This window comes from Colias croceus, chromosome W (genome assembly GCF_905220415.1).
Source record: "Colias croceus chromosome W, ilColCroc2.1".
NCBI lineage: Eukaryota > Metazoa > Arthropoda > Insecta > Lepidoptera > Pieridae > Colias > Colias croceus.
The window spans coordinates 363,168-435,256 of record NC_059567.1 but is presented as its reverse complement, the minus strand read 5'-3'; the positions used below and the strand labels follow the sequence as shown (position 1 = coordinate 435,256).

General features: G+C 34.5%; 3 protein-coding genes and 1 long non-coding RNA gene across 4 annotated transcripts; 2 read left to right on the top strand and 2 right to left on the bottom strand.

Moving 5' to 3' along the window:
* Positions 1–19,180: 19,180 nt before the first annotated feature.
* LOC123704895 lies at positions 19,181–22,680 on the top strand. The gene is made up of 3 exons (XR_006753207.1): positions 19,181–19,217; positions 22,226–22,351; positions 22,644–22,680. It is a non-coding gene; the product is annotated as an uncharacterized LOC123704895 (long non-coding RNA).
* Positions 22,681–23,917: 1,237 nt separating this feature from the next.
* LOC123704859 lies at positions 23,918–35,086 on the bottom strand. Its single transcript, XM_045653349.1, has 3 exons — positions 34,550–35,086; positions 32,456–34,079; positions 23,918–23,982 (listed from the first exon to the last, which is right to left on the bottom strand). Exons 1-3 carry the CDS (start codon positions 34,676–34,678, stop codon positions 23,918–23,920), a joined length of 1,818 nt encoding a protein of 605 aa, XP_045509305.1. The 5' UTR covers positions 34,679–35,086.
* Positions 35,087–60,610: 25,524 nt separating this feature from the next.
* LOC123704894 (glutathione S-transferase theta-1-like) lies at positions 60,611–63,233 on the bottom strand. Its single transcript, XM_045653389.1, has 5 exons — positions 62,849–63,233; positions 62,664–62,751; positions 62,429–62,579; positions 61,884–62,064; positions 60,611–61,351 (listed from the first exon to the last, which is right to left on the bottom strand). The coding sequence occupies exons 1-5, from the start codon at positions 62,958–62,960 to the stop codon at positions 61,206–61,208; spliced, it is 678 nt and encodes a 225-aa protein (XP_045509345.1). The 5' UTR covers positions 62,961–63,233; the 3' UTR covers positions 60,611–61,205.
* Positions 63,234–63,828: 595 nt separating this feature from the next.
* On the top strand, positions 63,829–68,616 carry LOC123704858. The gene is made up of 3 exons (XM_045653348.1): positions 63,829–63,933; positions 66,540–66,690; positions 67,235–68,616. Exons 1-3 carry the CDS (start codon positions 63,829–63,831, stop codon positions 68,614–68,616), a joined length of 1,638 nt encoding a protein of 545 aa, XP_045509304.1.
* Positions 68,617–72,089: the final 3,473 nt, after the last annotated feature.

The window sequence follows — 72,089 nt, the reverse complement described above, 5'->3', positions numbered from 1 at the left end:
TTAAGGGTATCGGGCCCAATATTTTACGGAGTATTTTGCGTTCCGTTACGAGAAGCTTCTTTTCTTCTTTTTGGGTGAGCGTCCAGGTTTCACAGCCGTACATAAGAATCGGCCTTATCACGGTTTTATAGATTCGAAATTTTGTACGTCTGCTCAATAATTTGGACCCAAGTATCTTATGAAGGCCTGCGTTACACCGAAGAGTGTTTCGCGCTGGCCCTTACAGCGTATGGGGAGCGTCCCCCGGGTGGCGGATGGGGGAGCGGTCGGTAGTACAGCCTAGCTACGCTACTGGCTAAGGCCGATAGCCTCGCTGACCAAAGAAGGGTGTGGTCCTCCAGCATTTCGGGGGTTGTGCGAGGGGCTGACAACCCCTCCACATAAAAAATCTAATGTTACGAAACTGACAATAAATAAAAAGTGTGCTGTGCGTCTAGTTTCATTTATCTTTTAGCTGTTTTCTGAGCCTTGTCTGTTTTAGCTTTTGGTATTGTTTTTTTCTTTGCTTTGTCTAGAACCACCACCTCTATAGTAAAACTGTTTTCTTCGATCATTTATTAATTAAAACGATTTATAAGCATTGGTCACACGTGTTAGCTTCAACAAAATTGAGAGAAATGGCAGCCATTTTAGTGCCATACTGCGCTGTGATTGGTCGAAATGGACTTACCTGAGTTTGATAAACCACTGTCGACGGACATACCAGAGTTTGAAAAAAACATTTACTTTAAACCTTATTTTAATAGAGATACGATTGACTTACCTAACTTTGAAAAGTACAGACTGGTTTAGTTTTACAATTCAAAATTGGCGCCATTGTTATCTCAATTTTGGCGGGGAGTGGACTTACCGGAGTTTGATATGTATCGACTCAATTTCTTATCGCTTGAATTATATGCTGCATGGTTTTGTCTTTCTATACAAAACAAAATTATTAAAAATCTGTTCAGACACATGTTCAGAAGCTAGTATAAAATGTCAGAGACAGACTGTTGTTAACAGTTATAATATAAGCATGTAGTGGTGAAACATATTTAACATTTACGCGCGTAGATATATTTTTCAGTCAATTGCAGATAGTTTCAGATAGCCTACGCCAATGTGAAGATAGAATATTGTTCCTCATGATATATGATGCTACGCTAGGCTACTGGTAAACTTATATATCTATGAAAAATATTTGTTGTATGTTTTAATTTTATCTGTGCTACGTGTATGACTTGTAAGATTTGTTCTTTGAAAAATTGCGTAATTCGTCTTTGTCGTATGTCGTAGTAAACGTAGCGTTTGTCTACGCGTGTTTGCTACGCCAGCAGTAGACACGTACGTAGCGTACGTAGCTTAGCGTAGCGAACGTAGCAGTTGTAAAATAATCGAAGTAGAGTGATCTTACGACTAAACCGCATTACTCTGGAGTCTGGATTTTAAGCACTAGTGAAACCTTTTAAGTGCACGTTGAACATGATAATATTTATACTTTGTAAATTTCGTAGACAGCTTTATTACAATTACAATTATTATATAGCGTACATTATTGCAAATTCCCTGCCTTGAAGAGATACTAAATGCAAAACAGAGCAGTTTTGAAGACGCTAATACCCTTAGTGGTATAATTAAGAGGCAATCCTAAAACGCGCAAATGATTTCACGAGAATGCAGCGAAGCGTAAGCACCGTAGGATTGAGCATTCAATATTTACAAGTATTATAATACATTTCAAGTGATTTGTACAATACCAGATACCTCTTTATTATTGTGGTCTCAATTAGTACTATTTTTGTTTCTTTTATTTTAAGAGGATAATCCAAAGCCGTTAACGATTTAGATGTAGACGTGTATTGTAATATACATATTTATTAGATTCTTCTTTATAAGTGTTTAAACTTCAAACCAATCACGTATATTATTATAATATATAAAGCTACACTACCACTCACTCACTGACATCGGTTTTCTCGGAAACTACGTGGAAAGTGGGGGGGATTTCGATGTGATCGTGTAGAGGTGCGCCGAGTGACCAGAGGAAAAATATTGACAACTCCAACGACCTGGACAAGAGAGTGGACCCCTGGAGGTGCGCAAAAACGGTGATACCTGGAGGGGGGGTGTCTGAACAAAAAATGCTCAGAACTGGTGGCGATTACCAGGGGAGGTGGAAAAATGGGGATTTTCGCGAAAACAAGATGGCCGCCGTACTTTGCCAAAATCGCCGTTTATGAATCCTTACGTCTCAAATTTGGCACACGTGCTCTGTTCGAGCCGGCGAATCGATCGGTGCCCCGTTCGAGTGGCTCCGGGCCCCCGTTTCCAACTTCCATACAACATAAACTCCAACGGCCCGCGGAAACGGTGCGAGTTGGGTGGGGGGTCCCGGAACTAAAAATGATCAACACCCTGGGACGCTACCAGGGAGCCATAGTGGGACGCTCGATTTTGGAATTTTTCCATTTTTGGCGAAAACATAAAAAGGTCCATATAGCCGAGGTGGTGCAATGGAGAAATACACCAATGACGCATTCATACTCGCCCAGCTCCCAGGATATCCAGAAAAATATGAAACCCTGAACTTTCTCACAGCCCGCGAAGACGGTCAACGGCCCGCGCAAACGGTAGCAGCTACATCTGGGGTGCTCAAACTAAAGTTGGAGTAGACCTCGAGCAATTACCACAGATAGTGAAAAAAATTCAAAATGGCGGAAAAAATGGCCGCCGCCATACAAATTCTAAAACGGCCATCGCTGGTGTGATCGCGCTGAAACTTGGCACAGGGGCTTTAATCGAGCCGCACATTGAGGTGGCATACTCATAATCGAGTTTCCATCGCTGGTTTCCGAGTTTCATACAACGCGAAATTCGACGGCTCTCCGAAACGGCGCGAGATAGGTGGGGGGTGTAGAAATAAAAAATGATCAGGAAGATGGGACGCTACCAGGGCAATTGAGAAATTCCAAATTGGACGCAATTTTTTTTTTCAAAAATGGCCAATTTTTCAAAGCAAGATGGTGGCGACGGTTACTTTACGATCGGTCTGAAAATTGAGTTCTGTGCTCTAATCGGCCATATTTACAAAACTGCACACTCAGAATTTCTCTCCGACCCTCGGTTTCCATTTTCCATACATCACGAAATTCAACGGCTCTCTGAACCGGTGGCAGGTAGGGCGGGGTCGCCGAAGTAAAAAATGTTTCAAAACCTGGTCCGCTTCCAGGCATGTAAAAATATTTGGTAAAAAGCGAAATTTTTTTTTTCGAAAATATTGTATGGAAATTTCCATAGTAGGAAGGGTAATTGAATAGCAACGGCAAAAGACGGCGCCGCGGGCTGCTTGCTGCTCGCGCACCATGCAACCTCGAAGGTGGACTGCCTCTCAGAGTAGAAAATAATTGAATGGGTAATTTATAAACATTTCCGACTGACTGTTGAATCGCTGTTAGCAGATAAAAACAAATTGACAGAGAATTTTAATGCATTTTCAAATGACTGAAGATTTCTTCCCATCACAAAGGTGGACAGCCTCTCGGAGTAGAAAAAATATTAGAATAAGGAATTTATAGGCAGTTCAAACTGATTGTGGAATCTCTGTTGGCAGATCATAACAAATGGACAGGGAATTCTAATGACTGTAGATTTCTACCCTGGGATGGGCCGTGGGCTGCTTGCAGCTCGCGCACCACGCACCCTCGAACGTCGACCGTCTCACGGAGTAAAAAAACCAGCACGCTCACCAAGTGCCGGATTACCTCACGATCTTCTCTGGCTGAGAGGCTGAATAGTGTGCAGAAAAGATTGATTTTGTTGCATTGGTAGTTAGGCAGTTGCTATTCTATCTGAAATTTATCTTAAATTTGTTTAATGTATTCTCGTAGGGACCGTACTTCATAAGCTTTTAATATATGAATTTTAAAATAATATTGGAGAAAAAGACGCCAATAAGTAGAATGCTATTCAAATTCAATACGATACAGACACAATTCAAATTTTGAACCAATTCGACCTTGCGAAGTTATGTAAAGTATATACCTACCCTTAGATCATTAAGTTATGGATGGAGTACGCTGGCAAATGTTCTAACTAAACTTTCTGCTGATTTTGGTGCGGGGAGGGTAACTCACACTATTGAAACACAATCACACATTCACAAAAATAATTTGTTTCACGAAAGTCGTAAAAATTTACGACCTTTTAAGCGACGAGTTTTTAAATTCAACTCTATCCCTAAGTTCATAAAGATTAAATTTGTATTTTATTCCAAGTTGTCTCGTTCAATCGCGGTTCAATATCGCGTTCTAAATTCAACTTTAGAACTTAGATCATAAAGATTAAATTTGTATTTCTTTAAAAGATAGTCTCGTAAGGAATGCGGTTCATTATCGCGTTTTAAATTCAACTTTATCTCTTAGCTCATAAAGATTAAATTTGTATATTTTCTTTCCATGATAGTCTCGTGGGGCCGCATCAATGATCGAGTAAACATGACTCGATTATTTGTCTTGATCATATCGCTAAACGATACATCGACGATTATTAGAAATTGCATTTAATTAGAAATGTACGTTAAAAAAATAAAAAAATATACACAAATGAAAGGTTATTCCATCTTTTTTAATATTCGACATGTTTGAATTGCTTCTGCAAGACTTGACAGTGCAAAACGGCATTTTTAGCGGAGCACTCGCAGACGTCCTTTCGATGTTTTACGAATACGCAGAGTGTTTGTAATCGATTACGCAAGTAGTTTTTATGAAAGCACAAGATTTTTCGATTCGAATAATCTTATACCTCGGCAAAAGGGGAAACGCCTGCGAGTGTTATCCATTACTTAATGATCTAAGTACCTACCTAAACAGACTTCCTACAAAATTTTAGCCAATTAGGCAAATTATTAGTTAATTTTTAGGCGTTACGTTAACTACAAAATATTACATATTACATAATATATCAATATAGACCTGTCTACCTTAATTGTTACTTACATCAAAAGTTTACCTACATGAAACTTGAAAACACTTGAATGAGATTTGTAAATAGGTCATAGAGATAATATGTACTACGTACGTACGTAGTACATATTATCTCTATGGAATAGGTATATATTTTTTTACTAGCTTTCCGAGCGCCAACGGCTTCGCCAGCGTAGTTGAAGAACCCGCATAGTTGTGAATAATATAATATATATGTAATAAACCGAGAAGAGTAATTGCTATTAATGTTATTAAAACAAATAGTAAAACATCAAGGTAAAACAACCATATTTTTTATACAGATTTTCTACCGACGCATCTCAACTTGCAGTGTTGCAACCTTGCAGTGTTGAGATTTCTTCTCGACATAACGTAATTGACACAGTTAAACAGGACGAATAAATATATGTTACCTACCTACTGAGTTACTGACCATTGCTATGGGGTCTTTAAAACCGGCGTATATTTGCAAAACAATAATTGTTCTTTGTAATAAATATTTAATGTGTAGAAATGGACAGCTTATTTTTTATGCGTAGAAATGGACAGTTGATTTACTATGAAAGTTGGCATATAATGGTTTTTTATTTCATTAAACTTTCGCCATTGTTGTTATAAAAATTAAGTGTGAATAAAATGTAGGTACCTACCTACCCTCTTCAAATAAGTAGGTAACTATGATTTCAAATTAGAATAATAATAAAATAAACGTGAAATAATAATAATTATCAACAGGCATTCAATGAGAATTTAATAAATGAATACCTACTTACTTTAACATGTGCAATACTTATGCAAAGTTATCTAACATTAAAATATAATAAAAAAATTATAATATGAAAGAGATTTAAATTATTTGTATAGCAATATAAATCATTTGTTTCTACTTTATGAATATTATCACTAACAGACACTAGATAAGAAAATGAAACACATGAATAACTTTTTTCATTATACATATATTTATTTACACTGAAAACCTAATATTCAAACCATATTTATTTTATTTTATTATTGACATAACTTGGTGTAGGGATAGGTACCATGTTTAAATCAATATTTTAATGACAGTAACTTTTATTTCATATTTTTGTCAAGACTTCTGTAGGGATCCCGAGTAACTTTGTTCTTGAAAGATATTTTTTGGATAGATACATTTTTATGATGTTTGGTGAATTGAAATTGATAAAGAGTATGGCCACATTGCTAGACTCAGTTACTTTTTATATTGAAATGTATATAACTTTAAGATTGCGACTGAAGGACTTGTATCCATGGTTATGAATAAATTATTAAAAAAAAAAAAAAACAGTTACTTTTTCTTATAGCAAACAATGTTGTTTAAATTAATGTAAATGGCTTTTACTTATTAGGTATGTTTTCCTTTATATTAAGTATAGTAAGAACTAAGAAGTATAAAATGTACAATAACAATAGCCTTCAAGTTTTTAGAGATATCATGTTTATTCAAATTGAAATTTATACACTTTATTATTATTTTTTCATCTATAATAATGATCTACATAATACCATCAATGGGTCAATCAGTCTGTGTTATTCAATATTGATAATACAAATAAGTTTCTGGAATCTTCAATAAATGTACTTAAAATGTGAGCATCTGCAAATCATAAAACATTTCTTTTATGTTTGGTAAATTAAACTTATGTTTTTCTTCATTTTCATACTCTCTGATCTTATTAGATTTCACTTGTTTTACACTTGGCATTGTAATCTTCTTTCATCACAAAAATATACGTTTTAATTCATTGTTAATCGTTGTTTTATTTTTATTACTTATTGGAATCAAACGTTATAGTATCGACACGTCTTATTAGAATTAAATAATATAATGGTAAAACGAGTACATAGATCAATTACATGAAAACTTCTTATCCTCTTATCTTTTTACTTTTGGAGTGATAAATTTGCAAAACATATTTTTGATATGCATAAAAAAACACTTAATATTTTACATTCTATACAAGAAGCCTTTTTCTTATTTGTTTTCGGAAAGTTGTTTGTTGACATATCTATTAATTTGACAGTTGACACAATTAACATTTATATTATTTTGACAAGTTTTAATATGAATAGGTAGGTATTAGAAAATTATATAATTGATGGGAAATAACAATTGAGAGACTTTAATTAATTAAACCTTTAAAAGAAATATAATGACATACAAAAAAAAACAGATTTAATGAAATAAAAATTACGAGCATATATAACTTTTTTCCAAGTTCATTAAAATTAAAAACATTGCTATTATGACCAAAATATATATAATGTTGGCAGCATTGGATATGTTTTTTTAGATCAGAATAAACTTGAATAAAATTAATTATTAAGCAATTTAATCAAGACGTTACACTTTTTGTCTACTTTAGAATAATTTCATAAATATTATAGTATTATTTAATAATTATAAAAATATTGAATTCTTGATTATGTTTATAAAAAGCATTAATTGACTTCGATATTTATTTTAGGTATAGACTATAGACACAGTCTTCTTTATTATTAGAATAATAATTGTAATAATTTAACATTAGTAACTACCTATTTATTAAAAAAAAAATATTATTAGGATTCATTTATTTTAATATAATATATTTTCGTAAAAAAACTTCTAAATATGAAAAAAATAAAATAGGTATGAATTATATTTAGGTATACAAAGATTAACTAACGGTTACATATTAATATTATACAGATGTTTTGAAATTATTTTTTCTTTGTATATATTAAACTTATGCGATATTCAAAATACCTACGTAATCACAAAATATTTATTAATATTGTATATTTTTAATTATGAAAAAATTACAAAACTGAGAAATTGTCTATTCCCACTTTTTCGTAATGTTTGCAACATGTCGCGACTGGATTTGTACTTCCGGTGGTTTTATTAGAAATTATGAATAAAACCGAAAAGCCCGCGCTTTCCCCTGAGTATATATTCTGTGCCCGCGCCATTCCTCTTTCATTACTAACTCGCCTGTTTGCAGGGTAAGTCGATTTACATATTATCATTAATAATTATTGCTCTCATATTGTACTTTGAGTGAATAATGATTTGAGTTTGTTTTCTTTATATATTTTACTAATACTAACTAACTAACGATTAAATATATTAATTAAGTTAGGTAATTTAGGTAATTATTACAAAAAGTCTTCATTCTTATTCATAACGATTTATTCTTTTGTTTTTTTTCAATGGTTTTAATGAATTGATGATTGATAATTTTAATGAAAACAAGTGACGTTTGTTTAATGCTTTGTTTTAAAATATTCATGTATCGTTTTCAGTAACTTTTCAATAACTTCGAGATTCTACGTGACCTCGTGCTCTCAACATGTTCCAAGCATCTTCTAGCAACAACGGCGGTAACGCAGCGGCAATGGCGTGTATCGCTACCGGTAAGCTTTATTCAATTTATTAGATCTAATAATTAACATACTTAGGTACATATTTTCATAGGGCTCTGTTAGGTAATCAATCAGGTTTACTTATATATTTTTTTTGTGCAAATTGAAATGTTCCAAATAAGTGTAAGTAGATATTTCTTATAATTATTCAAAGATTTTTTATGAAATTACCTAAATAATAATTAACTTACCTATCTAACGCTTATCATCCTAATACGTAATTGCCGTTGTCAAGTAGTATTAAACATTTTTCATTATTTAGTTGCGTATGTAGGTACCTAATCGATTACAGAATAAAGTAATTTTCTTTAACAAGACGTATAAATATAGTAGGTACCTACTAGGTAGGTAAGTCAGTACTATATTTTTTCCTATTTCGTTGTAAAAAAAATGCGCGGGAATCGTGGACCGGCAATGTCGCGTGATGAGCCGTGAGCCACCGTTGTCGGCGTCGATCGCCATTTTGTGTGAAGGGGTATATTAATTTTATTATGAAAATAAATTAAATATTAGGTAATTCCTTCAATATTATATTCAAAATTGTTAATATCCTTAAATAGTAAAAATAATGATTATTATAAATCATAATATTGTCTCTTGACATGTTATGTACTGTTTTGTATTAACTTACGTTATAGTGATACATACCTACCTACCTATTTTCTTTTTACAATTACTATTAATACAATTGAACGTATTATATTGATTTTGTAATGTAATGCTTATATGTATAAATAAACTAGCTTTCCGCCCGCGGCTTCGCCCGCGTTTTCAAAAGAAAAACCGGCATAGTTCCCGTTCCCGTGGGATTTCCGGGATAAACCTTATCCTTTGTGTTAACCCAAGTTACCCTCTGTGTGCTAAATTTAATTGTAATAGGTTCAGTAGTATTTGCGTAATTAGTAGGATTATTGAAATTTTCGGTTAAATTTCAATTGTTTTATAATAATTAAATATAATCAAATAATTTCAATTCATTATTCTCATAATCTCATTCTTCAAATTTTGTAGCGAAATTAATTTACACTTAGATTACCTAATAATTGGAGAGGCAAGATTTATATAAACAATGTTTTATCTAAAATAGTATTGGAGGCGGAAGAACGACTTTTAAGTTGTATCGTATAGTACCTATAACTAGGTACTATAATTATAATTGATAGGTAATAATTAAGAATTGATTTTGATTTCATACGGTTAATTATAGCTATATTATGACTTAATAAAAGAATAGGTATACCATATTGCGTAAGTACATAGTGTTAACATGTTAAATAATTCTAGATATGTTTGATTATACGAGTATAATAATATATCATAATTCATAGTACACTGCTGCGTCTCAGTATTGTTGCGAATATTTTTTTAAAAAAATAAGGGTAAGTTATTATCTACAATGACGCTATATTTTCTATTCGTATTTCGTAGCGAGTTACGTATATTTTTTAGAGAAGTTTCGATTCCTTAGACAATTTGGATCTCAACCGATATATAATCGAAATTTTTGTGTTAAGAAGTTTTAGAAAGGTAGGTAATGGTAATTTCACCACGGATACCTTCTTTAACATACCTATTTCATACTGATTTTTATTTTATAATCATACAATGCATTCTTTGTTTGGAACATTTCAGTTTGCTTAACATAATATAATATATGCCTAATATGTTTCTATATTCATCAAGTTGGATTGAACTGCACATGGTGTGCGAATTTTATTATAATCGGTTAAGTGGTTTAAGAGTCCATTGAGGACAAACATTGTGAAACGAGATTTATATATATTAAGAAGATAAATAGGTTTCTTCTGACCTGATAAAATGTCATTTTGTTTTTATTATTATTTTAATCGGTTAAATTATTATTAAAGGGTCAACGCATCAAGCCGATCCCCGGTTTAAGGGTAACAACGCACAATGTGTCGCGATGGCAACATGCGCGGCTGTATATTCTTCTATTCTAAATAGAGCCGTATTTTCTCGGGAAAATATAGACACTATTTTAGAATTTGGTGATATGTTATATATTAAAATAAGACCACTTGGGGTTGCGCACAATCATCCTCATTTATACCCTGAAGAATTGCCTTCTGATATACGTGTAGGGACCTATTTGGCTAAAATTAAACCGATGGCAGACAACGATAGTTGGATCGACAACGGGCTGTTTCCCACATGTGACGGCGACATAGCCACTTACACTTTACAATTAAAATTAATCCTAAAAAATAAAATATTTCACACTACACACAACGACTCCACACATAGCTACCTTTTCACCGGCGCTAATAATACGATATCTTTTTGGAGGTCAAATAATAAGTATTTTATTTTTAATAGCCATAACGTAGACGCGAATAATAAGTACGTACATAACCCGCATTCGGTAGGAGCCGCACGTCTCTTTCAGTGCAACAATTTAGATACTCTTGCAAAATTTTTGTTTTGGAATCCGTCATTTGGTAGTCAATATCAAATTCATAAAATTATTTTAAATAATTTTCATAGTGTAAATATTATTAATGAATTAGTTAGCCCTAGATTACTACCCTTCGTCGATTCGACGACGCGTCACCAAAAAAATCGCTGTAACTTTTACGCGCGCGACCATATGATTTTCAGACTTCAGCTAATCTCAACCAACCCGTTGCGCTTGCGATGGACGGTAGTGCTTTGTGCGTGGAAGGTCCACACGCGCTGTTCCAGCAACCATGGCTCGTCACATCGACGAAGGTTAGTATTAACGTAACTTTTCGTACTATTTAGTTAAGTTATAATTACGTTATTTTATCTTTTATAATGGTGCCTATTATTTTATTTTTTAGATACGATTCATATGTTAGTTTTAGAAGTTGAAAGCGATAAGGAAGATTCATCTACGAGAGAGCCTGAAGACCACATTGAGGCTGAAGAAGCATGAAACGGAGGGTGATGATGAAGTTTCTACTGTAAATAAAGAGCAATTTCCAGATCAAAATTATGAGGCAAGTAGTAATACATCTCCCCACGTTCTATTGAAGACGAGACACCTATGAGAAATGAAGAAGAGCACTTCAGCTGACCCTAGCGATTACAAGACCATCGCGTACCATTCTTCTTGGGAGAGACAAACACATATTATGGTCATCACAACAGTCAAGGTCACAAAGCAGAAGACCTTCAAAGAACATAGATACATAGCACGTGGTCATGTACGCTTTTTTCAAGATATTTTAGATCCTCTTCAATGTTTTTCAGGTATAATTATTGGTGACATTACTGATACTCTGTGGGACTCAATTACATAAATTTTAAACATGCCAGGAAGAAATAATGTGAAAGTTATAAATGAGACTGAGCAAAGTAATGCTGCTGATGTGCCTCCATAGCAAACTAAAATAAACATATATGCTATATGTCCCTCCGTAAAGCAAAGGTAGACCTAAAAATAGGTGCACAAAGTGCATAAATCGTTGTGTGGGGAACACAAACTTGATGTGTGTCACAAATGTTTTAGATCCTAAGCTATTATCAAAATTATATTTTTAATTAATTTTCCAGATATTATTTTTGTAATTAATAGTTTATTTCGAGCAATTTAGAGGTATATATTATATGTACGGAATTTTTCAAAAAATTTAAGAATGTTCATAAATCGTGTAAACTGTGATCTCATTTTGATGACTGTTTGAATTAAAACTATGTTAAAATAAATATTTTAATATTTTTATATGTAGATTAATATCTTGTCCTTAAAATAAAAACATAACTACAAATATATTTTTTTAATTAAACCCCTAAATCCCCTCCAATAAACAGCGTAGACGAAACGACGAAGGTTAGTATTAAACGTCGAAAAATAAGGTTAGTGTTCTAGGGTTAGTGTAGATGACCAATTAGTTAGTGTAGACAACCGATTAGTTAGTGTAGACTGCCAATTAGTTAGTGTAGACGACGAATTAGTTAGTGTAGACGACGAATTAGTTAGTGTAGACGACCAATTAGTTAGTGTAGACGACCAATTAGTTAGTGTAGACGACCAATTAGTTAGTGTAGACGACCCTAAATTATCTATTTTAAAGCCAGTAGTTTTAGTTAATAAAAGTATACCCCCAAAATATGACCCTAAATTAAATTCCCTAAAACCAATAATTTTACTAAAAAATATTCGCGACCCTAAATTAACAACACTCGCACCCGTTGTCTGCATCAAAAAATTATCCGACGTTAGTAATGTAGGTAGGAAACGTGGTAGACCGGCTAAAAAAAATAATTCTAAAGCACACAAACAAAACAATATCAACTTAGATTCGGATGATAGTTCATCAATAAATTCAGTAGAGGTAGGACGTAAAAGGGGACGACCAGGTAGGCGATCGATAGACGCGGATGCTCATATAAAGGCGGTTACAAAATATAATAAAAAACATCCCGAGGTTAATAGGCAGGCAGTTAAAAAATATAATGAGAGTAATCCCGAGATCAATAAACGAGCAGTTGAAAGATATAGTAAGAATAATCCCGAGATTCATAGGCAGGCAGTTCAAAAATATAACGAGAGCAATCCAGAGGTTCATAGGCAGGCCAGTCAGAAGTTTAGTCAAAATAATCCAGAGGTTAATAGGCAAGCGGTAGATAAGTACAATAAAATCAATCGAAATCTAGACGCGGAATTACGGAATTCCAACAATTTAATAGGTACAAAGAGTGGCGACGGCTTAACTGTCGTCAAATTGTATAGTTTTAAAAACATTTCGTTATTAGATAGGGAAGCGTTTTTGTGTAGGCACTGTAATGCTAGATTGTTCTTTGAGGAAAAGAATCGTATCAAGTGGTGTTGTGGGGCTGGCGCTTATAACGTTCAAAATTTCCCGCCTTTAAATGAACCATTTTATAGCTTTCCTTCTTTTTTGAATAAACCTAGGGCTTATAATAATTTATTTGCTTTTAGTGCGTTAGGTGTTTCACACGGATTTCAACATCCAACAACGGGGGTATCATTTTTAAAAATTCAAGGGAGGGTTTATCACAGAGTTTTCGATCTTGCGTACTCAGAAACTACTAACCCGGCTGGACTTTATATTTATGATAACAGTGAGCGAGAGAGCCTCGCTTCAAGTTTAAATCTAGATTTAACAGTCATTCGGTCCATTACAAATTTCTTGCATAGTCATAACCCTTATATAGAGTGCTTCAAGCGGCTGAGCCAAGAACCATCCGACCACGCACACCTCATTTTTGAACACACCACACGACGCACACATGGCAACATTCTCGGTGATATGCCTCTGGGCAACGAGATTGCTGCCATTATAAGCAATGAGCAGGAGCGCTATATTCCGCGCGCCATTGCCATCTGGAAGATTGGCGACAAAAAGCCTCACACAGTAGATATAATGCACCCCTTATATGAAACTTTTCAATATCCATTATTGTATCCGCACGGTAACCCTGGATGGTTTCCTAACAAAACGGACAATAATGGAGCAAAACTAACCCAAAACAAATACGTTAGATGCCTCCTTCTGAGCGAACCCCGTTTCAACGATTTTAATCGTTTGTCCGAAGAGTGGTTAGTTGATATGCAATGTAGGATTTTAGAAGAAAGACTTCGTTACCTGTATAACATCCAAAAAGGTAACACGGATAATGCTCTCCGTTCCGCTCCATTAAGAGAAGTAGAGTCAGTTTTACAACAGATCAGTGTAGATGAGACTATTCGAGGAGAGGGTGGGGTTGTGCCTGGTAGAGTTTATTTGCCGAGTAGTTACACGGGGGGGCCTAGATATATGAAGCAAAAGTATATGGATGCTATGGCAGTAGTTAACAGATTAGGATTGCCATCTTTTCTTTTAACTTTAACTTGCAATCCCAAATGGCCTGAAATACAAAATTCAACAACAGGTCATCATAATACGCCTTCAATTTGTGCTAGAGTTTTTAACATTAAATTACAACAACTTTTGAGGGATCTTCGCACTGGGGTTTGGTTTGGTAAAATTGTTTATATTTTATATGTAATAGAGTTCCAAAAACGGGGATTACCACACGCTCATATCTGTTTTGCAGTCGAGGGTGGTGGCCCCGTTCACGGTACTGATGTTGATAAATTTATTAGAGCAGATATTCCTGACGCTTCAGAAGTTGATGGAAAATTGAGGAAAGCCGTTTTAGATTATATGGTTCATGGTCCATGCGGTCCACCGCATAGGACAGATTTAAAATGTTGGGATAGTGAAAAAAAAAAATGTACAAGCTATTTCCCAAAACCAGAGACAGAGGTCACGCATTGTAATGATAAAGGGTTTATAAATTTAAAGCGTAACAGTAAAAATATAGCCACCATTAAATACAGAGGGAGGGATGTAGAAATTAGTGATTTGTGGATAGTACCGTACAACGCTGCTCTTCTCCTTAGGTACGATTGTCATTTAAATTTAGAATCAGTGTCCACTCGAACTGTAATTAAATATCTTTTCAAATATATGACAAAAGGTCCAGACGAGGCTAGAGTCGCCATTGTTCCAGATGAACACAAAAATAACGAAATAGAACAGTACGTCACAAAACGATACATCGGTTCTGGTGAGGCTGCTTGGAGAGCTTTTGAGTTTGACGTCACGGGACGTGAGCCCACTGTTAAGATGTTAGATGTTCATTTAGAAAATCATCAGTCAATTTTTTTTAAGGCGGGAAATGAAGAACGTGCAGTTCAAAATTCAGATTCGGATCTCATCACGTATTTTAATCGTCCTCTCGGTGATGAATTTGATAGGTTAACATATTTAGATTTTTACGAGAGGTACATAGTTCACTCCAGCCGCCCCTCAACAAAAAATACAATCATTTACGAAATGAATAACGGAAAATTTTTGACAAAAAGACAGAGGGGAGAAATAGTGACGCGTTTATTTTGGGTCGCGCCCAACAGAGGTGAACAATTTTATTTAAGATTACTGTTAGCTTTACACCCCTGCCGTAGTTACAGGGATCTTTATAACTTGGGTGGTCCAAATTGTAGCACATTCCAGGAAGCCGCTAAAGCCGTTGGGATCGCCAACGATGAAGCCGAATACGAGATAGCTATGCAGGAAGCTTCATGTTTTTTGACCGGACCACGCCTCCGTAACTTTTTCGTATTATTGGCTGTTAACGGGGTAGCAGTAGCGACACTGTGGGAAAAATTTAAAAATGAACTAGCTGAAGACATCCTTAACCGCGTAGATAACGATCCGGATAGAGCGTACACCCAGGCCTTGGTTCAAATTGACCGTCTATTGCGTAAACATGGTACGTGTTGGTTAGAGCAAGGTTTGCCTGACGCGCACGATGACACTACCGAATTAGGCCGTGAGAAGGCTCTACACGATGCAGACGGGTTACGCGAATTTGTAGATATTTGGACACCCAAGCTGTCTCATGACCAGCTGCAAGTGTTCGAATATGTGCAAAATTTGCTCATTGATGATAGTTTTCGAAATAGTAACGAAAGTGCTATTTATATAGACGGTCCGGCAGGCACTGGTAAAACGTTGCTTTTAAATACGATAGCAGCGTACGTGAGGGGCGTACTCAACGGTGTAGTTTTGTGCACTGCGAGTTCAGGTATTGCCGCGCAGAACTATGACGGCGGTATGACTGCGCACAGTATGTTTCGGTATCCGTTGAGCGCTATTGACGATTTAGGGTATTGGTTTGTAACAAACGGAACCCAGAGAGCTGAACTAATACTACACTCCGATTTAATTATTTACGACGAAGCGCCGATGGTACACAAGTACCTCATCCATTTGTTAGATAGGTCTTTGCAAGACTTGACAAAGTCAAATAAAAGTTTCGGGGGAAAGGTTATCATCTTTGCCGGAGACTTTCGTCAGATTCCACCCGTAGTTACCAACGCCAAGTGTCATTCAGACATATTTAATGCCTCTGTAAAATCATCGCCCTTATGGCAGAGTTTAAAGACGTTTTCTCTAACTACACCTCAGAGGTGTAGTGAAGATAGTGTATTTTCCGATTTTTTGCTTCAAATAGGTTCTAACAATTTGCCTTTACATTCGGTAAAGGTCGGCAGATCTTGTCAAAATTTAATAGACCTTTCACTTTTATCATTTACTACTGATTTAGATGAGTTAATTAATTTTGTTTTTTCGGATTTCCTTTTAGAAAACGAGCCAGAAGTTTGTATAGGTAGGGCCATTCTTTCCACTCACAATTCAAATATTAGGGAAATAAATAGGACTGTATTAGATCGTTTGCCAGGCGACCTTTTACATTTCTATTCAGTAGATAAAACGGCTACGGATGACACTGACGAATTGTATTTAGGCGTGGACGTGTTGAATAGTATGCACCCTAAAGGTATACCAGAACACGATCTCACATTAAAAGTAGGATGCATTTGCATAATAATTCGTAACCTTAGTTTTTCTGATCATTTAGTTAACGGTACAAAAGTCATAATCGTCGCGGCTTCACCTCGATTGATAACAGTTCGCAAACCGGGAATAGCCGAAATGTTTTTTATACCGCGAATCATGTTTAAAGCCCCCATTGATCACAATAGTCCAATAGAAATGTGTCGATTGCAGTTTCCCCTTCAGGTGTGTTATGCAATGACCATTCACAAGAGTCAAGGCCAAACCATTAATAGGGTTGGCATTGATTTAAGATCGGATGTCTTCAGTCACGGCCAGTTGTACGTGGCATTAGGTCGCGTACGGGATAGGAACGATTTAATGCTTCTTGTACATAGGGAAAAATTAATAGACGGTAAACCTTTCGTGAATAACGTCGTCATTCCACAGTTACTTTAGGGATTTCCCACCACGCATTACACTATTCACTTTGCAATTAATTGGTAGATTGACGAGTTACACTTGCAAGCATTACACACTCGGCTTCCTGGAATGAAATTGTTCACCTCCGTTCTATATCAGAAAAATCAATTATTAAAATCAAATCATGTTGCCAACGTTTACATTGTGCATATTTTTTATGAACTCTTATCATCACGACACTTATATTAAAAAACGAATTGATTCTACGTTAAAGTTGAAACACTGTGAAACAAATTATTTGTATTAAAGTAAAATGCGAGAGCGAATGTGTAGGTTTGTTATTGGTTTAAAGGTTGTATGCGCATTGTCAAGTATTTATGTCGGTGGCGGTGACAGTAATTTATAAAATTGACTGAACTTTTCTTATATCTATTAATAATGTCATGGATATGTAAGTCATAGCAGCTGCTTGGTTCATAGGAATTTAATTGGATTTGAATGGACCTTATCGGCTCGGTGACAGGTGGAAATGCGTGTCCACCTCTGGGGGCGCTCGCGCGCATCTCCGCTCGACACCGACCCGGTACCGTCCGCGGATCTCATACCTTCCGTTGGACTAAGTTTCTGCTATTGTCTTTCATGATCCATCGTTATTCTAAATTCGTTAGGCTGTAATTTCATTTTTATGAATTGCATCACGTCCGACGTATATTTACAGTACAACGGGCTACATCATTACTTCTAATATCACACTTACATTCGCTGAGCGCATTTTACAGTAATATTTAAATATTGTCTAACTATGCTTCAATTTTCTATGTACATCAATCAATTTTGTTTTTTTTTTAACATAAACTTACATGCACAACACAAACTATATTTTTTGTACATAAAATCAATTAAATTTAGTTTTATATAGACTACTAGAGTAAACTAGAGTAAATTAATTTAGATCGTGTAAATTATTGATGTAGATATTTTATTCATACATTTTATTTACGTGTATACGTATGTATTTTTGATAGAATCATGGTTATATTTATTTAATTTTATTTTATTACACGCATAACGCATAACTTAAACACGTGTCATTCATAACACACCTTACAATTTTTTTTTTCTTTTATAGTTAAGTATAATAGTAGTAATTAGTGTATATTGAGTAGTTAGAAAGTAGTTAGGTAACTCCGCCTGTGTTTGAGGGTGAATAGAATAAATTTTATCAGATTATTTTATTCTACCTCATCGCAGCCAGTCCCAAGCCTGGATAAAGGAGGAGGTGGTAGTTTTGGATTAATACAGAAAGTTTCAGATCTCATTTGCTCAGCATGATGTGAAGCACCTCACTGCCAGTAAGAAAATTGAAAAGTGTTCCTTTTTACGGATATTTGTCATAGGTTTTTATATTATATCTTTTATAACCTTTTAATTAGCTTTCTAAAATTATGAAACAACTTGGTATATTATTTTATATTTTCCAGATTGCAGAGGACAACAATATGACGACATTCAATCACAAGTTAAGTATATTATGTGTATTTGTTGGCGTAATTCGTATTTGAGTAAAATGAAGAATTAAAAAAAACATCTTGAGTAAATTTGGACAAAACTATGGATGCAAAACTCTTAAAAAAAGTGTATAAGTAAAACGTTTTACGTTTAAATTGATTGCCAGTGATAAAAAATGAGAATAATCAAATATATTTTTGTTTTGTTTTCAGAAACGCCATTGATTACCAGGAGAAATAGGAAAATATAGAAGACCAGTTTCATCCATAGGAAGAAAGACGCTTATTTTACCAACTAGCTATCCGCCCGCGGCTTCGCCCGCGTTTTCAAAGAAAAACCCGCATAGTTCCCGTTCCCGTGGGATTTCAGGGATAAAACCTAGCCTATGTTACTCGTGGATAATGTAGCTTTCGAATGGTGAAAGAATTTTTCAAATCTGCCAAGTAGTTTCGGAGCCTATTCAATTCATACAAACAAACAAACAAAAAATCAAACCTTTCCTCTTTATAATATTTGTATAGATAAAAGGACTTGAGGGCAAAATATTTTTACATATTAGGTATAGAAAAAGTCTTTAATTTTGATGAGAAAAAATAACAATGTTGAATTTCTGTGCCTCCAGTGAATAAGGGAGTAAGACGAGTTATTCCCTTTGGTTTTTATTGCACCATTGGATTCAGCTCGTCAAAATACACAACATATCAAAAGGTCATATCTCTAGCTGCATCCTAACCCAGTTTTTCGAATGACCCAAACGGTATAAGTAGGGTGTGATAAACGGTATAAGTTACCTTATCCATCATTTTAGGCAATCGCAAAGGAACTATTCGTCTCGAGTCAAAATAACCCACGAACACAAAGACATATGTGTAGTTATACTTTTTGAATAAAGACTTAATTCATTTTGTTCCATCCGTGCTAACACTATTTTAGTATAAACGCAGTTGTGTCATTTTTCTAACATGAGCATAAAGGAACAACTCTTAGTGTCATTGGTTCAAGTGACGACATGAGACAGTTTTGCATTAATGCCGTGTTACTATTGGTCTATTTGAATACTGCACGGAAACAACGGACACTATTCCTTTTTGCTTAATAATATTTTTCAATCTTTTTTAATTTATCAGTTAAGGCGCTGCCCTGAGCAAGCATTTCATTCCACTCACACATACACGCCGCGCCACAGCTGCAGCCCGACGCCATACGCGAATCATTACGAACGGGCCTCGGCCGGTAGTGTCGGTACACAGGCGTTCACGCACACATGCGTACGTTTTTGGTTTGGAAATAAGAATTTGCGATTTACACGAAATCTATTGATTGGACTAAAAAAATAACACAGTATTATATTATTATGTTGCTTGTAGAATTATTTGCCGAAAAAACAGAATGATTGCATGTAGTTTAGTTTGGTTTTTAAGCATCAAAAGATTTTTTTAGAGGTACCTTTGAGATTTTTTTCTATCGAGTAAAATAAGTTGTATTGTGTTTTCAACACACTATCGAACTAGTTTATCTCCTGAAGAATATCATATATTTATCTGAGATTTTTTACTGCAGTTAATCATATACTTTAAAGCATTATAATTTAGCAGCAAACTCGCGTTTTGCTCTACTAATCACCTTAACTTGGGATACTAATAATATTTCTATGGAAATTAACTATTTTTTGCAATAGATATTAAAAATACAGTTTTAATTAACACATTAAGTGCTAATATTATACTCCTTGTTTATATACTTAAATACAGAACGATAATTGAATCATCTAAAAAAAGCCAACAAAAATGTTAAACTTATATTTTCTTCTTATATTTGGGTAAGTTTTATAAAAAATAACTAGTTTTTAATCTTTTTTTTTTAATCTAACTACAATAATAACAATAATACTATAATTATAGACGCATAGAAAAAAAAATTTATAACCAGTCTTGACAATTATGAATATTGTGTTCTCTCTCGTTTTAGCCACTGTAATTTGTCTTTTTATAGGAAAAAAATCCGCAATATCGAAACTATTTTGATCCTGCATTATCGTAAACATATTATGGATACTCTGGTACCATATATTTTGAAAAAATTGGGATATTGTCACGTAGAGTCTCTTCAAGTCGTATTTGCATCCAAGGCACCTTTTATATCTGTGCTTAATTTTTTCATAAAATCTTTGCGGCTCATTGTTTTTTCTTTATTTATCTATATTATTTTGATATTATAAGATATAGAAATTGTTAAAATTCCTTAACATGCCGTAAAATATTGCCACTGACCACCTATAACTTTCCCTGTAAGGTAACTGAACATACCTACAGGAATATGGTTTTCGAGCTTCTCTAATCTCTTAATAGTGCTTGTATCCTCAATGTATAACCACCATGACATATTCGGTTTTCTCCAGACAACATCTTCAGCCACCCAATCCTCTTGCTTGGAGTCCAAATCCAGCGGAGAACAATAATCGTCATTTACTAAAATTGAAGGTTTTTCGTCCTAATGTTAAAGTTTTCTGGATCCTATTTTATACTCAATATATAGTTTAAAATACTATATCATGTAAAACGTGACTTGGAAAAAAAATATTCAAATAAATCAACACAAAATAATTTTTTTAAACAATCGTAAAAGTTACGAAAAGCCCAATTATACGTCAAAATGACGTACAACATCCTCTTTACTACAAAATGGCGGAATTTACCGGGATGAGCCAACTATGTACTGCTAGGTCTCGACGGCTAATGAGTTGTTTCTGGATTTCGAAGCGATTCGATGGTAAATATAGAAAAGACAAAGTTATTTCGCCGCGGTGTACATTAAATTATCACTAAACATTTACATTAAAAAATCCGTTGATTTTATTCTTTTTTCAAACTACGTGAATGGTTTTTCCACTAAAAGGCCTCAATTGAGTCATAAAGTACACAAATTTCAAGCATAATAAGTCGCATCATTTCTATAAAACCAAAACTGGCAATAATTTAAGTCGTGTTATGCGACTATGAACATAGTGCATAAGGGCATAAGTCGTTATATTGCAAAGAGCAAAAAAAACCTTATGTGAATACATTGAGTTATTCCATGAAGTACTCGTTCATAAGGGCACAACTACAAAAAAACACGAAAAAAGTATATTTATGGGGTTGTTACAATATCTGTTCATATGTAAAACTAAAGTCTAACATCATATCTTACCCATACAAGCTTAAAAATTTGAAGTTATAAAGATTTAGTGTTGATATACAGTTTTTTGTCTCTCCTGAAAAGTGCTGTTTTTGAGTTATTCCCTTATTCACTGGAGGCACAGATTTGTAGTACATAATATATTTATTGGCCTAATTCCTGTTTGTGAAAAATTTAAATTGCATAAATATAATACATCATGATTAAATTTACATTTTAATCGATTTCGAAACAGGAGGTAGTTCTCAATTGGCTTTTCAGTGGGATAACTGATTTTCAGTTTCCTTTTTTATTTATTTGAAAGCTGCCTGCAATGTGGTCCCAATTATCAAATCTTAACGATTTAGTTTCAAATTGAAGGTTTTAATTAAATGTGTTTTTTTTTTTCAGAAATACTACAAATTGCTCGATAACATAAGGAAGTTTCATCAGGAGGAGGAAATGAATTCAATATATTTTCATATATAAAACAAGCTTTGATAGTATATATTCGTAAAAAATGGAATCACCAGTTAAGTATATTAATTATATTTTTGGCCCAATTTATGTGTATGAAACAATTAAACTACATAAAGTAAATAGTTTCTTCAATGTGACCTTATTTATTTCGCTTTGTTAAATTTGTATAATTAAATGTCTTGTATTTTGTCACAAATACAAATATATTATAAAACATACAAATATTTGTTACTATTAGAATCATAATTCTTTATTAATTAATTTATACATTTTATTTCTAACTATATTGGTCCTACATAAACAATGAGTTTTATAAACAAAAATATATAAATATTTTAAACAATTTCAGCCAGACGCGCAAGGCGGTCAAAGGTCAGCGTTACTAAGAAGAAACACGTGAAAGCACGAAACAGCAGACCACCAGCGTGCCCCGCAGCTACCCGCATTGCTACACTCCTATTGGTCTTAGAACGATGTTATAGCCTATATTATGTTGATCCGACCTGTTCATAATATTTATTCAAAATTTGGAAGTTAATCAATGCAGTACTATTTGCGTCTAGCTCGGGGTAGCATATTTTTTTTCGATTATTATTTTGTAGAAGACGCCTCAAGTGTTAAAAAAATGTTCAGTGTATATTCCTACGTTTTTTTATGTATAGATTTTATTTAAGTTGTATGTTATTCGTTTTTTGTTATTTTGATTTTGTATAAATTTATACCTATAGATTTTCTTTAAAAATGAAAAAATGTACCTATTACTTATGTACTGTTACCATTAGTTGAATAATATAGTCATGTTAATAAAATAATTTTAGTTTCAATTATTGTTGTTTTATTCGCAATTCAAAAATAATTATTTTAATACATATTGATTTTATGAAACTTTATTTTAATATAATTAATATATTTGATTAGATAAATTGCCTACCATCTACTACACAAGATAATGTTTAGTACTTACCTACTTAAAATTAGCTTTTTCTTACGCTATTAACTTAATGATCTAAGTACCTATGCCATAGAAATGAACCTACTAAAATCATTGTTCACATGTTCGATTCAATAAACAGCGTATGAAGAACTTAACAAATTACAAAATTCTACTATGTACATAAGAGTAGTTTTTGTTCACCCTATAGCTGAAATGATAGCGATGTAGCATTATATTATATTGTCGCTATCTACATTGTATCGACGTATGCAATGATATTTACATTGCAAACCGACAGATGGAACTGAAAATAAACTATTTTTTTATAATAAACGTAGGTATAACTTCCTAACACCTAATTTAGTAGGTAGGTACATAAATTAAAAAAGGCACTCATATAAAATTAAAAATATAGATATTATTTGAAAGAGAATTATAAAAAAAAAAACAGCACTGATGAATGAATAAATGAAAATTAAACTAAAGATTTTAACTACATACCTAGGTACATAATTAACAGGGGGACTTGTTTATAATTCAGTTTTTGTTAGTTTATAAACAAGACAAGAGGTAGGTACCTAAACATTATTCAAGTAGGTATATGAATATATTCAATGAAATTAAAACACATTATTTAGGTATCTTATTTTGTATTGTACCTTTAACAAATAGCTTTCGAGATCATTAATTCAATCTTCTATTTTCATTATTGCTTCTGTTAAAAAATCTCTTTCTATATCGAAGTCGTTCAAAACTGAAAGAGAAATTAGTATATTTAATTTTTGTATTACATATACTGTACCTATATTATATATTTTAAAGACAAGTAGGTAATTTAATTTATCGAAAACTAAGCATTGACTTCTTCATTTTTTCTTATATTTCGCTTTTTTATACTTTTAAATAAGAAAAATAGGTAGGTATAAAATGATTTATGAATATCGATCAAATTATGAAGTACCTAAGTACATGGTGTAAGATTTTCAAACATTATTTTTTCAATTATTTATTCTTCAATATAGATCTTAATAACAATATTATAGATTGATGTAACATAAATATACAGGTAATATAGGTAGGTATGTTTGTTAAAAAATGTGTCAGTTTGCTATTTTCGTTTTAGTTGGTACAACAAAAAAACACAAATTACATCGCCAATTACATTCTGTTGTTGAAACATGTGACATGGGTAATGATTATAATAGAAAAAACATACAATTTCGGTGTATTTTTTTTACATCAATGAATTTTTCTTAGAGTGTTTTGTCATATTATATATATTTTTTATGGAACGATTAATTGCGATTAAGTACTTGTTTGTTTAATTGAGTAAGTGTTGTCTTGGACTTTTTTTTCTGACAAAATAAAAATTAATGATTTATTAGAATTAGAAATTATATATTATATAGGTATATTGCTATAGTCCAAGAGCTGATGATAGCTAGAAAAATTATAAATAAAAAAAAACAATATCGTTTGTTAAAACTCTTAGAGCACACGGAAGCTCGCGGGCTGCTTGCAGCCCGCGCACAACGCACCAGCTAGTTATTATTATTATTATTATTATATATAAATAAAGCTACACTACCACTCACTGACTGACTGACATCGGGTTTCTCGGAAACTACGCGGAAAGTTGGGGGGATTTCGACGTGACCGTGTAGAGGTGCGCCGAGTGACCACCGGAAAAATATTGACATCTCCAACACCCTGGACAAGAGAGTGGACCCCTGGAGGTGCGCAAAAACGGTGCCACCTGGAGGGGGGGTGTCTGAACAAAAAATGCTCGGAACTGGTGGCGATTACCAGGGAAGGTGGAAAAATGGGAATTTTCGCGAAAACAAGATGGCCGCCGTACTTTGCCAAAATCGCCGTTTATGAATCCTTACGTCTCAAATTTGGCACACGTGCTCTGTTCGAGCCGGCGAATCGATCGGTGCCCCGTTCGAGTGGCTCCGGGCCCCGGTTTCCAACTTTCATACAACGTAAAATCCAACGGCCCGCGGAAACGGTGCGAGTTGGGTGGGGGGTGCCGGAACTAAAAATGATCACCACCCTGGGACGCTACCAGGGAGCCATAGTGGGTCGCTCGATTTTGGAATTTTTCCATTTTTGGCGCAAACATAAAAACGTAAATTTAGACGAGGTGGTGCAATGGAGAAATACACCAATGACGCATTCGTACTCGCCCAGCTCCCAGGATATCCAGAAAAATCCGAAATCTTAAACTTTCCCTCATCTCTCGAAGACGGTCAACGGCCCGCGCAAACGGTAGCAGCTACATCTGGGGTGCTCGAACTAAACTTGGAGTAGACCTCGAGCAATTACCACAGATAGTGAAAAAAATTCAAAATGGCGGAAAAAATGGCCGCCGCCATACAAATTCTAAAACGGCCGTCGCTGGGCCGATCACGCTGAAACTTGGCGCAAGGGCTTTAATCGAGCCTCACATTGAGTTGGCATACTCATAATCGAGTTTCCATCGCTGGTTTCCGAGTTTCATACAACGCAAAATTCGACGGCTCTCTGAAACGGCGCGAGATAGGTGGGGGGTGTAGAACTAAAAAATGATCAGGAAGATGGGGTGCTACCAGGGCAATCGCGAAATTTTAAATTGGACGCAATTTTTTTTCAAAAAATGGCCAATTTTTCAAAGCAAGATGGTGGCGCCGGTTCCGTCACGATCGGTCTGAAAATTGACTTCTGTACTCTAATTGGTCAGATTTACAAAACTGCATACTCAGAATTTCTCTCCGACCCCCGGTTTCCATTTTCCATACATCACGAAACTCAACGGCTCTCTGAACTGGTGGCACTTAGGTTGGGGTCACCAAGGTAAAAAATGTTTAAAAACTTGGTCCGCTTCCAGGCACATAAAAATTTTTGCTAAAAAGCGAAATTTTTTTTTTCGAAAATTTTGTATGGAAATTTCCATAGTAGGAAGGGTAATTGAATAGCATCGGCAAAAGACGGCACCGCGGGCTGCTTGCTGCCCGCGCACCGCGCAACTTCGAGGGTTGACAGCCTCCCGGAGTAGAAAATATTTATTAACTTTTGAACTACCGCACGAGCCAAGCGAGCGAAGCGAGCGAGTCACGGCAGCGGCCAGCGTAAATATTCAAATAGGTAGCGAGGAGCGAAGCAACGAGCGTGTTAGGTTAACTTTTGAACTACTTACCGCACGAGCCAAGCGAGCGAAGCGAGCGAGTCGCGTCAACGGCCGGCCTAAATATTCAAATAGGTAGCGAGGAGCGAAGCGACGAGCGTGTTAGGTTAACTTATGAACTACCTACCGCACGAGCCAAGCGAGCGAAGCGAGCGAGTTGCGGCAGCGGCCGGCCTAAATATTCAAATAGGTAGCGAGGAGCGAAGCGACGAGCGTGTTAGGTTAACTCTTGAACAGTTTATTATGAAAAGTCACTGCCCGCTATCGATAAGACGTTTCAAAAATTTTACCAATATTTGAATAAGTAATTTATAAGCAGTTTAGGTAGCGAGGAGCGAAGCAACGAGCGTGTAAGGTTAACTTTTGAACTACCGCACGAGCCAAGCGAGCGAAGCGAGCGAGTCACGGCAGCGGCCAGCGTAAATATTCAAATAGGTAGCGAGGAGCGAAGCGACGAGCGTGTTAGGTTAACTTTTGAACTACTTACCGCACGAGCCAAGCGAGCGAAGCGAGCGAGTCGCGTCAACGGCCGGCCTAAATATTCAAATAGGTAGCGAGGAGCGAAGCGACGAGCGTGTTAGGTTAACTTATGAACTACCTACCGCACGAGCCAAGCGAGCGAAGCGAGCGAGTTGCGGCAGCGGCCGGCCTAAATATTCAAATAGGTAGCGAGGAGCGAAGCGACGAGCGTGTTAGGTTAACTCTTGAACAGTTTATTATGAAAAGTCACTGCCCGCTATCGATAAGACGTTTCAAAAATTTTACCAATATTTGAATAAGTAATTTATAAGCAGTTTAGGTAGCGAGGAGCGAAGCGACGAGCGTGTAAGGTTAACTTTTGAACTACCACACGAGCCATGCGAGCGAAGCGAGCGAGTCACGGCAGCGGCCGGCCTAAATATTCAAATAGGTAGCGAGGAGCGAAGCGACGAGCGTGTTACCTAACTCTTGAACAGTTTATTATGAAAAGTCACTGCCCGCTATCGATAAGACGTTTCAAAAATTTAACAACATTTGAATAAGTAATTTATAAGCAGTTTCGACTGACTGTAGAATCGCTGTTAGCAGATGTTACAAATGGAAAGGAAATTCGAATGCATTTTCAAATGACTGAAGATTTCTGCCCTGGGATGAGCCGCGAGCTGCTTGCAGCTCGCGCACCACGCAACCTCGAAGGTGGACAGCCCCCCGGAATAGAAAATATTTGAATGGGGAATTTATAAGCATTACCGACTGACTGTAGAATCGCTGTTAGGAGATGTAACAAATGGATAGGAAATTCGAATGCATTTTCAAATGACTGAAGATTTCTGCCCTGGGATGCTTCGCGGGCTGCTTGCAGCCCGCGCACTACGCTCCCTCGAAGGTGGACAGCCTCCCGGAGTGGAAAATACTTGAATGGGGAATTTATAAGCATTACCGACTGACTGTAGAATCGCTGTTAGCAGATGTAACAAATGGATAGGAAATTTGAATGCATTTTCAAATGACTGAAGCTTTCTGCCCTGGGATGAGCCGCGAGCTGCTTGCAGCTCGCGCACCATGCACCCTCGAAGGTGAACCGCCCCCCGGAATAGAAAATATTTGAATTTGAAATTTATAAGCACTTCCGATTGACTGTGGAATCGCTGTTTGCAGATAATAGCAAATTGACGGGGAATTTTAATGCATTTTCAAATGACTGAAGATTTCTGTCCTGGGATGCTTCGCGGGCTGCTTGCAGCCCGCGCACTACGCTCTCTCGAAGGTGGACAGTCTCCCGGAGTGGAAAATACTTGAATGGGGAATTTATAAGCAATACCGACTGACTGTGGGATCGCTGTTAGCAGAAAATTACAAATGGACTGGGAATTCTAACACATTTTCTAATGACTGCCCTTTTGCTTCAACCCACGGGCGAAAGGGGCTCGCGGGCTGCTTGCAGCCCGCGCACCACGCACCCTCAAAGGTCGACAGCATTCCAGAATAGAAAATATTTGAATTGGGAATTTATAAGCACTTCCGATTGACTGTGGAATCGCTGTTAGCAGGAAATTACAAATGGACTGGGAATTCCAACACATTTTCTAATGACTGCCCTATTGCTTCAACCCAGGGGCAAAAGGGGCTCGCGGGCTGCTTGCAGCCCGCGCACAACGCACCAGCTAGTTATATTATTATAATATATAAAGCTACACTACCACTCACTGACATCGGGTTTCTCGGAAACTACGCGGAAAGTTGGGGGGATTTCGACGTGATCGTGTAGAGGTGCGCCGAGTGACTACCGGAAAAATATTGACATCTCCAACACCCTGGACAAGAGAGTGGACCCCTGGAGGTGCGCAAAAACGGTGATACCTGGAGGGGGGGTGTCTGAACAAAAAATGCTCAGAACTGGTGGCGATTACCAGGGGTGGTGGAAAAATGGGGATTTTCGCGAAAAAAAGATGGCCGCCGTACTTTGCCAAAATCGCCGTTTATGAATCCTTACGTCTCAAATTTGGCACACGTGCTCTGTTCGAGCCGGCGAATCGATCGGTGCCCCGTTCGAGTGGCTCCGGGCCCCCGTTTTCAACTTCCATACAACGTAAACTCCAACGGCCTGCGGAAACGGAGCGAGTTGGGTTGGGGGTCCCGGAACTAAAAATGATCACCACCCTGGGACGCTACCAGGGAGCTACAGTGGGACGCTCGATTTTGGAATTTTTCCATTTTTGGCGCAAACATAAAAACGTAAATTTAGACGAGGTGGTGCAATGGAGAAATACACCAATGACGCATTCGTACTCGCCCAGCTCCCAGGATATCCAGAAAAATCCGAAATCTTAAACTTTCCCTCATCTCTCGAAGACGGTCAACGGCCCGCGCAAACGGTAGCAGCTACATCTGGGGTGCTCAAACTAAACTTGTAGTAGACCTCGAGCAATTACCACAGATAGTGAAAAAAATTCAAAATGGCGGAAAAAATGGCCGCCGCCATACAAATTCTAAAATGGCCATCTCTGGTCCGATCGCGCTGAAACTTGGCACAGGAGCTTTAGTCGAGCCGCACATTGAGATGGCATACTCATAATCGAGTTTCCATCGCTGGTTTCCGAGTTTCATACAACGCAAAATTCGACGGCTCTCTGAAACGGCACTAGATAGCCGGGGGGTGTAGAACTAAAAATTGATCAGGAAGATGGGGCGCTCCCAGGGCAATCGAGAAATTTCAAATTGGACGCCATTTTTTTTTCAAAAATGGCCAATTTTTCAAAGCAAGATGGTGGCGCCGGTTACTTTACGATCGGTCTGAAAATTGACTTCTGTGCTCTGATTGGTCAGATTTACAAAACTGCATACTCAGAATTTCTCTCCGACCCCCGGTTTCCATTTTCCATACATCACGAAATTCAACGGCTCTCTGAACTGGTGGCACTTAGGTTGGGGTCACCAAGGTGAAAAATGTTTAAAAACTTGGTCCGCTTCCACGCACATAAAAATTTTTGCTAAAAAGCGAATTTTTTTTTTTCGAAAATTTTGTATGGAAATTTCCATAGTAGGAAGGGTAATTGAATAGCATCGGCAAAAGACGGCACCGCGGGCTGCTTGCTGCCCGCGCACCGCGCAACTTCGAGGGTTGACAGCCTCCCGGAGTAGAAAATATTTATTAACTTTTGAACTACCGCACGAGCCAAGCGAGCGAAGCGAGCGAGTCACGGCAGCGGCCAGCGTAAATATTCAAATAGGTAGCGAGGAGCGAAGCGACGAGCGTGTTAGGTTAACTTTTGAACTACTTACCGCACGAGCCAAGCGAGCGAAGCGAGCGAGTCGCGTCAACGGCCGGCCTAAATATTCAAATAGGTAGCGAGGAGCGAAGCGACGAGCGTGTTAGGTTAACTTATGAACTACCTACCGCACGAGCCAAGCGAGCGAAGCGAGCGAGTTGCGGCAGCGGCCGGCCTAAATATTCAAATAGGTAGCGAGGAGCGAAGCGACGAGCGTGTTAGGTTAACTCTTGAACAGTTTATTATGAAAAGTCACTGCCCGCTATCGATAAGACGTTTCAAAAATTTTACCAATATTTGAATAAGTAATTTATAAGCAGTTTAGGTAGCGAGGAGCGAAGCGACGAGCGTGTAAGGTTAACTTTTGAACTACCACACAGCGGCCGGCCTAAATATTCAAATAGGTAGCGAGGAGCGAAGCGACGAGCGTGTTAGGTTAACTTTTGAACTACCTATCGCACGAGCCAAGCGAGCGAAGCGAGCGAGTCGCGGCAGCGGCCGGCCTAAATATTCAAATAGGTAGCGAGGAGCGAAGCGACGAGCGTGTTAGGTTAACTCTTGAACAGTTTATTATGAAAAGTCACTGCCCGCTATCGATAAGACGTTTCAAAAATTTAACAATATTTGAATAAGTTATTTATAAGCAGTTTCGACTGACTGTAGAATCGCTGTTAGCAGATGTTACAAATGGAAAGGAAATTCGAATGCATTTTCAAATGACTGAAGATTTCTGCCCTGGGATGAGCCGCGAGCTGCTTGCAGCTCGCGCACCACGCACCCTCGAAGGTGGACAGCCCCCCGGAATAGAAAATATTTGAATGGGGAATTTATAAGCATTACCGACTGACTGTAGAATCGCTGTTAGGAGATGTAACAAATGGATAGGAAATTCGAATGCATTTTCAAATGACTAAAGATTTCTGCCCTGGTATGCTTCGCGGGCTGCTTGCAGCCCGCGCACTACGCTCCCTCGAAGGTGGACAGCCTCCCGGAGTGGAAAATACTTGAATGGGGAATTTATAAGCATTAACGACTTACTGTAGAATCGCTGTTAGCAGATGTAACAAATGTACAGAAAAGGATCATGGGCATTTTTGTATGAGAGCTGGGCGTAAAACCAACAGAAATAAAATGTGTTGTAATTTACTTTATTGTACTTCTAAATACCCCCTAAATACTTGTTAACCCCAATATCGACCGGGTATCACTGCAAAAAAGTCCCAAAGATTGGTTAAATAAAACACACATATTTGTAATAAAATAATAAATATTGATACCTTTTATTAACCGACTTCAAAAAAAAGGAGGAGGTTATCAATTCGGCCGGTATATTTTTTTTTTTTTTTTTTTTTTTTTATGTATGTACACCGATTACTCCGAGGTTTCTGAACCGATTTACGTGATTCTTTTTTTGTTCGATGCAGGATGGTGTCGAATTGGTCCCATAAAAATTTTATTCGGCTAGGCCCAGTAGTTTTTATTTTATGAGCATTTTTGTCTGTACTCGATGACTTAATTGGAATGTAGCAAGTAACTTTGATTCACTTCCCGGTAACCGATTGAGCTGAAATTTTGTATAAGTGTGTAAATTGGATAGCGATGAAACATTATCATGACATAGAGCTGATTTGATGATGGAATCGGAAGGTGGCCATAGGAACTCAGTAATATATTGACTCAACTTTATCGAGTTTGGGCTCGTTTGATTCGTGTTGAAAATTACACTAAAAAGTATTAAATAAAATTAACTGCGTTAAAAACAACCGACTTCAAAAACGGAAAAGTAAAAAATAAAAAAGATTTGATATTATTAATTGCTACATATTATTTAGATGTGCTATTTATTAAATAGGTTTGAAGTCGGTGCCAAACACTAAGCACATTAGTATTAAGCCCGTGCACCGACATCAAACCTATTTAATAAATAGCACATCTAAATAATATGTAGCAATTAATAATATCAAATCTTTTTTATTTTTTACTTTTCCGTTTTTGAAGTCGGTTGTTTTTAACGCAGTTAATTTTATTTAAATATCAATGGTTATCATCAACTATAACATCTAATAAATGTTCTGCGGGTGCAATGAAAGGCTCGTGCCGTCCTAACCCCAAAAACCACAAAACTGAAACTATGTGGGCACAACTTCCTACTGTTCTTCTGCCTGTTAAGCAAGTACAGTAATGCTCAACTATCGCATTTCTACCGATTTGGTCTCTATCGATCAAAATGTAAGTGTTATATGTGCGCGATCTGACATGCCGCGACTGTATTTTAATTCGAAGCAACCACACATTAGTTTGCAGAATATTACATCTGTTTAAATCATCTAATGACTCCTCTCTATATAATTCAATTAAATAAACACCATCGCGGAAATGTTCTGCGACATACGATTTTGCCAGTTTTATATGATAAGTTCCCAAAGCGTGAAGCACTATACATTCCTCTGTTAAACGTGGAAAATCATTTAGGAATGGTAGATTTGCTTCCATTCTTACAAAGTCTCGACGTTGTTGATTCAGATTTTTAAGTTCGACGTAATCGAATAAACGATTCGGGTTGTTTATTTTTTCATCAATAATGTTTATTATATCTGAAGCTAGTCGATGGTTTTCAAAAACTGGGCGAAAAGCATTTAAAAGGCTAGCACCAATTTTGAAATCTACAAACATGTGGGGAAGAGCTCTATTAATATATGTTTGTCGCAGCAGTCTAAAACACTGTTTTATTTTGCCATTCATGGCTTCCACTACCCAGCGGCTAATGGTAATCGTTCGCGATTTATTGGCTTGGTCCGTTGTTAATTGGGTTTCGTTTCTGTCTTTTGTGGGTGGTATGTGTACCTCATAACCCCACTCTTCAATACTAGCTAAGCTATCCCTAAAACCCCGATCAACCAAAATAACGTCGTTTTGTTGAAAAATCCAATGCCAAGCACTATTTTCATCACGCATAATGTCTTGCATGATTGTTGCATCAGATGTAGTGGCGGCATACGGACCTAGGACATCCAAAATGTAGCCATCAGTGCTGACAATCATAAAGGGTTTTAGTAAATTCTCATACTTATGCAAGCTGTAAGACAATCTTTGAAACAAAAAATTAGAACTTTTTTCTATATAAATATAAGTACCATCGCAAATAACTATTGCTTTGCTGTTTTCACTGTTACCGAATATGTGTTTTGGTATCAACAAATTCCTCTCTAAGATATTATTCCTTGTGATATGGTCAAACCCTAGATGTAAAGGGGTAAATTCTGCCTCTATACATTCTCTAGCGATTTTCAATTTTTTTTCTAGAGTTCGACGAGACATACCAAACAATGATGCCAATCGTTCATTACTTTCACCTGTGCGAAGTTTTGTTAAATATACTCCAAGTACTGTCCGGGGACGACTTTGATTTGCGAGTGAGGGTGTTTGATTTAAAATAATGTTAAATTGTTCGTAATTAAATCCTACCCAAAAAAACAAGTCTTCGTTGTCTAATTCAGTCATTGAATCAAAATCGAATCTTGTACCACGCGAAGCAGCGTTTTTAAAAATATTACAAATATCTGTAAACTGAGCAGCATTAAAATCGTGATATGTGCGACAGTTGTTAATTAAATCATTCCAGTTATTGCTTTCAAGGTGCTGTCGACACGCTCTAGCTTCTCCAGGTATATACAAATTATGTTCACATAACATGTGTATTTTTATAGACATAGGAATTCGTAACCGTGTTTCGTTATGACAGTTATTAAAAATACAACGATCTGCTCTGTTTGGAGCTCTCATAAAATCATCTACTTCTAAAGTTCGTTCCTGAGGTTGTATAGCTGCATTAGGCTGCACTGCTTCATTGGGATGTACTTCTTCAATCCTTGGAACATCATTAGTTAATCGTTGCCAGCATCTATGACACGTTGAATAGACGTTATTGAATTCAACCTGAAAAATAAAAACACAAATAACTATCGTGATGTAGGTACTTCAAGGTAAAATCACAAATGCAACGGAGATAAAACGACATATGTCGGTATAGTACTTATAATAATAAATATAATTATTTTTATATAAGAAATATTTAAAAATGTAACTATAAGTTAAAAAAATGAATAAACAAAATATAATTAGTCGCTTGCTTTGTCTTTTGCGATATTTTGTTGAGTGAGCCATAACAATACTTTTCACAGAACAAAAGTAACTAAAGATCTTTACGTTTTACACGCAATTATGCTGCTTATTGCTAAAACCTTATACACTTGAATGGCATTAGTAAACATTTTGTTCATTTTGTTTATGGGTCATTTTAGCACTGGATTCGTCATCGGGACAGGTAGCAGATAGGTAAAGAGTTCGAATTGTGCACTGCGGTGTATGTAAATATGATTATATCATAGGTAATGCGTAATACTTACATGTATCACGGCATGTTCTCGTATATATGCTGCCATTTGTGGATCGCGCTGAGGAATATCTTCATGCAAAACATGACGTCTTTGTCGATAAACAGAGCGTCGACACATAACACACTGTCTTTCTTCCATTGTACTTAACAAAAACAGCAGAACACAAGTTGAACACACCTACTTTCCGAGCATGAGTAATGAAAAATATGAATAACGACTGACGCGCATTGCCCGGCCTGCTCGCACCCTTGTTTTTTGGTCGGCGCCTGATTAAGAGAGAAGTTAGAAAGGGATGGAATGTAGTAATTCCGTTAGGTTACCAACCAATAGATTGGTTTCTTTGGCCTAGCTTTGCACAACATCGTGTCGTGTTATCTCCGGTTTTTTTTTGGATTCTATAACAAATACGTTTGAACATCACTGAATATCTCTGCTCACCGATTGTTTGGGTGATTGCCGTCATAGTATAAATTTAAGTAATGGTCATTAGCTTTCACATAAAATATATTTTAAAGCTGTTGGTTTTACGCCCATTTTGACCGTGACTCTTTGAATATACTTTCAAATGACTGCCCTATTGCTTCAATCCAGGGGCAAAAAGGGCTCGCGGGCTGCTTGCAGCCCGCGCACAACGCACCAGCTAGTTTCATATATATAAATTATACATATATTTATAACTAGCGGTCCGCCCCGGCTTCGCCCGTGGTACATATTAACGTTTTCTCTACATAAGAACCATCCTCGTACTTCAAGGAATATAATAAAAAAAGAATTATCGAAATCGGTTCAGCCGTTCTCGAGTTATGGAATTACAACGAAAAGTGGCATTGATTTTTATATATTAGATGTAAGGGTTTAAAGATATTTTTTCTGATATTTCTCGATTTATTTAAAAAAAAATGATTACGGCCATTATTAGGTTAAGATAGCCTTAGCAAATGTTCGCCGTGATTATTTAAATGATCATAATTTTTTTTATTAATGAACCAATTGACATGAATTAAACACTAAATGACAAAAAAATTAACTACAGTTTTGGGTTCAGGATCAATTTAATAATTACACCTGCTAATATTTTTTTACATATTTTCATTGTATAAAATCGTAACATAACTTCCTTTATGTATTGTTCTATTAACACATAGATAATATCTTCCCAAGGTACTAAATTTTAATAAAAAAGTTGTTTTTGTTATTTATATCTAAAAAAGAGTAGTTATATTAGACAGAAATAAACATAAAATTTTTATAAGTTTTATGGAAGCTGAATGTAATGCAAATGGGCAAATGTAAAAGTAAAATTAGGTTTTTAAAATAAATAAATGAAACAACTACCAATTACAGAAAAACTTCTTTTTCGGTTGAAAATTGCTGGATCATGAGTATAATTCTTTATCTCTTACCTTGGGCAGTCTGGAAGAGATCGCTAGTAAGCGATAAGACCGCCTTATGTACATACCGTGTTAATCCATTTGGTATGATTGTAAATATTTTACTTGGTGTGGTACGTATATTAAATTGATAAATAATATGTACTCTGATCCCAGTACTATCTGTACCGCGAAAGCCATAACGATAATAAAACAACAGTAAAGCACGAATAAAAATCATACTTGTACAGTAGTTGTGAGTGCAATATTTACGTTTCAAAATAACATTTTTTTTGGTACTAAAACGTAGATTCTCACGTACGCACGCTGATACGTGGTTGGCTGCCCCTTTTCTCATTCCCGAAAAATATCCTCTAAAATTACCCAAGATTCTTCCAATGATTGTACCATACGTTGGAAATTGACTTTAGTCAACAATTGACCACGCGCCAGGATACTTATTTCTACTACATCCTCACGCAAATCGTTAATTTTTTATGAACATTGAATCTGTAAATAAAAAAAAATGAAAAGATTACTTTACCTTATTTTATTAAAAAGCTACTAACAAATAAAATTCTATCAAGAACTTAAGTGACCTTCTTTGGGCGTATAATATAGTCTTGTAAAAGTTATACATAAAAATAAAATTTCATCATTTTCTTATTTTGTCGTAACTTCAATTCTAATTAAAAACATGAGTCTAACTATATAATTAATTATGTATAAAGAATAAATATAAAAGCCACATTTCCCACAAAGCCTTTTGTGGGAACGCAAGAAGGATTTTTTAAAATGTCACAATTATCTGTTAATGGTGTCTTGTTTGACATCAAATAATAAACATCTACCCTCACTTGTAAAATTTTATTTAGTATATTCACATAAAATATAAGCACCTGAAGTGGACTCTGGGAAGACATGGGTTAAAAAGTTAAATAAATAAGTACAATTAAAAACCCCACCAACATCATATTATTTAATTCTTAATTATAAATTTGCAAGAAGCGTTAAATATGTAAATTGATTTGATTTTAATGAAGTCTCATAGATGGCGCTGTTTCAAATTTGTCTTTATACTACTAAGATTCATTAAACTGTTTCTCTGCCAAAATTACGTAAATGACGTAGTTTTTATAGTGTAAAGCTAGATAATAGCGTGGCTTACCCAAAAACAACATTTAAACATGAGTCTTTAGATTGTACGCTGTGTAATACACGGAATACGTTAGAAAAATAAAGGTTCACAGCTCCTCCCCCGGAGGTGATAGCATGATAATGTGTATATAAAAGCCTCACCCGACCTGTTAGTAATATTCATGCAAAATTTGAAGTCAATCTATGCGGTACTTTTCGAGATTAGCTCGGACAAACATACAGACAAACAGACAAACAGACAAACCGACAAACAGACAAACAGACAAAAATTCTAAAAACTATGTTTTTGGCTTCTATATCGATTATAGATCATGGATTATGTATTCTTTTAAAAAAATATTCAATGTACAGTTTTGACTTTCCTACGATTTTATTATATGTATAGATACTATACAATACATACAAGATACATATTGTGTAAATACCACATAATAATTATGGATTTATTCTGACAATATATAAAATTTTGCTTTTTACTTCCTCCTTACATAAAATTTGTTCTCACACGTTATCTGCATTTAAAAAAGTATGTTTTTCAGAGATTATCAAGTTAAGTCCCAAATCTTCTTGAGGGAAATGAGACACATACATTTCATAATATTTCTTTACTTATCAATTTTCTTGTGAAATCTTTCCCATGAGATGTTTATTTAAAATTTATTTATTGGGATGTTTTACCTGAGTCGATCAATTTTATTAGTTTTCTGGTATTGAACAAATAACTCTTACAATACTTTTTACATTTTATGTACATTTAATGTATGTTAACTTGATGACTATCTCCTACACTAATTAATGAACACATGTAGTGCAATCTAACAGTCTTATGACCATGAAATTTTTAATGTACATAATATAATTAGACGTGAGAAATAAAGCCCCAAAAACGTAATGCTTCACATACAAAACACAAATCATCACAAAATTTTTGAATTTCAACCAGCTTCATATTTCAATCAATTAACGACTAATAAATTTAATTAATGAAATAGATGGATCTGTATATTTACAAATGGAATATCAATCACTCACACTTTCATCAGTAAGTATATATGTAACTGTTACTGTTTTTGATAACAGGAATACACCAAAAAGGCTATTCTAGGGTAGGCTGTTATTCAATGAACTTTCCGGGACGTGTTGTATTCCGAAATTCATATATTGTTCAAGTTAAACGTATGCAAAAAGTATCTTTAAGTTATTTACTGATTGGAACGATATTGAACAAACTTAAATGATAGTAGTTACAATTTTGTTCATTCAATCCTCCACTCATTCGGTTGGGTTGTCACTCGAGTTTTATAATAGAGCATGATCGTAGTGTCTACTTGTAATGTAATAACTAGGTATATATATGGTGGCTTGTCCTGTCTGTATAACGTGTTAATAAAAAAACGCAAAATTACTACTACTTATGAAGATTCTTGATGAAATTTTGAAGTATACATCCGCCAAAAGATTGTCTTTAATTTAAACAATCTTATATCGAAACTACATATAAATTTTTTTGGAACGAAGTTCCTTATCGCGCGTTGTGAGAAGGGGCTAGACGGAAAAAATTCTTACGAAAAGTTGTCACGACACTTTTTGCTAGAGTTGTAAGTCGTGCGGCGTGCGCGTGGTTCTCTATCTGTCTCTCTCTAACTTAACACTTCGTTCCATCCGGATATCCATTGACATCGCTCAAGTTCTTTGTTATATTTTGCATCAACAATAAAGACAGACCCGGTAAAACTGACAAGTTTGTTTTATCTTTGTTTTTTATTAACACGTTACATATATGTCTTCTACAATGAGATGTTGAATTCTACAGATTCTTCTATTATGATGTTCTTATATTATAAGCGCGATTTGCTTTACCCTGTCACAATAAGGGGTGTTTGAATTCTGCTACTTCTAGATGCTTCTGGCTGTAATTTGACTGGTTTTTAACGTTAACGAAAATTAAAATAGCTTAACCTAATTTATAATATTAGGACAGTCTTTTATACCCCAAATAGGATAGATTAAATCCTTTATATCCTACAAATGTTATGCATATAATCCCGTCAATTCTTAACTATTGTGATACGCACCAATTTATGATTTTTAAATGTATTTACAATGAGACACATCAATGAGAATGATTTATGAATAATGACGAATGATTTCAATTGAATATCTTTCTTTAAGTTCTAGGCTTCATATGTTTTGTAATTGATGGGTATTTTTGTATTTCCAGTAATTTTAAACGATTAAATAAGTGATGTTTTTATTATTTACCTGGTGGACGGAATTAAGATTAGGTTTTGAACTTTTGAAACACTTAATCCTCGATAACGTTCAAATGTTATTTATGGTCAAGGAATTGATTAAATATGTAGGTAACTTTTATATGCAGCAATGCATAAAGTTAATCTTTGATGTGTTGAATTAAATTTCTTGACATTTTCTTGAAAAAGTCATAAAATAAATGTTGTATTTTAATACTTTAGATATTTTAAACATTTTCAACCTAGTAGAGGCACTACTCGCACTACTCGAAGATTGTGAAGAGTGCCCATAAGAAGGTTATTTCTTAGTAACTATTTTTTTATTTTTTATAGTAATTCACATCTATATTGTAATTTGTTCCCATTGTGTTGCTATCGATAATGAGTAATGATATTGTACGCATGACTTTTATTGTATTTTTTTTTTTTTAATTTTTATTTAACTAGGTAACTAGTAACTTTTACAAATTTTACAACATATTCTAGAGTAATCGATATTATAATGTGATGACAATTTATTCCTATCAATAATAAGTAAAGACGGTGTGATTTTTTTTTTCATTTTATTATGTTTTTTTTCTTATCAACTAGAATATAATTAGTATGATTTTTATGGTAATTAACCTAGACAATCTTATGTGTTTCTATTGTGTTCTTATCAATAATATTGAGACAGTGTGACTTTTTTTTTGTTTTTTTTTTTTTTATTATATTTTTTCATTTTTTTGGGTTGATAAATGAATGAATGAATGAACTAGATATCAATGAACAATTTAGCTCTATAGGAACAAATAACGTACTCACAGTGTACATGATATCCCACCAAAAACATAAATGTAAAAATTGGAGCCGAGTTCAATCGTTGACTTAATTTGCCAAAAAAAGAAATGAGATCTAAATGTGTGCCAAGTTCTGCAGACAGTCCAGAAATTTATTTACAAAGATGTATTAAGTTCTTAGGTTGACTGAAAACTCAATTGTTTTATTTTCCCTTAGAGAACAATGTTTATTCCAAAATATAACTTTTTTAATTTGAATAATATAATTATTTTCACAAAGCAAACAACTAATGACCTATTGAACCCCATAATTTGATGAGGCTAGTTTTTAGAACCTCACAAAATATAAACAGTATGTAAAACTAGCCTCATCAAATTATGGGGTTCAATAGGTCATTAGTTGTTTGCTTTGTGAAAATAATTATATTATTCAAATTAAAAAAGTTATATTTTGGAATAAACATTGTTCTCTAAGGGAAAATAAAACAATTGAGTTTTCACTCAACCTAAGAACTTAATACATCTTTGTAAATAAATTTCTGGACTGTCTGCAGAACTTGGCACACATTTAGATCTCATTTCTTTTTTTGGCAAATTAAGTCAACGATTGAACTCGGCTCCAATTTTTACATTTATGTTTTTGGTGGGATATCATTACTTTTTGTACAGAAAACTACTCTGCAAATTTGATTTACTTTATAAATATAATACTTTTTATATACGATTTTTTTTCTTGCGGTTTCTCTGTATGGTTTGTTTATTATTATTTTCTATATTTTATTGTATGTTATGAATGTCAGCGCACATTGCCCCGTCATTATCTGCAATTTTTTAAACTCGTTTTCTGTTTATTAGATTATATGATTTTCTAAACATCCAGCGTGAATTTGTACACACACTATTACCAAGATGCAAAGATCGTTGTAGAAGAATCGTCGCCTTACTCCACGACGTTACGGTATTGCCATGACGCGATCTTGAAATTTTACTCTAAACGCGCCTAAAGATGTTTCACTCATATTAATTTTACGCAAATTAAATCATTTCGACCTTCGACGAAGCCTTCTTCCATTACACCATTTATGGTAATTATTTTTGCATGCTTGTATTGGCTAAACATGTTTGTGCTTTATTAATATAATTGTATCACCATTGAATACCATGTTTAAAGCAAAATAAAGATTTTATTTAACTATTTATTTATTTATTTACACTGAAATTAAAATTAAACTAAACACTCATAAATAAAGAATAAATAAATGTGAATATGTAAAATTATATATATTATTTTTAACTGTATGAGCAATAAAGGCAATATTTTTATTACAATTTTCTTTTATTTTACGTTTAATAACAGTTTTGAATAAAGAAATCATGCAATCGAAGTAATCCGCCCTAGCGATACTAGCGCGAGTGAGTGTGATGTCAGAGGCGCTTCGAATATCTACAGATGTTTCGTCCTAAAATATGTAAACTTCAATAATCTATATCTCAGTCATTTATTGATGGATTTCAAAATTTTTTTCGGCCTCTGATTAGTTTTGAGCTATTTTTTAAGACTAGTAAGGTGAATATACTATTTTCTTTTTTTTTAAACTTTTCCATTTTTCCATACAAACAAAATTTATGTCATTGAAAAAAAAATTAAATACAAATAAATTCAGTATTTTCTGATTTTTTCCTTTGTACACTCACTATTACCTAGTTGATTACAAAATTTGAACTTTCTAGGTCATCTGGAAGTGGGTTAGGTTTTGTATATGTCTATAAGTCAGTCAGTCTTAAAAATTGCGATTTTTGGATATTAATATCTACGCAACTGTTTAATCTGTATTTATGAAATTTAAGGTTCTTGTTTATCTTGAGGTCCTCTTGATATGTACCAAATTTGGTTTACATAACTTAAATAGTTTTCGAGTTATAAGGGGGTGAAAAGTGGCTCGAAATGGTTCGTGTAAATATACACACGGCTGCTGCTCGCCAGTTCTCTTCGCTTGAACTCGGCTTGACACGCTGCCGCGTGTCTAGATACAATCTTTACAATCTACTTGTGTGCAAGCCCTTGAAATTTCCCACTTTTTTATTTAAGTTCTTTATTCAAGTACCTTATCTTCTAGTTTTATTTCAAGACTCGAATAAGTAGAAAGTGTCACAGATATATTGATAGAGTTTTTCAATAAGCACGTATTAGTATGTAGATTTTGGAAGCCTATGCCGGAAATTTCGTATCGATGACATAATAAGCAGGTATAAAATATATTTTTTTTGGTTACTTTTGCTAAATCACTATGCCAAATTACACGAATAAACAATACGCATAGATGATAAAAACTTAACATCAAAAAGTGTAGTACCTAGTTCGCGACTCTTGAATTGCACGAATATGAGTAGTTTTATATTGAACTAGCTGCTCCGCGCGGTTTCACCCCCGTGGCTCCACTCCTGTTGGTCGTAGCGTGATGGTCTAATAGCCTATAGCCTTCCTCGATAAATGAGCTATCTAATACTGAAAGATTTTTTCAAATCGGATCAGTAGTTCCTGAGATTAGCGCGTTCAAAAAAACAACCAAACTCTTCAGCTTTATAATATTAGTATAGATAGGTCAGCGCGTGTGACGTCATTTTCCTCGGCTAAGCTATGACACTGACCGAGCCGATTCGCGCGATTGCTTCGCGAGGCTGCTCGCCCTATGAATACTTGCCTAAATATAACTATTCCACATACATCCAGATGATTTTTATGGTTTACAATTTACCGATGATCTGCGTTATTTGTGCCGTTTATCTGTTATTGTATTGACAAAGCCATGACCATGGACCGATTGTATTGTACTAGCTGTTCGTCGTACACGATGATCACAGCCTTCTTCAATTAATGGACTATTGAACATACATTTTGAGCCTGTAGTTCTTGAGATATCTGTTCTGTTTAATATTATTAGTATAGATTTTGATTTCAAGGAACCGTACAGGAAATGAAAACGGTGTCAAATGTTTTGATCTTGGTGGCCAATTCACAAGAAAAAAATTCCGCACCTATTGTGATTCTCTTCAACACTATTTAAAGATATTATAATATTGTGGTCATGAAAAAAGCTCCTGCCTCTATTGTAATTTTAGGTATTAGTCAAGTAGAAGTTTTAATGATGTGCCGCACATTTACTGTGAAATGAATGCAATGCGTTGGCAGTTGGCACTATATTAATACAATTAAAATTATATTGATGATTAAGTTTCATCATTTATTCGTATTAGTCGTTCGTGTAACTTGGCATAGTATATGGCATAAGCAACTTGATAAGTATGTATTACTAATATTACCTATATGTAAATACGAAACTGTGTATTTGATTGCCTTGTTATCTGCACGTTGCAACGCAGCGAATAGCGATATTATGATATATATTTATGTCTTTCTTATGTTGTCTTATGTTATGATATTTCTGTCTTGGGATAGTTAGATGGCCAGAGAGTGAGTCTACTTTTAACCAAAGATCATTACGATACGCATTTGAATTATGAATCCCGATAGATTTATTTTAAAAAATGACATGTACCTATATTTAAAATATTTTATTGTTAACTAGCTTCCGCCCGCGACTCCGTCCGCGCGGAAAAATTAAGAAAAATTCAGATTTTTTTTTCTACGTATTTTTCCGGGATAAAAAGTATCCTATTTTATGCCCAGGATAATAAGGTATAATTATACCAAGTTTCATCGAAATCGAACCGTTAGTTTTCACGTGATGCCTGAACATACAGACAGACAGACAGACAGACAGACAAAAAATTTTTTAATCACATATTTGGGCTTGGTATCGATCCAGTAACACCCCCTGCTATTTATTTTTTCAATATTTTCAATGTACAGAATTGACCCTTCTACAGATTTATTATATGTATAGATTTTCTTTGACCTCACAAATGAAGTCACGTACGAAGAACTAGTAAAATATATTTATTGACTGATCACCCAAATGGTTTGACCGTCAAAATCTACTCTTACTTATTGAAAAACTCTGTACCAATAAGTAGCGATACCTACATAATGTGAATTGAGGCTGCACCTTGTTTATAATGGCTAGAACTGTGTAATCGGTAGATATTGTTTAAACCTAGGTAGCCTTATAAATTATTTTTTGTATTGAACAATAGGGGAGCGCTTGGCAACAATCTCGCCTGATAGTAAACTTAGATGTGGCCTAAGATGGAGCGCGCTTCCCTAGAATGTACCTGTTTACTCTCTTCTTGAAGACCTCTCTATATGGTACTCATCGGGGAACATATATTCAGGAAGTATGTTCCAGTCCCTAGCGGTTCGGACTTCGGATAAATAATGACGATCCGAACCGCTTTGTTCGGGTACATGGAACGTCAACCATGTAGCGATGCCTAGAATCTGTGCGCCTCGACGAACGATGGAAAAACGGGGATGGCGGAATTAGGAAAATTGAGTCATTATATATAAACTGACAGATGTTACCTATTAAAATGACTCAATTTTAATTAATACACTTAAGTTTAACCAACGACCATCAATTTAGATTTAACCAGCTATTGTGTTGGTATTTATAGTAACAAGCTATGTAATAACTAAGATACGCGGGTCATTTGAATTTGTTTAAACCTATATTTACATATATACATACGAAATCACATTTCGAATCTTATAATCTATTTTCAAAAAACTTTATGTGTGCCCATATATGATAATTATTAAATATAATACCCTTATATCGCCCAATAAATATATACATTTGTAGCTAATGGTAACTACATTGTATTGTACTAAAATTGTATGACATACATTCTAATCGTCATGGGGTCGTCCATTAATTTAGACCCCCAAACCCCCTACTATTCCTATGTATATAATCTTGATGATTTTAAACTATGGGTATAAAGTCCTGAGGTAATAAAATCGTGGAAAAGGTGATAAGAACTGTTTTTCTGAGGGTATGAAATAACAGTTTAATAGATAAAAAGAAATTAGATGAAATGTTGGTAGTTGTAATTATATATTTTCTTATTAAGTAGGTTTTTGATTCAATAAATCCGTAATATTAAGAGGCCAAGTGATAATTTTGAAATGATGGGGTCACGGACGAATTCTACCTAGCTATACCCGTGGCCCCGTCGTTGATGCGGCTTGACGGAATACAGTGGGGTTTTGGTCGGTAGGAATCCGACATAACCCACGGCCCTTTCCCCGGAAGCCGTGGGTATCTATGCAAGATTTCCCCACTTAAAAAAAAAAAAGGTGTACACGTATTATATTATATAAAAATACACGTGATCTCATTTCTTCCCCTCCCACCTGCCCCGCCCCATGATGTTTTAAAGCATTATTATTCCCAGTATAGAAAAATGACAGCGCTCTACAGAGTTAGGTTATTAAAATTGATAGAACAAACACTATTGTGATTGACAATGAAGATGCCTGCAAGACGTGATGCGCTAATTTTCATTAACCCTGTATAAGTAGGTAGTCGAGCGCCATCATTCACCCACATTAGAAATAATACTCCTAAAAAACATGGTAACCCTTCTATTGGCAATTCGTGACATTCATCCGACTACTAATTACAACTTAACTAACTTCCCCCCCTCCCCCTTCCGTGTTCGACCTTGACATAAAACAAATGGACGATCCCGTGACTCGAAACGCACACATTCACACGTCTTAATAGTCTTTGACTAATCTAGAAACTAATTTACACCATAAAAAGTACCCTGGACGTATCATTTCATTCACGCAGTTCGATCTTACCTAAGGCCGTGTTTCCACCTGCAAGAAAACTTCCGCGAGAAATGTCCGACAGTCTGTCTGACAGCAACTTGCAAGTCTACTTGCAGGTGGAAACGCGGAATTAGATTTGCAAGTTGCTGTCGGACAGACTGTCGGACATTTCTCGCGGAAGTTTTCTTGCAGGTGGACAGGCGGCCTAATACCTACGCAAAATTATATTGAAAAAGGAAGGTAAACTAATTGCTATGTTAGTGGTCTGTTGTATGAATTCGCTACTAGAGAGGAAAAAACTTCCATAAAGTTTTGACGAACATAATTAGCAAAAATTAAAGATGAGCAAAAAGATTAAATATTTGTAAGTATTAACATTAGATACCTATTATTCTATAATATGTTCACACTACAATAATATGTCCCGCCGCGTATCGCAAAATTGTATAACAAGAGATACCTACCTCCTGTTTGAAAAGCCAAATGATAAATGACTAAACTGTTTAACGTTTCAATAATAAAATATTTATATTTTCTAATAATGTACCCGATTTCCCGAACCCAACTTGACCTAACATTGTGTTTTACACGGTCTTGCTCGACTTATAATTTAACGATTTTTAATTGTATGTACTAACGTTTAATTTAGAATTTTGAAAGAATGTCTTATAATTTACCTACTTTTTATATCTACAACTTACTAATATTTCGGTCTAAATTACCTAATTTGAATTATAAAATATAACGATAAAAAAGGAAGACATTAAATTAAAATTCTCTTCATTATGTTTTTAACACAATAAGTTGAATTTGGTTGTATGACAATCAAATGCTTTATAAATATAATTTTTAAAGAATTAGACATATAAAACTGAAAGAGTAGAATAAATTCGATGCTCTGACGGGATCACGTTTGGCCGAGTTAGTCAGGCGTTCGCGTCGCCCCGGAATGACGAAAGACGCGGATTCGAATCCCGCCTCGCGATGTCATTTTGGTTATTCTTTAAAAATTCCTAACAATAACAAGTTTCACTTGCTTAAAGAATACTACTACTATCCACTGGGTATGTCTCACTATAGTGACCTCTTGAGTCACGTTAAAATAAACAAAAATAACCTCAATGATCGGCTTTGGAATGGACAAGCATTTGCAAAACAAAGTTTTTTTAGCGGTCTCTATAACTTCAGTAATATTTTTAGAATTGATATTCGCAAATAACAAAAAAAATTCGTTAACACGTTGCGTTTTAAAGTAATCATTTGTGCCAAGTTTGTGCCTATTTCACAATGGTCAAGTAGCTGTCTATCTTAATTTCAAATTTTAGAGATGGTATACCTATTATTACTTATGTTCCGAGTTACTAGAACATTGCGATAAGGCACTAAGTTTTTCTGCTCTTTTGATTCAATTTAAAATTGATTCGATTAATAAAGCACGACGTTTGAGAATTAACATAGGTACTTTATGAATGACATAAACCAAAGAAGACGTAGGAAATGTGAAAATAGATATTTTGAAATAAACAATAAAGAATAAGTAAAATGTTTTTTACCAAAATAAAATTTCGAATAGATTCTGTACGTTCCACAGTCAACACTATATTTAAAATTTTACATGTAGACACCTTACTTAGTCAGCACCATTCCGATTTTTCATATAATCTTAATGAATATACACTCTTTTTCGTAAGTAAATAAGGAAGTAAAGTGCGGTCTCTGAGACTAAAATTTTTAACTGACTTCAAAAGGAAACTCTTACATTGGTCAAGACTATATTTAAGATACTATAATATATTATACCTACAGTGTGAAGTCGGTACCTAATGTAACTAGTAAATTCAGTGGCATCCTATTATATATTTACATCTTAGTTAACGGACTTGATTAGATACATATTTACAAAGAGATATTTGATTATATATTGATATGAATAGATATTCGCTTACTTCATCTTCATCGTACTTACTATTAAAAGAGTTAATTTGAAACAGACTTGTGAATACAATATTGTTAATACAATAGCGATAATAAGTCTGAAAAGTGCTTCATATTGGTTGAGATGGTTGTTAATCATCTCAATAGATGGCGCACGGTGTGTCCCTTAGACACATAAAACTAAAAGAATAGAATAAATTGCTCTGGCGGGTCACGAGTGGCCGAGTTGGTCAGGCATCCGCCCCGGAATGGGGCGAAAGGATGTGGGTTCGAGTCCCGCCTTGTGATCGAATTTTTTCTATTCTTTATAAATTTATACTTACTAACGCTTCGAAATATTAAGATGAAGAAGTATTGAAAATTAATGCCAAAAGGTCAGTATTTAAAGGCGATTTCATTTATCGTGTTGATATTTCTTTTTGTATCAGCAATAATATAAATAATAAATAATAATATATACTAATAATAATAATTAATATATAAGGATTTTTAAATAAAACTGCTGAATTATATTTCAAACTAATAAAATCAATTTGAATTTGTTTGTAATTTGAATTTCGAAGGTAGGTAAAATCTATTTTATTTCAATACTTTTCAAAAATTAGCAAGGTTAAAACCACACATTTTATTTTTATTTCCTTTTTTTTCAGTTATGGCAATGAGCGAAGACTTACTTCTTTTTTTTCAAATGGCTACTCCCGATCCCAGTGAGTATAATTTTTACAAAATTTGATGTATCGTAGAAATTCGCTAGTGCACATAGATTATTTTTACGAAAGATTAGAAAGTTTTTCGTTCCTAGTTACGTATGAAAAGTTAAATTTAAGTAGGTAGATAATAAGTTTATTTTTATATGTAAATTCAGATGGTCGTTTTTTTAAGTATAGACAACCGTGCGCGAGCGCACGCAATATTTAGTCTCATCAAAATTATAATTTTTTGGGAAACGTTTCATTATTTTTGTAATTGTGATCAATTTGCCTAGAAAGCCAGTAGAAAAAATTGTACACATAAATAATTAGAAAATTAAAAACATCACACTTGTGCAAAGAAAAAAGCGTTGCATATACATAATATACATATAAATAAAAATGCTCCAAACAATTTATTCCGTATCCAAGTCCCCAAACATAATATCGTCTAGCCCAAATTCGTCAGCACTTTGTATCTATTGTATATCTATGTATATTATTTTTGGCATATTTGTACCATAGTTTGTGATCGGTAGATGTAATAAGAGAAGTATCAATACTATAGATGCGTTCAGAAACAGAGCAATTTGACGTTTATTTACATATACATAAGGTATTGTTTTACACGCACACATTGTAGCCGTGATTTATTTTGGAACTATTTTTGAACTAAGTATAACTAATATTTATGAACCTGTTAACTCCAATTGAGATATTTAGAGACGAAAAACTTAATTTAAGATGGATTTAAGATCGCTGTATGAAGATGCTCTTAATTTAAAGTAAATTTAAAACCGCCATTTGCAGATCCGGAGAGTATTGAAAAGATGCATGCAGACGTACCTTGCTATCTTGATGGAACGGGATTCACGCCTTCCAAAGTACCTGTAAATAAAAAAAAAATAAGTAGGTGTTGATTGATTCTATCCAATTAATTGTATATGCCCCCTTAAGAAGTCTTTTAAATAAGAAACAAAAAAAAATGTTTTTTCAAAACTACCCACCTTAAATCGGTTTGTATTTGACGCATTCTGGTTGCTCGAAATGATCATAGAAGTTGTCAGTCACGTACTGGCACATGAAGTAGGTGATGTGCCGCTTGATGATGGTGATGAAGATGTAGGAAACGACGATCTGGTAGTAGAAGCAGGCGAACTTGTTCATGTAGCTGAAGGTGATCGGCAGCTTGGGCATCTTGGTTAACTCTGTTTAAGATTGAGGGAGATTAATGCACGAAAATATTCAATCCTTAGTTTCTCTCTCTGAATTAAATAAATCCGTTTTTTAGAAAGTAAAGTTCAAGTCTGATGTTATTGGCCAGAATTAAAATCGACGATCGATATTTAAATTTGTATCGTATCAGTTATTTAAAAAACATAAGTAAAGTTTTGTTTTTTATCTGGCAGCATAGTTACTGTCAACATTTGAATATTAAAGTTCGTATCAATAAATTTACTGGCGAATTAAAGTTTCATTAAATGATAAAGTTATTCGCATCCTGAATCTAAGTTAAGAGCATGCGCCCGCGCATGTAATATGCTTAATTCAAATTCAATCAATTGATTTGAAATACTAAAAAAATCCTAAACTGTTGATATAATATAGGTAAGAGCCTAAATATATAAACGCGTACTGTTAACCGCATGAAGTGAATAGGTAAATGAGTAGGTAATATAATAATTGTTAGCTATAATTTCGAATGTAAAAAGGAAAATTGGTGTATTTCCCGATTCTCTAAAAGTGGCTAGAGTCAGTCCAATTTTCAAATCTGGAAGTAGAACTGACCCAAGTAACTATAGGCCGGTGTCAGTTCTACCCGTTATTTCAAAAATATTTGAAAAAATATTGCATAATCGACTCAATCAATACTTAACCGAGAAAAATATATTAATCAATCAACAGTACGGCTTTCGTCCAAAATCTAGTACTCTAACTGCCACCATAGATTTAGTAACAAAAATCAAAACTCAAATAGACCAAAAGAATTTCGGATTGGGCATTTTCATTGACTTAAAAAAAGCTTTTGACACCGTCAGCCACGAAAAGCTCCTTAAAAAATTAGAAAACCTAGGGGTGACTGGCAACGCCCACAAAATGTTTACATCATTTTTAGATAACAGAAGACAAGTCGTCAAAATTGATAAGTACACAAGCTCAGTTCAAAACATAACATATGGCTGTCCTCAAGGCTCGATTTTGAGCCCCTTGCTTTTTTTGATTTACATAAATGATATCGATAAAATTGGCCTTAAAGGATACTTGACACTATATGCAGACGACACGTGTCTCTTTTACTTCGATAAATCCCTAAATAACATTACATCGTTAGCGCAACAAGATTTAGACTTACTTTCTACATGGCTTAAATACAATCTTCTCACAATCAATACAAAAAAAACTTCATTCATGATATTTGCTGCAAAGAATAAACCCCTTCCAAACACTACCCCAATTCTTACTATAGATAAGGAAATCATCCAATACTCAAACTGTGAAAAATACCTAGGGCTGTGGTTAGATGATAAACTCACTTGGACGGTACATATTAACCATATCAAAAGTAAACTAACATCACTACTAAGATCACTCCATAGAGTAACACAGTGTATTCCAAAAAAAGAACGTTTAATGATCTATAATTCTTTAGCCTGAAAGCCTCATCTAGATTATTTAATTGAGATATGGGGATCAGCCTCCAAAACAAATTTAATTTCACTACAAAGAACTCAGAACAAAATTATAAAAACTCTTTTTAACTATCATTACCTTACTTCTACAAAAACACTATACTCAACAACTAAATTATTTACACTCTCACAAATTTACGCATATTCCACATGTATCCTTATCAAGAAAATAACAACAAATACAACAAAATCAAATCTACAAATACCTAAAAAATCAACAAAATATAACTTGAGAAATCAAAATGATTTGCAACCTATCTCGACTCGAACTAACTATGGAAAAAAAACTATACTCTTTGAAGGAGCACAGATGTTCAATAGACTGCCAAAAAAATTAAAAAATTGTAAGAGTCTTAATGTATTCAAAAAATTACTTAAAAATCATATACACTGTAATTTAGAATAGAAAAGTAGAATACAACTTAAGCTTGTTTTGTATAAAGTATAAAAATATGTAAAATTTGTACTGTATGAGTATTACCTTAAACTAGAGATAAGATTAATTTATATATAAGATAGCATGTAACTCATTTTAAGTGAACTATTGTTTTTATGAGTAATAAAGTCTTTAAACCTAAAAAATGACTAATATTAAAATTGTTTGATAAACTGGAAAAATTATTTAATAACACCTGTATTTATGGCCTATTCCTGCGCATACGCATGCGTATATTATCTATAGACTCAGATAGCAACTCAATTGCTAGCAACCGCTTCGAAACCGTTCCTTCTACCTGGCTGCGCACTGCTAAATTTTAATACCGCTCCTTCAAAATTTTATACTAAATTTCGTGGTAATTTTGCCAGTGAGATTTCAAATTTTAGTGTCGGCCAAATCCAGGTTAAAGCTAAATATGTGCACGCGCACAGTATAATAAAATTTCAAGTTAAAGTCGCGTATAATTGGAATACGAAGCCAACTGGCTACGCAAATCCACAATAATTAGTATTTGGTATACGCTGATAATTGATTTGCGATCTAAAAAAAATGAAAATTGCTCGAATTGTATGTAGTGCCCAAGTATAACTTCACGTATCATGAACCGCATGAAGAAATTTTAAAGTTTTTAGCTATAATTTAATATGCGCACACGCATTTGTCAAATACAAAGAGGGGAGGGGGAGGGGGGAGTGGACAATTAAGTTTTTTTTTTTTTTGGAAATGTAAAAAAATATGAACGCGCAAGAATTGAATGTAATGATTTGATTTCAATTAAATATTGATACCAGAATAAATATGATTATCATCCTGTTCGGCGCTTGCTAATCAGCAGCGGGTGGGGGGCGTGGAGGAGAAACTTGGTAGGTATATGATCAACTTATGTAAGGAGGAGGGGGAGGGACATAACAAGCAAGGGGGGAGGGGGGACCAACAAATTAAAACCTAGCGAATATTTCGCTTAGATTTTTTCAACCCACCAAAGGTCAAAGGGTGTGAGGGGGTAGGGTAGGTAGGTAGTTCAATCGACTTACTCAAGGGGGAGGGGGAGGAACACATCACTCAAGGGGGGAGGGGGGACCAACATAAACTTGGCGAATATATTTCGCAATGATTTTTTTTTAAGGTCAGTGGGTGTTGTGGGGTGGGGGAATAGATAGGTAGGTATTTGACCTAATTATGTAAGGGGGAGGGGGGAGGATTACATAATGAAAAGGGAGAACCGGTATATAAAAACTAAGTCAACATTTCGCATAGATATTTCAAATGGAAAATTACAGCAGAAGATCGTAAAAGCCTTCATTTTATTTCATTTCATCTTTAAAGATATTAAAATTAATAACAGGATAAGTCACAAAAGGGGAGGGGGCGAGGGGCAATATCTCGTCATATAATAATAATTAATGATATTGCTTTTTATAATTTGCTCTATTCAATATATTTTTTCTGAGGCAGAATTTTCGTCAAAATATAATAAATTAGAATTCAACGTAGCGGAAAGCGCGAAAAAAATCATCGCACTTTTTTAGAAATAGAGATAAGTTAAATAGGTACCTATAAATTTTAATAATTTTCTATTTTCTATTTTACGTCATGGAATGCAACGTAAGTTTACTAGCATGAAATATTAAAGCAGAATTTTACTAATTTCTTCTTTGTTCTTGACACAAAATGTAACGTAGGTACCTAATTTTTTGTACCATAAAAAATTGAAGAAGAATTAGATATTAAATATCTAATTCTTCTTCAATTTTCAATTTTTTATTTTTATTTTAATAAAATAAAATATATTTTTTTTTATTTTATTAAAATAAAAAATTTAGTATTTTTCAGAGAGCTTTTTACAATTTTCGGTGGAAAATATTGAAAATAACCTACAGTTCAAACTGATACTTCACGACGTGGTGGGCGTGGCGACCGACACGCCTTACCGCGTTTGACCTGTTGCTTTTAGCTGAATCGGCTTAACTTTCGTAAACATGTTTATGCGTATAAACTTTTGCAATTTTTTTTTAGAAAACGCGCTTGCCCGATATATTTTTACACGGACAAATTTTAAATTAGAGAAAAAAGTTTAAAAAAATTAAGGTACGAAATTAAATTAAAATACATAAAGTACAATTTAAAACTATGAAAGTTTCACAAAAATCATAATTTTGTTACAAAATTTCAGCAAGAAAATTTTTATGCATAAAGAATAAGTGCAACAAAATATTAAAAGAAAATTATATATTTCAAATGTTATAAGACAAAAAATGGAATAAACAGAATAATTAAATTTTTCGTTCAAAAAACGCTCTGAACAAAAATAAATTTTACAGAAACAAAATTAAACAATCGAAAATATTAATGAAAATAACGGTAAAAATGAAAATAAAGTAATACTTACCAAATCCTGAAGAACCGGGAAAATTGGAATTTTAATGGACAAAAAACAATATTAAATTTAAATAATTCGCCACAAAAATCGGAGGTTTGCCGCTAAAAAATCGGCAGAAAAAGGAGCGCAAAAATTTAAAATGGAAAGAGAATTTTCCGAAATACTGAGGAAAATCAGAAAAATCTGATGAAAATTCAGAAATAATGAAAGCACTGACTCTAGTTAAAATGAGCAAGAGGCAGACTAGCAGAGTTTCTTTTTGATTTCAGTGATAACTCTTCGGTGACTAGTCCAGGACTGACGGAGGGCCAAAGCGCGGCGCTCTTATATAGGTGCATCCACCCGGGGGGTGGTATGACGCAAGAGCACCCCCCCAACCTGTAGCTGTGTTGCACTCCAACTTTTGGGGAGGAAACCAACCCTACACCCCTTCCACCCATCGAACTTACAAAGATTATAAAAACTAACAACTATCGCGGATATTTCACAACATATTTTGCGTTTAAATTACGTTTAAACTTAAAAATGTTTATTTTGAGTTTTAGACTAGTTTTTCCTTCCAAAATTAGCCACTTATTTATAACTAACCGACCATTTTAAAAAACTAAGTATTTAGGAAAAATTCTATTGTTAAAAAATATTACTTCTGTCGGTCGTAATCTTTAATTATATGGAAAATTCATTTAATTTAACATAAATTTAATTCAAATATATATTAATAAAATATTACATTATCAAAAAGTTATCCAATGATAGGTCAAGGTCAAATTGAATGTACTTATAAGACACTCGGAACATTGTATTGATCCTTCGAGCCGGAAAAACTTGGATCTTTATAAATATGAATTTGAATAAAATATTTATTTATTTTATTATAATGTATGATATTAAAAGAACTTGGAGATAGTTTTAACTTTGAACTAAGAATATTCAATAACTTTATTACATTATTATTACTTTTTATAAAATACATAAAGAAATAATAAGTAATATCATTATTTTTTAATTGTAAGGTTATCCTACGTCTCCCAATTTACGCAATTATTTTTCCTTTGTAAATTCTTCCTTTAATAATATTTTTATTTATTATATAAAATTCATTTTGAGGCAAGATGCAAGATATTTTGTGGCATACATTATAAAAAATATATGTTCATAACCTAAAATGTCTGATCAATTTTGCGCTTTAATCTATGATAAATCCTTTTACAAATAAATTACAAAATCGATATGCATAACATACATAATAATACGTTCTATACAAATATCAGTCCGATTTCTGGGAATTTTACAAAGCTCACACAATGAAGGAGGGCGGGCCACGCCCTCTCACAAGCCCCGCCCACCTAACGCCCCTTATCCCACCCGACTGAAATTATATTTTTTGGAATTTATCTTTCCTAGAAATTAATCGATTCGGCTTAGCACTTACGCTTTACTACTTCCATTTTACACGTGTATTTTGTTAGTACTTTTCAGCATATAATCGAAATATAATGAGAGCTTCCTTTTCTTTGCTTGTTCTAGTTATTATATACGTTTAATTTGACTGTAAAAATAAATAAATGGACACTAAACTGGACCTAGATTTGTTAAAAATGACATAACATCGGCGGCTTTCATGAAATACCTACGGCAAAATAGTTAGCAGCGACCGCATTTGTGTTACCTACCTACTCTTACTTTCTGAACGAATACAGGAAAATGATTCAATCATTTCTATCTGTAATTTAATTAGAGGATTGTTTCGTATGATCATTTTATTAGAATTATCGTCAGAGCCGTCGTTGCTGAGGGTAAATTTAGAAAATCTTTTATTAATCGAAAGTTATTCATGGAGGGATCATTAGGTGTTATTTAGGGATATAAAATATTTGTTCAGCTTACCTAAGTATATTGGATATTATCCTTATATATATGATAAGTTATTTTTCTTCTTAAGATCCGAGGTCTTCAAAATCTGAGTAGGAAATTGCTACAAACCTAAATACCTAAGGCGTTAATTTTTAAGGCGTAGGTAGGTAAATAAATCTATGGTCTATAATATAGGTAGGTATATAAATCTATGAAAATTAAGTTCCGACGGATTTGCGGACTTTCCTAATACCATTTGGAAAGCTTTTTATTTTTTATTTTTTCAATACAATCTTCTATTTTAGTATCATCAACAATCAAATTTATGCGTAGATAAATCTTATGTTGTGAAGTAGGTACCTACATAATACTAAGTAGTAGGTAATTATATATCTAGCATAGACTGAAAAATAATAAAAATACCTACAATTTTCCTGATGCACTAAAAACATAAAAAGGTATCTATTTTATCCAAGCGTTCCTGGGGCCTTAGCCAAACGGCAAAACGCCAAGGAATAGAATACGCTATCGATAGAAATTGACATAAGCGTATGATGTTTTGCATAAGGATTCGGTCACCCTACCAACGACAACGACGACCACGAACAAAATTTTCATCCAGTCGCAATTAAATAAAATTGTGCAAAACACAATTAAAAATGAAATTTAAGAATTTCCTGTCGTATTGGTGTTTGGAAAAAAAAATTTTGAGATCAATGGATAAACAAACAGGTTTTTCATAGAAACGGTGGCTCCTAGAAAAAAATGTATTTAACCTTTTTTATAGATAATTAGATTATATACAATTTTGGTTCAGGTGATTGTATGATAAACTTACCGTCTCGGCGAAAATCGCAAAAAACCCTATTTCTTTTTATTAATTGACCTCGAATTTTTTTATTCCTGAGTACCAGAATGACGGGAGATTTTAATATTGATTTTGAACAAATTTCGGCAAGATTAGAACTTTGGTCGTGGTCGTCTGCGTCGTTGGTAGTGTGATCGAACCATTACCAAAATGTCATGAGCTTATGTCAATAATTAGCGTTAGCAGTTTCTATTCCATGGCGTTACGTACGTTTGTCTAAGGCCCCAGGGGACTTATGACTGACTTTTACTTATGACAAATAATTATTAGTACACACGTAATATATGTATAACGTATAGCTAACAGTACTGAAAAATAGTACTCACTTCGGAGCGCTTTAAAACCTTGGCTATTGACTTTATGAAAAAATGTTGTATATAAAAGTTGTTCCTTGAAAAACAATCTACAAAAATGGTCTGATATCATTTCTTCGTAAAATGATAAAAAACAATTTTATCGAAACATTTAAATAGCTCTAATTTCTGAACATTTTCGCTTATAATTTTTTTATTTATAGTTCTACGACTAAAAGTTACTGGACCAAAGTTGTAGAGAATTTAATTTGCAACAAATAATGTTAACAATTTTTTTTTATCAGATAAATAGTTTAAGAGATTTATCGTAAAAACCATTTCAACCTCTATTTTCAAGATGGCGGCCGTGGGACAAGGGTGGCGACCCCACAAACTTGGTTTTAGCTTCACATTGAACCCCCCTACATATCCAAAAAATAAAATTGCGTCCTCTAAAAAATGCAAGGTTAGGCCAAAAAAATGTAACATTTCAATGGACTATATGTCAATGTCTATCGATAGCGTATTCTATTCCTTGGCGTTTTGCCGTTTGACTAAGGCCCCTGCTTTGTTAAAACAACTGTGAATTTGTGTCTCTGTCTGTGTGTCTGTCTTACTAAAATCATTTAATTAAATTGATTTACTAATTTAAATTAAAATTTTCAAAACTCTACATATTCCTCCTGTTAATATGTAGAGTTTTGAAAAATTAACGACTGTTGCAATTTGAAAAAACAATTCCTTTTTTCCTTTGCTATATTATCTGTAGTTCCTAATTAACATTTATTTCTTCTGTAAAACAGGACAAAACGAAATAGGCATATTCTAATTACGCTCCAAAATATGTTGGTGTTTCATAACCAGCTTTGAATATTGTAATGACAACTGGGTCAGATATACCTACCCATAATACTACTTATTACCTTGTATCAATTAGGTATCGTGTTTGTCCGTCCAGGATAATTGGATCATGGATGTGGGTGTATTTATCCCTGTGTACCTAAGTGAATAATATGATAATACTTACACACTTTATTACGGAATTTGTAATACACAAAATAGAACAGGCATTGTTTATGCAGAATGCATGTACAGGACAAAATTAAAATTCATGGAACTCTAACATTCATTATGGAGAATTTAATTAATTAATAATTAATTAAGACGCAAATAAATAGGTATCTACCATAACCTACCTATTTATTTGCGTCGAAATCCATAGGTACATAATTATTATTACGGGTAATAAATTAATACAGAAATTCAAATTCAAAATTCAAATCAATTCATACAAGAGAGTTCCTTTCCGTTCATTTAATTATTTGTAATTTGTATGCTTATAAAAAAACTTATGGGTACAAAAGAGAACCCTTGATGATTTGTTAATGCAAGTAGAGGTACCTAGGTATAGTATAGGTTGGTATTTAGGTACCCTCATTATAATTGCGATAGTCGATATCCATTGCTTACTAGGCTAATAGGGCGGCCAAATTGAATAGCTCGAATCTACCTATTACCATTGATGACGTTCATTACTCGTACCTATCTTGTTTAATCTACCCTCATATTGTAATATTATCAGTATAAATAGGTTGATAAATATGGATTTAAAATTAATCTAACAGTTATTGATTAGTAACTGATTAATAGTTACTGATTTTGTATCTCTTCAGACATTTTTATTGCAATTTAAAAAGTGCGTAGTTTCATGAAGTTTCGAATTAGATACACGTAATTACACTTATCTACTTAAAATTAAATATTAAATATGAACGGCTCATTTTTAGCTAATACCTTATTGAAATTTCATGCCCCTCACCCACATTTATAGAAGTTTCTACAAACATCTTCCTACCTATCAGAATGTTTATAAATTATAACATTTTTAGGAAAAATAATAACCTCATATTGCAAATGGTTTTCAAATATTACTTCATTTGATCTATTTTAGGGTGTATTGATTTAAGGATTACCGGATTATCATCAGGTACCTAATATCGCTAATTGGCTAGTTCATAACAAGCTTTATGGAATACTAGTTTTTCGCCCGCGGCTTCGCCCTCGCAGTCAAAGAAAAACCCGCATAGTTCCCGTTCCCGTGGGATTTCCGGGATTGCGTCATTTTCCCGGGATAAAAAGTAGCCTATGTCCTTTCTCGGGTATCAAAATATCTCCATACCAAATTTCATGAAAATTGGTTCAGTAGTTTAGGCGTGATTGAGTAACAGACAGACAGACAGAGTTACTTTCGCATTTATAATATTATATTACTAGCTTTCCGCCCACGGCTTCGCCTGCGTTTTCAAAGAAAATCCCGTTCCCGTAGGATTTCCGGGATAAAACCTATCCTATGTCCTTTCTCGGGTATCAAATATCTCCATACCAAATTTCATGAAAATTGGTTCAGTAGTTTAGGCGTGATTGAGTAACAGACAGACAGACAGAGTTACTTTCGCATTTATAATATTATAGTATGGATTTTTATACAGCTCTACCAGACCTTAACTAGGTACGGAAATTATTTTTAGCTGCGGCTTATATCAGCTGAAACATTTTTATTATTCGAGTTTTGTTATTGCTAACCCATAGTATAACATGTAGATAGGTATATCTATAATATTAAAAGCATACCTAAGTAGTTTGTAAAAACTTTGTCAATTTGAAGAAACCTACATAGTATTTTCGACCATATTATTATCATATACCTACATTCGACATTATAGATACGTATATTCGACCTCTATGTGCCTTAAATGCTTCTTAGATTAAATTAGCTTTGAATTCACATTTATGACATCAGAATATAGTCGATCCTATTCTTTGTTGAATCTACATGATTATGTGCCTACCTAGGTACCATGCGATCTTATTGAGAAAAAGTTGTTATTTTTCCATTGCTACGTTTAATAAGTATAATATTTATTATAGGTACCTACCCAGTTTAATACTCCCAAGTCCTTGGACGTAACAATTTACAAGAATGGAAAATTATCTTTTTCGTTTGGTAGTCATAACAATTTTCCCTTAATACTTGCGTGGGTACTAAATAATTGCCCTTCTTATAGAATACGGCCCTGGAAAAACATCCCACTTATTTTCTTATACTTAATTCTCAAATACGAATATTACAGCTAATAATAATAATTATTAGTCTTTAACAGAAACAATAACTAAGTATATGAATAAGCACATATAACATAGAATAAAAGTGATATATCTAGATAATATCTAATAGTGACACAAGATGGAATTTTTTTTTTTTTAATTGGCTAAAAATTCTTTGAAAATATTTTTTTTAAGCATTGCCAAATTGCCCATTAATTAGGATTCGAATTACCTGATTGATTTCTGGTTTTATTTGAGTTTCTTGTCGAATTGTTGCTAGGCAGTTTTAGTACCTAGATAAGCAGATAAATAACTCGACAATTTGTTATGATTTTGAATGAATCGTTTGCATTTTGTTGTGTGTACTTATTCGTTGAATTTGATATTTTTTCATTGAATGCTATTCTATTCTGTAAAAAGTTTATATTTCATTCGTTTGAAAAATAAGCCTCAATAAATTAGGTAGGTACTAACCTAAGGATTCATTTAACATAAAAATATATAAATAAAACACGTTCTTTTTTGTGATATAAAAATAAAAATTTATTGCACGTTTACATAACACCATTAACTATTAAAAAGATATAAACAAACACCAATATTTTACATACTTCTTTCTCCCAATCGCATTTTATTACGATTTTAATTTTACAATGCATTCATTTCTACTTTTTAGACTTTGGAATGTTCAGAAATTAATACTATCGAAATTATTCAATACCTAAGTATGTAAATTAAAAATTCTCGTTAATACAAAATGAGAAAAAAATTGTCACATTGACTCAACTGCTTATTAATTATTTTCATAAAAATTGTATCAAAATCGTTAAAATCACAGTAAAAAATCTCAATAAAAATGTATATAATTAATATAGAAAAACAAAATAATTTGATATAAAAACCTCTACACAAAGTTTATAAAAAAATAAAATAAATAAAATAAAATTTATTAGCAACTACAAATATAATCATTACAATATTGCTCTGCCTTCTGAACTAGGTAATTACCTGTATCTCAGAAGGCAGTGCCTTCTTTAAAAGACAAGAAGACTTTCTTAATAAAAATAAACATATATAATTATCAACTTAACTAATAAAAACACCCTGCTTTATCTACAATTTAGCAGTTAAATTCTTTTTAACAATTTTGTTCAATATAACATGGGCTTCATCATAATAAGGGTTGAAATGTTGTTTTACTTTCGGCCACCAAGCTGCTATGTTAGGAAACTTCTCAGCGGGATCAAAACCAGCCATTCCTGTAAAATAAAAAAAATTTTATTATCTGTATCTTTGCAATTGTAACGATATAATAAAAGGTATTAGTACTGCATACTTATTGACTATTAGATGAGGTGTTATTATGTTTCATTTTTTACTAATACTATATATTTTTAACTAACTGCTCTTTTCAATATAATAAAATCAACATCCTACTAATATTATAAATGCAAAAGTTTGTGAGGATGTGTGTGTGTTTGTAACTCTTTCACGCAAATTCTACTGAACTGATTACAATGAAATTTAGCACACATATAGAGGGTAACTTGGATTAACACATAGGATAGTTTTTATCCCGGAAATCCCACGGGAATGGGAACTATGCAGGTTTTTCTTTGCGCGAGCGAAGCCGCGGGCGGAAATGTAGAACATAATAATTTCTTCTTTTCTCGTTCTCTGTATAGTATTACAATACAGATTTGTAGCATATTCTACATAGCAACACAGGTGCTATTAAAATAAGTCAATCTAATTTCAATCTTTATCATATTATATAAATAAAACCCATACTTGGTTGTTCCAATTCAACTGCTGCTAACAAATCAGCCACAGTAATATTGTTGCCAGTAACAAACTCATGTTTCCCCAACCACAGAGTATCAAACTCTTGTATTGCGTTGAACATTCTCCGTTCATAGCCTGCTAATTGCTTGGGATCTGCTGGTTCTCCGGTTGTTATTGGTGTTAAGTACTGAAATTTGTATTTATTTATATTATGAAGGTTGCAGAAATAGTCATTGTCAAGCTTGCTTTTGTTATCATAAAGAGAACTTAGCTTAGTTACTTTAACCATTTAGTAAGTAAATAGAGATATAAAAATTTATACACATATCATATAAATGAAATAGCTGTGCCCCACGGTTTCGGCCGCATTGCTCCGCTCCTTTTGGTCTTAGTGTGATATATAGCCTATAGCCTTCCTCAATATACGGGCTATCTAACACCGAAATAATTTTTCAAATCGGACCAGTACTTCCCGAGATTAGCGCGTTCAAACAAACTCTTTAGCCTTATATTATTAGTATAGATTTGTAGTCGAAAATAATATATTATACCTTTACTCGGAAGTACATAGCGCAATGTAACCTGAGTCCGACATGTTGCCATTCTAGATATTCATCTACTCTTGCTTGTGCCTTAGATTCAATTGGATATAAGCTCTTTGGTATAATGTTTTCACGCGACAGAAATCTTATGATTCCTATACTGAAAGTTAATGAAAATATTATAATAATGGAATTAAATTGTCTTTTTTGGATCGACAAAACTATATCGTAGTTATTTTATTACCTTTCTGTTAATATAAAACCATTATAGTCTATAACGGGAACTTTTTTAAACTTATTTATTGACGCATATTCTTCCGTAAAATGCTCCCCTGAAAAAACAAATTATTATGACTAGAAACATTGAAAAATATCGCATAGGTATCGTATATCGTAAGTAGGAGTAAGGAATAACCCCAATTTTATTACCTCCTCGTAGATTCACTGGTTTTGGTTCAAAATTATACTTAGCCGTTTTTAATAAAATATATAGAGCCCTAGAAGGTTGTGACATAAGGTCATAGTATAATTTTAGGGCCATTTTAATTTGCGCACTAATTTACAGATTATTCTTCACTTTTTGTAGTTATAAACTTAATTTTTGACCTATGACCTAAACTTTGAAACAGTACAACAAAACAACATGATAAGTTTTGACATTTTGAATGACAATAGACAACTTTTGGTGTTAGAGGATGCATATTCATTTTACATAAGATAAATGATTCTAAATGTCCTGTGACGAAGTTTTGTTGGCATTAAAAAAATTGGCATTCAATGTATTTAGACACGTTTTTACCTCGTCTTATTTAACAGCTAATTATTCTAATTTTCCACGCTCATTATTTATTATTTAATTGATATTTAAAGTCTAAGTCAATGTTGCGTGAGGTTGCGTGTAAGTCACTTAATGTTTATTGTGCTTTATATTGGTAATGTTATAAGTCTGTTTTACTCTGTACGGTATCTTATTATAAATTTGTAGTCTGTGGATAAGTCATTCGTTTTCATGAAAAATGAACGGTGATGCCTCCTCCACACTACTCGCGAAGTTGAACGAGGTTAGACGAATAGAATAGTGTAGAGAGGCACTTCGGCTTACTTCGTCCAACTTTACCTCGCCTCGGCCGACTTCCGTTTGTTGTCGGTTTTTGCGCCCGAGTCAAAGGGCACGAAGTTACCTGAAGTTCGTTCTGAATATGAACGTATGCGTTCCTCGCGAAGTTGAACGAGTGTGTAGTGTAGCACCGCGGACTTCAGTCAACTTCGGCCGAGTACTTCGCCGAGGAACTTCGCGAGTAGTGTGGAGGAGGCATGAAAATTGCTAAAATTGCAAGCAAATTGGAATTATTTAGCGTTTTGTCTGAAAACAAAAATATCTTCATTATATTGCATTGAGAACAGTAAACATGGCGTCTCTAGATCTTTTAACACCACATTTGGATAAAATCAAAATACCAACATCTCAGCAATTGGTTTACAAAGATGAATGTGTATATTCGTTCGACAACCCGGTGAGTTGCATTTTGTTTCTAACCATAAAATTTTTCCAATTGAAAATGTTTCAACAGGAGGAAGATATTTCCCAGACAATAATTGTTGTGAATTGTTAAATAATCATGTTTTCCGAAAATATTACATTCAGGTTTCAATCATCCGAGAGTCAAGAGATACCGCAATAATATACCGACAAAGTATTTATTCAAGTTAATTAAGTATAACGAAGATATAAATAAAAAAATAAACATTAACCCATACAAAGCAATGAGTAAAACCAATAAGAGAAAGCTTGATTTAAAAAATAATTTTATTTACATAAAAACTTCTGTATTGAAATATAACTGTGTTACACTCGCAATTATTTGAGAAAATATAACTATTTATACATCTTATTCCTCTATTATATATAATTATTATTGCCCTGTCTACGGTTTCTAATTTCTACACAAATGAATCTACTTTTATGTTTGGATAAATAGCAGATTACATTAACACTTTACCAATTATTACCAATAGGTAATTCCGTGTTTCTTAAAATTGCATAAACATGTATATTAATTCAAACGGTAAGTTCCATAGGGACACCATTAAACACAATAATATGAAGTATAATGAAAATATAATAAACTAGCTTTCCACCCGCGGCATCGCCCGCGCAGTCAAAGAAAAACCCGCATAGTACCCGTTCCCGTGGGATTTCTGGGATAAAACCTATCCTATGTGTTAATCCAAGTTACCCTCTATATGTGTGCTAAATTTCATTGTAATCGGTTCAATAGTTATTACGTGAAAGAGTAACAAACATCCATACAAACTTTCGCATTTATAATATTAGTAGGATTTATTTGAAACTGACCTTTTATTTAACTATAAATATAGTTTTAAATTATAAAAGACTTACAGTAAATCAAATAGAAAAACTATTTTACTAAATATACATTAGTTGAGGATAAAATTAAACAGGAACAACCATATTATCTTTAAAGTGCTTTGTGTTCATAAAATTCTTTACTGTTTGATACACATTTGCAATTACATTAAATAGTGATGTCCTGGTACTATGCATGGAGAAAGAACAAAGTATCAGTGATAAAAATGTGTCGAACATTACCGGAGACCAAAATAGTACATTATATAAAACTTCTTTAGTTACATAATATGACTTCACTCCAACTTTTTTCACACTCATGGTATGAATTTTAGTCAATATCGCAATTGAAATTGTGATCGGTACAAAAATACTTATAAATGTTAGTATAAACATATATAAGAGAACACTTTTGTTGTCCGTTATACAAGCTTTCATGCAATTATAAGCAAATTTAGGAGTTCTAGCGGTTTTTGACATTTGTGTGTAGGCAAATTCAGTATTATTACTATAGTTGCTTAATATTTTAAACACAGATGATTGCAGGAGCTCATCAATTAGTGGCGTAGGGTACGTGTCCGATTTGGTAACAGCGTTCAGGCGCCTGTAATCTACACAGAACCTGACGCCACCACGAGCCTTAGGTATCATCAACGCTGGAGCGCACCATGCGGACTCGCACTCTTCAATTATGTCTTCCTGCAGCATTTTCTCAATTTCTTTTTTCATCATCTCTTTCTTCGCAGGATTCAAACGGTATGGGGGCACTGCTATCGGTGGGTGTTCACCTGTATCTATACGGTGCTCCGCGAAAGGCGTAGGAGCTCCCCCTAGACGGAAAATGTGCGCGTGCTTAACGAGGATCTGGGCGAGTTCGTCTCGTCTCGATTTTGAAAATGGGACGTAAGTCGCGACGTTTGACGGGCCTATCGCCGACGCTACATGCCAACAAATCGTCATCGTTCCTAATACGCACATAATTATCATCATAACAATATATTAAATTCACATCATCAGTAAAGTTACTGTTTTTTACATCCGTTGATTTTTGCGAAAAATCTGACTTATTACAGGTTTTATAGTTTGAAAATTTTATACAATTACATTCAAAATCCGACTTAATACACTTTTGAATTGTATCGTTACATGTATGCTTACCCTTAGTGTCATTTTGAGAAAAAACAACATTTTCGGTGGTAACAAGATTTTGTGAAAAATCAGACTTATGACCTTTTACTTGAGGGCAGGTTGTTACAATATCATCGATTTTATAGTTTGAAAATTTAATACTTTTGAAAATTATTACATGCAAAATCCGACTTAATACACTTTTGCATTGAACTGTTACATGTACGCTTGCCCTTAACGTCGTGCATTGAACTGTTACATGTACGCTTTCCCTTAACGTCGTTACAACAAGTACACGGAACGTTGTGTGATAAATCTGAGTTACTGCACTTTCCTTCGGGGGATAATGTTACTCGCGTCCGTAGGAAGAAACTCATGAGTCCCTACACGTGTCCCCTGGGTAGTGCTAAATGAGTAACCGTAACTTTTCTGGTGGGAGACAGTTGTCCTGGCTAGTTACCACCCACCTGGCAAAGCCATGTCGCCAAGCGATTCGTCGTGTTCCGGCATGATGCCAGGTGAAGCCCGTATAGAAGCAATTAGGTCTAGACAGTTGCCCTGTGTCAATGAGCAGATCCCTATGCATTAGTGTTTCTGCACCGGACACCTAGTCTTGGAGGGTAGCGGGATCCGAAGAAACGGTTCTCCGCTGGCCGACCGCAGGTTGTAGGGGGCCCAAGTAGCGGGTTAGCCACTCGTGAAAGGCTGCCCCGCCGCCTGCGCATAATCCTGGATTGGCTCCAACGTGCCGGTTGGCGACCGGACGAGAGGACCCGTTGGCGATATCCAGGGGGTTTCGGGCGTCCCCGCGGTCTCCAAACTAGGCATCCACTAGTGTAGAACCTGATGTTTTAGGTTGCTCTTGACACTTAGCCTCGTCTATCTGCTAATTGTTTCTGCCTATTCACAAATCACTCTTTAAACAGCAAGCATGAAAAAAAGTCATAAAAGAAACAAGTATATACAGCGGCAGCACTTCCTCTCGCTTAATGTGCACCTTTCTAATATCCGAGGTCTGCACTCTAATACCCTATCAGTCCACCATCACCTTGAGACAGAAAAGCCCCATTTGTTTTTCCTTACGGAGACGCAGATTAGATGTCCTGCAGACGCGTCATACCTCGGGTATCCTGGATACCTTCTTGAACATAAGTTCCTACCCAAAGCCGGTACCTGCGTCTATGTTCGCGATGATATTTTTACAAAATAAAACTTTATTTATTTGCCTTCACAACTTATACTATTACAATATAATAATATCTGTGCTCAACGTCTTCCTTACCTTGAAGATCCAAACTTCTCCGTTCTTTGGCTTACAGTGGAAACTAAATTGGAAAAAATTATTTACGCCAGTGTTTACCGGTCGCACAGCGGTGATGTGGAGACTACTAGGCTCTTCAACTATCTGAGTGAGTCGATAGACGAGGCCCAATTCCGGTTTCCCAGCGCTCAAATCGTCGTTTTAGGGGACTTTAATGCTTGCCACAGCGAATGGTTATTCCCCTTTTTGAAGACAGATCACGCTGGGAGAGAGGCATTTAACTTCGCAACTTCTTATAACCTCTCCCAGTTGGTCAAAGAGGCAACTCGTATACCGGACATTGTAGGCCATACAGCTAACTGTTTGGATCTGTTACTTACTACTGACCCAGACCGCTATACGGTAGAGGTTTCTGCTCCGCTCGGTACCTCCGACCACTGTGTGGTAAAAACTGTCTCATCTTACTCTCCTCCAGACTTCACAACTAAGGGTAAGAGACGAGTTTGGAGATACAAATTAGCGGACTGGGATGAGATGCGTAACTTTTTCTCCTCCTATCCTTGGCGGCAGGTTTGTTTTACTTCCGATGATCCCTCAAACTGTGCAGATAGTGTGACTGATGTTATTCGTCAAGGTATGGAGTTTTTCATCCCCTTTTATGACGTTAACATCGATTCCAAAGCTCGACCCTGGTTCAATGCTGAATGTGCCGCAGCTGAAAAGAGTAAACAAACTGCATATCGTGCCTGGGTCGATGCGCGAATTCATAAAGCCTCAGATTTAGGTGAAAAAAAGAAAGCATTTAACAAAGCCGCCAAGTCATGCAAAAAATCACTCAGAAAGGCAAGGTTCCAACACATTCGCCGTATTGGAAACAAACTCTCATCTTATCCTGCTGGTAGTAAGGCGTTTTGGTCGCTTGCGAAAGTAGTTGAGTCAAACTTTTCCCGTTCCTCACTCCCACCACTGTTGAGACCAGATGGATCACTTGCTCATACTGCTAAAGAGAAAGCTGACACATTTGCTACGCTCTTTGCTGATAATTCACGTCTTGATTCCTCGAATATGACACCTCCCTCAATTCCTCACTATGGCTCAGATATGCCTGCTATACGAATTAGGCAAAAGGATGTTTTGAATGTTATGCGTGGCCTTGACGTGAACAAAGCAAGTGGACCGGATGGTATTCCAGCAGTGGTCCTAAGGGCGTGCGCACCTGAATTATCTCCTATTTTAACGCGCTTATTTCGGCTGTCTCTTGAATCAGGAAAAGTTCCTAAGTCCTGGAAGCTTGCAAACGTGCAACCTGTGCCTAAAAAAGGCAGCCGTGCAGACCCCACAAACTATCGACCGATATCGATAAAAATAATTCAATACACGCTCCATACTCAGCAAGATTATGGAGCGTGTATTGAATTATCGGCTCCTCGCGTACCTTGAGATCAATGACGTTCTTAATGACCTCGACCTCTTGGTTCACGCTACTCATATTTGGGGAGAAGCCATCGAAAATCGCGGGGAGGCACTTGCTGTCTCCCTTGATATATCGAAAGCTTTCGATAAAGTCTGGCACGCTGGCCTCTTAAGTAAGCTTCCTTCATACGGAATACCCCCTGCCCTCTGCACTTGGATAGCCGACTTCCTGAGTGAGCGATACATCCAAGTGGTTATCGACGGATGCATGTCTGATCCCCTGGATATAAACGCGGGTGTTCCTCAGGGATCTGTTCTTTCTGCAACGCTTTTCTTACTGCATATTAATGATATGCTTGGGCCTAACATTTTTGGGTACGCTGACGACAGTACCGTTGTTGAAAGATACCTATCTAATGCAGCAGCGACTAAGGATTCGATAACGTCTGAAAGAAGTGCGATGATTCAGCGCTTAAACAACACATTACAGGTTATATCAAAGTGGGGTGATGCTAACCTAGTAAAATTCAATGCGTCCAAAACACAAGCTTGCTTATTTACAGCGAAAAAGAGTTCACTCCATCTTACTCCAACTTTTCGCGGTGTGCCGAATTTAAAACAGAAGATGATTTTTCACATTATAATATGGAAATGGAAGTGTATTGTAGATACTTATTAGGATCTAATCCTTACTCAAATCTTATACATCTCACTAATACAAATTTTGTAAACTCTTTTTATCACCACAGGCTTGTTATAATTTCACTTTTAATAGGAAAAAATGATTTTTGTTATAGAATATCGAGATTATTAATAGAACCTTATAAAATGTTTATTGATCTAGAACTCTCAAATAGATTTTTAAAAGGAACCCGATTTTATAGAAAAGGATTAGATTTATTATTCTTTTGTATACTTTACTACAGAAATTTAAATTTTTCTTGTGATAAATTGATAGACCAATTTATTAGTTCAGTTGATCAAAATGAAAAAATTTTAGAAGAGCCTTTGAAATGTCTCAAAAATTTAAAGAGTTCACCTGAAAGTTGTGGAATAGATGTTAAGCCTGGGATTGGTTGTCTTTATAAAGATTTATTTCCTATTAAGTTAAACGAACAAAGATATTTTATAATGATTAAATATAAAGATGATGAACATAATCTTTATATAACTTTTGATAAAACCTTAAATGTTTGCACACAAGATAAAATTTATATCTATCACATTTCTAAATTTAGAAATTCTCTAAAATAGCTGTGTTTTACCTGAAATAAAACACATATTAAATACTTACCTATATTTGAAGCTTACTTATTGAGAAGGTACCTAGCTTTTTCCGCCTATTTTCCCTCTCTTTCTCGTTGTATATATGCTATCTCTCTCGCACACGGCACACCTCCCACAAGGTGGCGCGGCCGGCGCACGATAATGTGCAGGCGCTAGATCTTCTTCATTGAGTCGAAATACTCAACAGGTGGACGTTAAGTGTAAGCTTCAAATATAGGTAAGTATTTAATATGTGTTTTATTTCAGGTAAAACACAGCTATTAAACACTTGACCGTAATTTGAAGCTTACTTATTGAGACCTGTTTGTTACCCACCTGGTGTACAATATATGGACGCCAATGTGAATTTGAATAGGTACATAAGTAATTACTTATTTCTTTATTTGAAAGAGTAAGGTGTGCAGATAGTATACTATCTCTCTCGCACACGGCACACCTCCCACAAGGTGGACTCCCACAAAGTATTAGAACTTATGAGATTGGTTCAAGCGTACCTTAGTTAACCTTTTGGGCTTGAAAAGTTAAAGTTACTACAATTTCCACTATCTTTAGCGTAAATCTGCGAAAGAGCAAGTAACGACTTTTAATTACGCATTTAGATGTTACTTACAAAATTAACCCTTAGCAGGTATCGTGGGTCAAATTTGACCCAGAAGCGAACATTTTCGGTTATAATTCTTTAAATATTTTATGCAACGACTGTGCGCTTCTAAGTATTCTCAGTGCGTCGCTAGCTGCAGCGGGGTGTTGATGTGCAGAACTGTGACTATCTTAGGAGCGGAGGTAAGTAGCTTTCTGGGTCACGTTCGACCCACGATACCAAATAAGTAACTTTTTTCACTGAGTGTAATTACTTACTTTTTTTGGTTTTATTGTTTATTTGTACTACATTGGAGGGCTTTTTGAACGACAGACAAATCGAGGAGTTGATGAACGACTTAAGTGATGATTTGGAATTGAAAAATGAAAGAATACCAAATGTAAACCAACTTTGTGACGACGAAATCATCAGCGATCGAGACAATCCCTAATCTGTTAGTTGCTTAGAAGACAGTGTATTTGGAGTAAGTTCTGACGACAGTGAAAACGAAGAGGAGATACGAGAATAATAGAAAATATACGAGGAACGAAAATACGAGAGATGAGAGTGAAGAAGATGAGGATGATAGTTGATGGTAGAAGTCATTTTGGTTTTGGTTGTCATTTTCTTTATTTTATGCTGATTTCAGAAGCAATTTGTGTTTTTGTTATAATAAAGATATTAGAAGTGTCATAAATATATTTTAGTTAAAGTTTTTCTAACATTTCAATTTTTTTTTTATGTATTAAGTTCACATTAACCAAAAAGTGCCAAAAAATAAGGTTATTTACAAATGTGTGTAAAACATGATATTTTTTTTAATATTCTAATATTAAATAAGGTTATTTTGTAAAAAAATATTTTTTTATTTCTTTTCTAACCATATTTTATACAAATAATAAAAAATCTACGTTCTACAACAGATTGTTTGGTATGGATAGAATTCGACCCACGATACCGGTAGTGTTGCCAAAAAAGGCGATACCAGCTAAGGGTTAAGCAACAGCTCATCACCGACGAGGCAAGAATACCTCAAACTCAAACCTTTATTTATTCAATTAGACTTCTGTAGAAGCACCATTGAATCCTCATAACATAGATTTACCAGCTGTCTCAACTCACACAGTTCTAACCCAACCTGCTACTAGCGGACAAGTAGAGACCTTGGTCTTTACTTTTAGGGTCAAATAAATTAAAAGGTCATCCCTTGGATAAGGTAATAAAATAAACCAGGTAAGCGGTTTAAATTATAATACAGATAATATGTAACATCCAACCAAAGCGTGCGGTGTCTATTAATGTTTAGAGCCAACGCCACCGATCATAATATAAACATGGCTGGTACTTTCAGTGCAATGCATGAATTATTTATTTAAAACTGATAGGTTTTAAACTCTGTACTGGAAACATATTATAATGAACTCAAGAAGTTAGAGACTAAAATGATAAGAGCTTATCTGTGTCCCAAACCTGCAATTACTACAGCTAAGTACGTTAAGTTTTAATCAAATTAATTTTAAGGTATAGTTATGGTTTACATCAGAACTTATATACCAAAAGTCTCGGGACTACATAACGTGACTTATTTATAATGAAAGTGTTTGTGCATAACATCTTTTTTTTTTTTTTTTTT

What these genes read in the sequence shown, in the direction of transcription:
- LOC123704859 (XM_045653349.1), bottom strand. Translation starts at nt 34,678, where the DNA reads ATGGAAGAAAGACAGTGTGTTATGTGTCGACGCTCTGTTTATCGACAA. An exon ending in GAGAACATGCCGTGATACAT is followed by an intron (nt 34,080 to 34,549) that starts GTAAGTATTACG and finishes TTTATTTTTCAG; the next exon opens with GTTGAATTCAATAACGTCTA. An exon ending in ATTAGATGATTTAAACAGAT is followed by an intron (nt 23,983 to 32,455) that starts GTAATATTCTGC and finishes TTTCTCTTTCAG; the next exon opens with TTTTGAACGACTTCGATATA.
- LOC123704894 (XM_045653389.1), bottom strand. Translation starts at nt 62,960, where the DNA reads ATGGCCCTAAAATTATACTATGACCTTATGTCACAACCTTCTAGGGCT. An exon ending in ACCAGTGAATCTACGAGGAG is followed by an intron (nt 62,752 to 62,848) that starts GTAATAAAATTG and finishes TTGTTTTTTCAG; the next exon opens with GGGAGCATTTTACGGAAGAA. An exon ending in CTATGTACTTCCGAGTAAAG is followed by an intron (nt 62,065 to 62,428) that starts GTATAATATATT and finishes TACAAATTTCAG; the next exon opens with TACTTAACACCAATAACAAC.
- LOC123704858 (XM_045653348.1), top strand. Translation starts at nt 63,829, where the DNA reads ATGGCGTCTCTAGATCTTTTAACACCACATTTGGATAAAATCAAAATA. An exon ending in TATATTCGTTCGACAACCCG is followed by an intron (nt 63,934 to 66,539) that starts GTGAGTTGCATT and finishes CTTGGAGGGTAG; the next exon opens with CGGGATCCGAAGAAACGGTT. An exon ending in GCGACCGGACGAGAGGACCC is followed by an intron (nt 66,691 to 67,234) that starts GTTGGCGATATC and finishes TTTGGCTTACAG; the next exon opens with TGGAAACTAAATTGGAAAAA.